Source organism: Pollicipes pollicipes, unplaced genomic scaffold, assembly GCF_011947565.3.
Source record: "Pollicipes pollicipes isolate AB1234 unplaced genomic scaffold, Ppol_2.1 Scaffold_4295;HRSCAF=5057_pilon_pilon_pilon, whole genome shotgun sequence".
In the NCBI taxonomy this organism is placed as follows: Eukaryota; Metazoa; Arthropoda; class Thecostraca; order Pollicipedomorpha; family Pollicipedidae; genus Pollicipes; species Pollicipes pollicipes.
In genome coordinates this window covers 8,067,080-8,138,396 of record NW_023596461.1, presented here as the reverse complement: position 1 = coordinate 8,138,396, position 71,317 = coordinate 8,067,080, and the positions used below count along the sequence as shown (strand labels likewise).

Sequence of the window (71,317 nt, the reverse complement as noted above, 5' to 3'; positions counted from 1 at the left end):
AGTGGCACCAGACGGAGGCGCGCCAACACGAGGACGACCGGCGCCGCCTCAGCCAGATCAACATCATGGACAGCACCAAGGCCGAGCTGGAGGCCGAGCGGCTGGCGCGCGCCGCCGCTGAGGCGCAGGCGGCCGAGCTGGAGCTGCAGAAGGCCGAGGAGGAGCGCAAGCTGGCCGAACTGGAGGAAACTCGCCTGGAGTTGGAGCGGCTGCTGCAGGAGGAGAAGCAGGCCAAGCGCGACGAGGAGCTGGTGCGCAGCGCGCAGAGTCGCGTGCTCCGCCAGGAGTGGGAGAAGCGCGAGGACCTGGAGCGGCTGCAGGCTGAGCTGACGGCGCTGCTGGACGAGGAGCGCCAGAAGCGCGAGGCGTTCGAGGTGCTGCAGAAAAGCAAGCAGCGCCAGCTGGAAGAGGCGCAGCTGCGCCTGCGAGAGGTCGAGGAGGGTCGTGTCAAGCTCGACCGAGAGCTCAAGGCGGCCCGTTGCAAGCTGATCACGGCCGAGCGCACCAAGGGCCAGGTGGAGTCAAAGCTGTCGCGTGCGCGAGCGCGAGGTGTCGCTGCGCCAGTCGGCGGTGCCGCCGGGCGAGGCCGGCCGGCTGCCGCTGCGCTCGGCCAGCTTCCGCGACCCGCGCGAGTTCGCGCGTCTCGCGCCCAGCAGCTTCCGCGCCGAGCTGAACAACAACACACGCGGCGGCGGGGCGCGCGCCGCCACCGCGCTCGTCTCGCCGCTCGAGGCGGCCCGCCTGCGAGGGAGCTGTCGGCGGGCGCCGCCGAGAGGCCGCCGCCCGCTGCTGGCCCCAGCTCGCCCTAGGTCACGTCTGGCGGGGTTGTCACGCCGACGGTCGCGTCGGTGTGGCGGCTGGCTTCGCGGACGTGGCCTGAGCCGGGTCAGACGCTGGGCGCTCGGTGCACTACCGATCCGCTGCAGGTTCGCTGTGGAGGTATGTGAGCCGCTTTGATTGTTGGAAAGGCTTACTAACTGAAGTAATTGATGCGATTCAAAGCAGTGTTACGTAGCGCTGTGGTAAACGGTGTTTGTAGTCGGTGTCACAATATGACCGGTATCTATGGCCTAAATCTGACAGCTGGAGGCGTATTTGCCCCTTGTATTTATCGTCGATATGGTGCTTCGTAGAGACTGCAGGCTGCAAATGTGCCATAACCAAAGGTGGACCGATGCTTCCATTTCGGCGTGAGCACTAAGGTAGCTAATCATGCAATTCGTCGGGTGTTCCAGGTGCATTAGGGCGTAGCCAAGTCCTGCGAAATGCATGCACCATGTCATGTCATGTCAATTTTTTGTTTGTATGACCCGTACGTTTTCGGCGACTTAAAGCATCAAAATTTCCCGTAAGATTAAACCCAGGCATCAAGTCTTCCATGACTGTGAATGGAGTATGTTGTTTCTTGGAATCAGTCGTTACATGTGTCCCCAGATATCTAGAAACTTGCAAGCTGGGGTCTTGTGAGGTGAGGGTGGGATGCACGTGATTTGGCGGGTTTGTCCATTGCAAAACTGCCAGGCTACCGGTGATGCCTTTCCCAAACGTCTGGCTTGCTGCTCCCCATCTCTTGCCCACTTCCGTGCTTTCGCACGTCTGGGAGCGGAGCGGTCGACTTGTAGAATACAATGAGAAATTATGTTTTGGTGAAGCCTGGCTTTTGTGCTCCACGTGATAAGCACTTCTCATTCCAGCCCGCGAAGCGATGCTTGGTGCTGTTTGCTTCCATCCTGTGTTTATGCTGTGATGGCATTGGTGGAGCTAGTGACAGTTAACCGGGAGAATACGAGTATTCCATGCGAACATGTGATTTCCATTAGTTCTGAAATGCATCGTCTGGTGTCGCATCGTGCGCACGCAGTTAATTGCTGCTCGTGCAATGGTGCTCTGTAGCAGAGGAACTGTGTTTGGTAGTCGTTCAGGAAGAACATGACGCTGTTAATCAGTCGCAGCACGGGGCTCAACTCTTGCTGATGGACAGTGTGCCGGTCCGTTATGTGCTGCCGCCATGGCTGTTCGCTGTCTACATGCCGATGTCTTCCAGCAGCAGCAGGCTGCCGCCAATCGCAATGCGACCTTTCGTTGTGCGTGTCGCTGTGCGCAAGCCGCCGTAACCTTATTAACTTGTGGCCAGAAGCTGCTGGTATTTTGGACTTGTGTCTTTGCTAGCCCGGAGTGAGCGGAGTGCTCCTTTGGTGGGCCAGGCGTAGGTCGAGTATGATATTCCCCGCGGTCCACTCCGTCCAAAGCACTATTTGGGTCGTCTTCCGGCCATTTGGCCGATTGTGGAAACGGCTTGTAATATCAGGTCGAATGTGCGAATCCAAGCGCCGTTTTGGTCGCGTCCAGTCATGGAGGCATTTCTGGGACGATGTGTTGTGATGCGTATTTGACTGACTTCGTGCGGTCAGTAGTGCATTAACATTGTGCAAGTCTTTGGTGGAGTTGCCTTAACACTTGCCTTATTGGCGGACCCTACAAGATATTTTGTATGATGCGTGATGTTGATCCATTTGATGCGTCGTCTGGAGCTCCACTGTGCTTGAAGGGGCGGAGTCTTTTGAAGAAATGTTCCGTTCTGCGAAGAAACGGTCACATGTTTTGTACTGAGCACCTCCCGCACTTCCCACGCGAAATTGGCCGTCTCTGACATCATTGTGGGTGATTCAGCTGTATCGGCGCTCCAAATAAATCGCCGCAGTTGTGCTGTGTGTCCTGTTGGAACTTATAAACCCACATGGCAGCTTACGTCACACGACAGCAGGCAGCTACTGCTCTGCACCGTGAGGTTGCTATTTGAGACGATGCAGATAGCTGTCGCGGTTTTGGAATATTTGTAGGCCTGCGTTGATCGGCGCGGAGCACAAACCACTGATCGGGACAATAGGTGTGCATAACCTCGGAGGGCGGGGACAGGCCAGAATTTACGATGGTGCGTCGGAGTGGGGAGAGGGGGGGGGGGGGCTAATTTTTACGAGAGAGTTCCAGCCCCACTGGCAGTACCTACATGCCCCACCTACCGTGCCTACCAGCCCACCTGCGTGCCGCGAACGGACTAACAGATCCCACAAACCCTGATCAGTATTCTGCATAGGCGTACTGACTTCCCGTGTCGATTAAATACTAATGAATTGGCTGAGTGTGCGCTCGCCCTGCTCAAACCCCTGCCCTTGCTAGGTTGTGGCCAGAAGCTGCTGGTGGTTTGGACTTGTGTTTTTGCTAGCTCACAATGAGCGGAGTGTTTTCTCCCTTACTGGATCAGGCGAAGGTGCAAACATGGCCCGTCATTCAAATAGGAAGCACCCAAGATCCAATGTAGAGGGCCCCGAACGAACAAGTGTGCCAAACGCTATCAGATAAGACGCCCGACAGGAGCGTAAGGCCCTAAGCAAGCGACAGATTTGAGAGGACTTGTGATCATAGCGTGAGTGTGTCGATAGGTTAACCGATATCAACGCGAAGGGTCTTTGAGCAACCGAGAATACCATGGCAGGTTAATATTTAGCGCCCCCATCTCTAGCGTTTAGTATTTCGGGCGAATGGAATGAGTCCGTGGAGGGCTCCTGATTGACGAGAGTGCCCCGGCACGCAACAGGAAAGGCTCCAGCAGCAGCGCAGGGCCCTCATATCAAATGCAAAGAAATCAAGGGCAACGTAGAAGGCTTCTTAACGATCGGATTGGCCATAAAGCGGACATATAGGGCCCCTGGAAACAGTGTAGGGCACATGGAGAGCTGGATGAGCCTTACAACATCCTAATCACCACCCTCTCAAACCGTAAAGAGTAATTTCTGTCTACTTGTTGGCCCTTCACTTTCGCTGACGACTGTTCTCGGTCGCCTGGAAGCTCAAAGACGTCCCATTTTGTTGCGCGTTGGGTAAAAAACTGCGTCTGTTCAGCCGACTATGGGTGATAACAGCGGACATATAAGCGGACGGGTTCGAGCCTCGGGGCCCAAGAGGGGCGGCATGACCCCGTGGTCCCCCTCTGAGTCCGTCCATTGTGTCAAAAAAGGCCTCGAGCTGGTCAGGGGAATATCTGCCCAACAGGGGCGGGGACGAGAGCCCGAGTGACAGAGGGCCTCTTGCTTTGGTCGGAGCCCTCTGACAATGGACTGTAACATGAGGGTTTTGAGGATTGTTCACATAAAAGCAGTGGAAGGGTCCTGGCCGGCCCCAATACCGAACGGTGGGCTCTCCGATCCAGTTCCAGTATGGGGCTGTTAAGTCAACCTGCAGTCTATGTGCCAGTTATTGGACCGTCTGCGAATATCAGGGATGTCGTTGCGTCAATAAAAGTTCGTGCGTCGATCTGGGGTCAACTGTGCGGATTAGAAGCCCTCCCGCGTCAGGGGGGGGGGGACCAATGTGATATAATGCATCCCTTCAAGGTCCTGCGGATCGGCCAGAGAGTCCGCTCCGTGTCTCCAGAATGGCGACCGGAAGACATGCCGTGGTTTGACGGAATGGCCCTTCAGCGTCGACTGAGAACAATAATGCGCCCTCACTTGTTCTATCAAAGGGGCTCTTCTCCGGGAAATGAGGGGTTCTTATTGGTGTTGAGTAGAGTAGGTCGAAATGAGTTCAAAAACCAACGAGGCCTTCCCATGTTTACCTGATAACGTTCATTCTTTTGCAGAATTCACCATGACACAAGAAACAAATTACAAAAACGTTTGAGCCTGCGCACTCGCAGTCTAGGAAGTAAGGGCAGCGATAGCCTGGGTTTCAGTTTCCGTAAAACCGAACGGCGTTGCCACTTCAAGTAACACCTGGCGGCTGGTGCGTTGTGCGCGAGAGTGGCCGTCGTGGAACAATGCTTTAGAATGCCTGAAAAAAATAACTCGTTTCGTTCAAGGATTAGGCTTGGTGTATCTTTTTCAAGCCTTGAGGCTGTCCTCTGGGGAGATTGACAGCTACAGCAACACAGTAAGATCCTACTTCTACTCCTCCAATTATACCTCCAAATCCAGCACTACGTCGCAGTGTGGTAAAGGTCAATCCATTCAATTGATCAATTGATCAATCTAAGAATCGCACGGGTGAAATATACGTCCGGCTATCTTCCAAATGTACGGTTTGATGTACTAAAGCGTCGAAGTTTACTTCTTTCAAATGCATCATCATTTTCGTCCAACCGTAGGCCAATGTTCAATAAGAACTGCGGAGCCGACGCTGTGCGGCCTATGGAGACTGCAACATCGATCATCATCGAGGTTTTTGTAGCTAAGATTTGCGAGCGCACATGCCCAAATTTGCCAAATTTGTATCGCTGATCAGTTCAGGCTGCTGTTGAAGGCTAATGTTGAAAATATCCAGACAAGCACGATAAATAAAAGGCTCTCCCCAAAAAATCGCCAAATATGGTCCATTTGTCAATAAGAGCGTATTTTTCTCTGGTACTTTTCATTTCTACCTTCTATACCTGGAGCAAAAGCCGGAAGCCACCGCGAAATCAATTCTTTCCAAATTTCATGCTTAGTCAACTCCAGAAATCATGCGTTAAACGACCTCATTAAATACATCACTGGCGTTTGTCATTGTACAATGGCTGAGTGGAATCTTTCTAAGCCGACAGAACTCAGAGGCTCTGTCAGAATCTTTATCTGGGTTGTGCAGAGATATTACGGACCCCGCTAATGCACGTCGAAATGGGCTAACAATTTGCACTCACATGGCCGAACCGTGTTGGTCTGAAAATGCTCCACATTGAGTCTGAATTGATAACCGATGGACATTGTAGGGCACAGTTTTGAAGCATGAGTTCTCGCCAATCTCAGCAAATAAAACCTCGGTGCCTCGCGTTGCAATATCCATAGGCCGCGCAGCGTCGGTCCTGCGGCTAATGTTACGCCTGTGGCAAACGGTTGAACGGAAACGATGACGCCTTTTAAATCAGTACGTTTTAGCGGTTAAGGACATCAACCCGTACATTTAAAAGGTGGCCTGTTGTATTCCACCCGTTCGTTTTTTATTTCAATAAACTGAACGGATTTATTTGCTTTTACAGCACCGCGGAGTAGTGCTGGAATCTGATGGTACAACTGGAGGAGTGCAGGTAGAATCTCTACTTGTGTTGCTGTAGCTGTTAATCTCCCCAGAGGAAAACCTCAAAGTTGGAAAACAAATACGCTCAGCCTAATCTTTGAACGAACGAGTTATTTTTCAGGCATTTGAGAGCATTGTTCCACGCCGGTTCCTCCCGCGGGCCACCGCACCAGGCCGCCTGGTGTTACTTGAAGCGCCAACGCCGTTCGGTTTTGCGGAGACTGAAACCCAGGCTATCGCTGCCCTTGCTTCCGAGATTGCGGGTGCGCAGGCTAAAACATGTTGATAAATTGATTCAATAGTCGATTCAGCAAAAGAATAGATGTTGTCAGGTAAACATGGTCTGGTCTGGTTCGTTTTTTTAAGTTATTGCTACCCACTCTATTCAGTACTAATCAGGCCCCTTATTTCTTTTCCGGAAAGAAGCCCGCTTGACAAAATACCAGCGGATGCACATTGCTGTACCCGGTCAAGCGTTGCAGGGCCATTCAGCCCCACCACAGGATGTTTTGCGATTGTCATTATTGTGACACGGGGCGGGGTCCCCTGGCCGATCCGGAGGCTCTTAGAGGTATACATCGTATCACATTGGTTCCCTCCCTGACGCGGAAGACCTCCTGACCCGCACAGAACGCAGTTGATACTAGATCGACGCAGGAACCCCTATTGACGCAACAACAATTCTGATCGCCGCGGATTGGCCAATAATTGGCGCGTGGACTCCAGTTCGGCTTAAAGGGTCCGTGCTGGAATTGGGATGGAGCCTGCAACGGCCGGTACTGGGCCCTGATTAGTATAGGATAATTCCATTGTTTCAACACGAGCAATCATCATAATTTTCTTGTTTCCATTCATTGACAGTGGGCCCCGACAACGTAAGAGGTCCTCTGTAATTCGGGGTCTCGTCCGCGTCCCTGTTCATCAAACCCTTCCCTGAACGGCTCGAGGCCCCTTGTTGACACAGGTCAGCTTGTTAGACACTATGGGTCCCTGCACGATACAGAAGCCCCGCATTGTTGCAGGGGTCCCGACCAATATAAATCGCGGGCCTGGCCGTGTCCCTGTTCGGGAAATGGGCCCCCTGGGCTCAGACCGACACGGTCTGCGCTTTGTTCTGACTGTTAGTGATTGGTGACCTCTGGCCGAAGCAGAAGAATGCTCTGTCTCGGGGGTCCTTAATCAGTGCAAGAGGCACTCTTACTACAATGGGCCTCAAAGGCTCAGACGGACATGGAGCCGACTGTTGCTCCGTGTCGAGGCTTTGTATAAGAGTGATAAATAGCCCTAATAAGGGGACCATAAAAGAGACTCTCTCACTGAGATTTCAGGTTACGACACTACAGGCGGGATAGGGCTGGGCCGGAGTCCAATTGGGCCCTTGATCTTCGGTCCCGAGGGGTCCTCCGGCCCCTCTTCGGGCGTCCTCAAACAAAGCCCGTGATCGACCAGGGACACGAGCCGAAACATGAACCCTGTTAAGTACTGCGGGCCCCTGACCGACACAGGGGCCCCAACCACTGTTTCAGGGACCCAGATCAATGCAAATCGTGGCCCCCGGGTTTGCTCCTGCTTGGGAAATGGGTCCCCAGGTGCAGACTGACAGGAAGCCGCGCAGGGGGACCTCTGACTGACATTTCAGGTCACCAACCTACGAGCCGCGATTACTGATGTGACACATAGCTTTCGGCCCTTAGGCCCTCCCAGAGCCTTTGGTAGTCGGTTCCGTTGGGTCCGGGCTCCTCTCCGGGCCTCATCGATTAGTACTCTTGGTCGGCTCGGGGCCCCTTGTGAGCAAAGGATCCTCTGTTAGGCGCTGCAGGCACCTGGCAGATACAGGGGCCCCGACCAGCGTAAACCACTGGCCCCAGCTTTGCAGCTGATTGGAAATGGGTCCTCAGTCCCACACTGATACGGAGCGGACTGTGCGGCGCTGATGGTGCCTGACCGATATGTTGCCCCACATCAACTCAGGGTATCCCTAATCGGCGCAGATGGCCATCTGACTGTCATTTGAGGGTCTGTCCCTGAAGTCTGGGACCCTGAATAAAACTACGACCAGCCCCTCGTTCCCTTAGACCCTTCATTGGAGCCCTTGACTGTCGAATGGGCCCTCAGGCCCATGCTACCACGGAACCGAATGTGCGTTACTGGTGGTGCCTGACCAACATAAAGGCCGTTATCGACTCAGGGGTCCCTGATCAGCGCGTAGGGCCCTCTGGGATTGGAGTGCCTGGCCCTGCGGGCCAGGGCCCCTGAATACGACCTCTGGCCGGCATTTCGTCCCTTCGGACCCTTAATCGTAGGTCCCGAGGGGCCCGATGGGCCCTTCGGAATCTATGAGGAGTCGGCATGTGCCCCTGTGCCCCCCCCCCCCCTCTGCTTACGCTACTGGCTCCTGCTGACGCCCTTCTGAAGGCAATATCCACAAAAAATAATTATAAGAAATTGCAGCCAGCAAAGTCAAGAACATGGGAATCAGTAGCATGTGCAACAACTGCTTCCGAATTTCGCTTACCCGCGCTCATGAGGCCCGCAAAGGGAGAAACTAGAAACACAAAATGAAACAGATTTCAATGCTGTTTGAATAACTGGTTTTGTGTGGTTTGCACGCGTGGCTTCGGTTTCAAGCCCCTGTTAAGCGAAGCTTGTTGCGTATACCCTGAACTCACACACCAGCTGTGCTGTCCAGTTCCATGGACGACTGTCTCCACCCTTCGCTGGGAAGGACTCGCAAGGGTTTCACTTGCCAGACAACGCTGCGACAGAGCCGCTCCGGACTTCGGATGACTGCTACCGGCCAGGGGCCTGCTGGCATGTCATGCCGGCTCGGTCAAGCAACGCGCTCGCACTGGGACTCGTGTCCAGTGCCGCCGAATAAGGAGTCCGGTATCTCCCTCTCAGACCGCGGGTGCGGCAAAATGGCAAAATGGTGGCCCATGTCCTGGCGGAATTAGCGTTGGGGCACACCAGGTCGATCGATCTGGACTAAGCCTTCATTTGCATTTGTAAACAAAGACCCGAAGAAAAGGACAGTTGGCGGATGCCAGATTTGCTCACCATTCTGTGAAGCATTTCAACTGTGAAGCATTGTAGCGTTTAATCATGTGTAGGTTCTCATTGAAATTTTTAAGACGAGCTCATTCTTGGCCTATGCAAAAGGCACTTAGCAGACGGGCCCTCAAATTATATACATATGCATATATATATATATATATATATATATATATATATATATGTATACTCTCACGGAGAAGACTGGATCGTCCATCATCTTGCTTGACCGCACTCTTATCTCCCACCGGAGAACGCGCTTTTGAAAAACGATTTGGGGATACCGGCCTACGACAGCAGTAAAAAGTCTCTTTAGGTCACTCCTCGCATCGCTAGTCAAAATTTAAATCAGAAATTGTCACCCCTCCCCAAAACCCTCGAAGCGGACTCCTCCGGGAGCCTGCCCCACTCGGCCTCAAAGCGTCGGGGCTGTCGTAGTGATTAGAGCGCACCACATCCCGACATCTGGGCCGAGCGTGCGGCGCCCCGAGCCTTCGAGGGGCGGGACGTCCGGCGCCAGCGGTGACTCAGCCGCGCGTGGTGCTTGGCCCTGGCCGGAGGGAGCCCCGGCGCAGCAGACAGATGCCGGCATTACCGCGCATTGCAGCGGCCCTCTGTCGCACAGGCTCCACCGGCAGTTGAGACCATCATTTGTGTCGGTGACCAGTATGTATTGTCTATATAGTCGACACAGCGCCGATGCGCCTATCTTCAAACATAATGCTTCTTCTGTATAAGCTAATAGCCTTCACGGTAAATGCTCAATAGTACACGAAAGTGACTATGACGACGGACAGCGCCAAGAGCACTACACACGGCGCCTTTGATACGTCTTACGTCTTAGGTTACATTACGAAGCATAAACAAAATTGCATGAAGTACAATGACAGCTTTGATCGCCACATCCACTGCGCATGGCTGTGAAACACCGAGCCGCTCGGACCGGATATATATATATATCCTTACAAAGCCGCGGCAAGCGAGTGGTTCGGCCCAATCAATATTGCTGTAACGTATACCAGCATACGCCTCCAGGAAGGCACTGGCCATTGCCTGACTGACCCCTTGGCTACGTTCACACTCTACGCCAGAGAGGAAATACACATGGTTGAGAGCAGCGCAAATTACTTAACCGGCATGGGATGTGCACGGCGGGAAATGCTGACTCAAGCTGATGAGGTGCGTTGGGCACGAGACATGATCACACTGTTTCTTGGAAAATAATTAACAAAGTTGACCAGAAAATACAAACAAGGCGCGACTAAGTACAACCATCATTTAATGAGCCCCGTAGCGCCGTTCTTCCTGTAGCGACATTGACATAATAACGTTGTAGAGGCGAACCTACGTAATGGAAGTCGACACATGTTATTTTAACGGCATCTTGCGACGAAAACGTCAGAATGAGGGAATGGTTCAGCGAGTGGGCGTGCACTATAAGCTCTAACTTAATCGGCATCGTACGCACTCGCACAAAACAATGAACGGATTCGTACAAGCACACGAACATTCCTCAGTGGGCACAATAAAGCCGTCCTCTGTTCAAAGAACTACCACCTGTGACCTCTGGGTTTAAAACAGGCAAAAGAAATAGGATTCGACGTTTTAAATGTTACGGGAACACGACGAACTCCAGTCACAGGTATTGCGCCATCCGAATGCCCGCTCTAGTCTAGACAATAAGGTACAACATATCGACCCACAGCGGGTAAGTGGTAAGCAGGTCAAGATCCGAAAGTCGGCAAACACTAACGATGTGTTTTCTCGTCGCTTAGATCCTTTAGGTGCATCTACCTGTCCCAAGGACATTCTGAGCAAAGAAAGGAACGAACGACATCGGCTCGGCCCGAGAGGCTTAACATCCGCAGGCCCAGGCGCACAGGAGAGCCACGCACTGCTTACTTGACAGTCACCTTCACGAAGGCCCCATCATTGGGCACGATCACGCATTACCTAACAACTACGTCAGCGAAAGACATGTCACCAACCGCACGCACTTCCCAGTCCGCCACCGACGCCGGACACAAAACAAGCGGGCCTTCTCCAGCCCAGACCCGTCCGCCCTTAATCGCAGCTGACGGGCGCCCACACGCTGCCCTTCTGCCGACGCCCTGGTCATCCATCCCAATCGCAATGCATCGCGATGCTTCACTGTGGCCTCGCACTGACCGTCGTGTCGCAGCTGACTAGCTGAGCGTGCCCGGCGCCCAGCGCTAAGCGGAAGCATAGCACACGCGTTTCGCCCCCGACGGAAGCGAAGCCTCTCGCGCAAGCCATCACGACACCAGAGACCTGGGGCGTACGGGGCGGGGCCCGCTGCAGCAGCCGGGTCCCGGCCGCTCCCCGCCGGCGGTGGCAGCGCGCTGGACGGCGGCGCGCCGCGTTCGCGCGGGTAACGCCGCAGCGCACTACCTCCGCCGGCTGAGCAGGAGCGCGCCGCCGCAGAGCAGCAGCAGCGGCGCGAAGCCGGCGGCGCGCGCCGGCGGCCCGGCAGCGGACGTGCTTCGCCGACACGGCAGCGGCCCCTCGAAGGCCCGCAGCAGGCTGTCGACCACGTTGGACGGCGTCGGATCGTCGCAAAGCCGGAGGGCGTCGGCGGCGCAGTCGTGCGCCACGAACATGCGGTGGCAAAAAGCGGGTGTGAAGCCGCGCGTCGTGCTGTCCAGCACGTCCGGCGCCGTCGACGCCGTCAGATTGTGTTTCTCCAGACACTGAGTCAAGCTGTCGCGCACCTGTTGCGACGACATACACTCCTGACCCTTCTCCCCCAGGAAGATGGCAATCCGCTCGCCGTCGTTGAAGCAGAGGAAGTCGACCGCCTCGCGCAGGCCGGCCATCAGCGTGGCGGAGTAGTTCTTGGCGCGCTCCGTCTCGTTCAGGCAGCGCTCCAGCTCGACGAGCGGCCGCTCAATGCAGTCCAAGATGCGTGGCGGCAGGTCGCGGCAGCGGCTCGAGAACAGCACGTCCAGCTCGCCGTTCTCCATGTGCCGCGAAATGTCCTGGACGATTTCGTCGACGTCGACGTTGTCCTTGACGCATTGCGCAGCGCGGTCGCGCCGCTCGGTCACGAAGTGCTCCGGGTCGGCGATGCCCTGCGCCCGGCACTGGCTGTAGAAGCCGTCGCGGGCCCGCTCCAGGCTGTCCCGCACGTCGTCGGGCATGGCACCGGCGGCGGCAACGTCCGAAGGCAGCTGCAGGCTGCCGCCGCCCGGTGAGATGGTGTCGGCCGCCGCCTCCCCGGCCAGCAGCGCAGCCAGCAGCACCGCCGCGACGATGGCGTGGGCCGACATTGGGAAGATCCAGACGTCTGCGCACGAGCGTGGCGGATTGTTATGCGAGCATTCCTTGCACTTTCCAGCTATGTGCTGGGATGATAACTTTGGATGCAAGGCAGACTGACTGCCAGGTCATGACGAGGTCATTATGTGTTCGGAGTTCTGAGTGAAGAGCTGCAAGATAAAGGCATGGGATCGACAGTGCTGAATATCTTTCTTTGACACACTGCAGATATCATTTATAAATATTGTTGTGCTTTCTTTGGAGCAGCATATGTAATCTCAACAATGGGCAGTCTCCACTGCAAAATACAGCAATGTTTGGGAAGGTTTGACAACAACATTCTATCCAACCCAAAACCTTTCCCATATGTGATCATACTGTTATGTCTATGACTTGCTTTAATATATGCCACTTTATATGATAGGGCAATATCTTGAACTTACTTTCTTGAACTGATGACCATGAACTTACTTTCCATAAATAGCATGAGCTAGCAATGCTTTTTAACAACACATCTCTTTTACAAATGTGCTTGGTGAGCATGCTAGCAGTCAGCATGTAAGCACTTCATTAGTACTTCTCATTTATTGCTGAATGAAAATATGGTGCTGGCAAACCCACAACATATGGAGGCAAATAACTTCCTTGCTTACCTAAGGAAGTGATGAAATTGTTCAGTGTGTGTATGTGTGAATGATTGGGGCATCACAACATACTCAGCTACTGAGGCTACATGACATCCCTGCCTGTCACCCTGGCAGGAATAAATGAAAAAACTGCATAACTGAATCTCACTGAATAATTATATGCTACTTGCAACTACCAAAACAAAAGGTGAGAAAATATCAACAGCACAGAACACAAACAAACTGTACAATTTCACATGCAATGCACATAGTAGAGTGAGATACCTGGAAACAAAAGCACACATAATAGAAAAAACTGTTTTAGCAAACTATGCTATAGCAGTCAGTTAAACATTTCCATCAGTCCATCACAGGTGCACTAATTAGCACCAGATGAATCAATGGTTCACTTAATAGCACCAGATGGCTTGATGTGTTAAGAGAAACATTTTGATAAAATAATATAAAATATTTATCTTTTCCAACTAAAACTGTGTTGTATTTTCTATGATCCTGATATATAATTCATTTCTGGTGCTGTTTGTCATAAAGGAGTAGGCTTAAAAGAACATGAAAATTGAACTGACTGCTTGCAGGTATGGAACCCTTCTTTCAAGTCCTTTTGGCACCCAACTCCATTATGGTTCATTACCAACAAGACTGAAAAACATTGTGCCAACATTTCACATGCCAGGCAAAACACAACATTTCCAGGAAAAATATAAACATATGTATGCCATCAATCTGAGCATTCAAATCTCAAGTTGGTTTGCAGTCCCTTCCAATTTCATCAGAGGCTAGTCTGCAAACATCTGTCCACTGTGGCTAAAAATTGGATGTTTTTTGTTTGATTTCCTGAATTTGCATGTGTTCATGGACCTCAGAGTATGCTTACACCGAACTTGGCCACACTAAATTGTACTGAATGTTCAAAAAGTTTTTATTTGGAAACATTATGGCTGGCATTTCCTGTTGAACTACCTGAGCAACACCACAATTGCTTGAGGCATTGGCTCTATATGGACTGAGATCGGCGGTGACTGCACCAAAACCTTTCTGTTGCCAAGGTGTTGCTCCAGAACCATACATGTTTACCATGAGCTGCATTGTTTGCAGTCCGGTTATACAGAGCCAATTCAAAAGATATCATGTTGCAAAGGTAATTTCAGGCAGCAATACTGCAAAAAGGATCTTGTACATTCCAAAGTCATTCAAGAATTCGGTGCAACTCAATCTAGCCTGAGTTTGACACTCTGTACGTCTCCTGCATATCTGGCCGCAAAAAGTGAGACCAGTGGACGATATATTTAAGGCAGGTCCGATCCTGTCTCGCATGGGACAACAAACTTCTTTCGTCGGGGCAGGGGCCGGTGATTTCAGCATGGACGAATGTCGACCTATCGACTTACGAATAGACGACAAATATCTCAGATCCCGGACAAATACGCAGAACCAGCCACGACTCCCACGGCACCGTCAACCACTGGTCACAAACTTTGGGATGCAATCAAGGTCGCATAAAGACGGTAAAGCCGTCCGGTGGTTCTCGCGTCATCCTTGCTTAACATTAGCATGACGCCATTGAAGTCAAGGCTTCGATGCGATGTGGGCCGCTGGGTGCCGGATGCAATGCTTGTGACGTTCGAAATTGCTAAAGATTTTGTTAGAACCAGTTCTGAGGACGCAGACAAAGAGGCAACCGGGATGAAACAGTGCTGAGATGAGGCGATCTCGGGAAAACGGATGTGTGTTCACGCACATCCAGGTGTGCGAACCAGTTTCCGAGTGATTGCCAGTGCACCGCCCCTTTCCCAGCTGCAACCTGAGCTCTGGAAGTCCATCGCCCAAGGCGGCTCCGTGGACTCAGAAGTGATACGAGAATTGAAGAAATCTTTACAAAGTTCTTCACTGCTCAAAATGCCGCTAAAACAATACAAAATAGCATTGGACGATATAATACTGGAAAGCTGAAGTGGCACGAACCAGATTTCATAAAGTGTATCATGCTCCATCAATTGCGCCTACTGTTAGCATTACCACGGGAGCGCCAGAAATGATTGGGCTGCTTGACAGGGGTGGTGTTGCGTTGCATTACAGCAAGACGGCGTGTGGCGCGGAGGGCTGCGGGTCGGACCAGTAGCGCAATGATGGTACTTCCCCCCGGAGATGATCCCATCGCAAGCCTTGGCGTGTCCCACCAGCTCCACCCCGTTCCCGATGTCGCCCGTTAAATGGCCGCTGCCCGTTCCTCCGGTCGCCATTCAGGAGATCTATGACGACGAACAAGAGGACATGCATCGGGGCTCGCAGGGGTCTTTGCAGACGCAATACCGACTGCATTGACGCGGCACAAGTGTTACAGGGCTCATGTCAGTTCAGTGACTCGCGGTCACCACCCAGCTCCTCACCTCACCACAAAATAGAAACCCTGAAAACGGTTTATTACAAATTACTGGCTAAACAACACACGGTTAACCGCCGTCATCACAGTCGTGGGACGGGAAATGGGGACCACTGGACTGAGTCGGGCAGCCTGCCAGGGCGGCGGTCGCTGCAGCGCATCCGAGCGAGAGCGCCTGCAGGATCTGCTCCGTACGGTCATCTATCACGTCGCACGTGCTAAGGAGAGTGCTCTCAGTGCGCCAGACTGGCGAGCACTTCGTGCAGCTCGGCGCGAACCGGATCGAACGACTCCGTTATCGCTTCCGGGGCGGTGGGTGGGCGCTCCATGAGCAGATCGATCTGTGGGAGAGGACCAAGGCGAGGGTAAACATATCGATCAGAAGTACGGGACGGTCTGGTGACCCAGGATGTTATGATTGGACCGGTAGAAAGAGGGGGAGGGAAAATCTTTTGAGATGCGTTGATGATGCATCAGGAATCGGTGACCGAAAACAACGCATGATCGGGATCGGTGCAAACTTTATCATTTTCCGTGTCAATAAACATTATTGGCCTACTTAACTCTGATCATTTATTATTTCAGTTCGCCAAGAACTGAGAGTGTTGTCGAATGCGGGCTATTCGACATCGTATGATTCGAAATGGGATTAAAAATGAGGACCGAATTGTTTACACTAACCACGGCGATCGAGCCCGCCCGGTGCGATCAAGAGTGCCAGAGCAGGTTGACAGTTGGGCCCCCCGATAAGAGTGTGCCGCTCTCCATTGAAAAAGCGAGTACCCAAGACCCAGTGTGGATGACTCCCGAACGACTGAGTAGTCCTGAGTAGGTGAACAATTGGAGACCCCTGACACGAGCGTCGGGCCCTCCGTAAGTGACAGGAAATCAGAAGGCCCTTCGACCAATGAAGGGGGCCCATTATATCCAGCATATCTAGCATATTGCGAATGCGTCGGAAGGTTAACCGAGACCAGTGTGAGGGACCCCTCAGAAACCAAAGTACTCTGGCAGGTTAACACATGGGTCCACGGTTATAGCATGTATATCATTTTGGGCGAAGGGAACAAACGGTTGAGGACCTCTGATCGATAAGAGTGCCCCAGCATGCTAGCTGCTGGGGCCCCAACAACAGCGTAGGGCTCCCGAGCGAATGTAAGCAAATCAATGGCAATATGGAAGGCATCTTAGCGATTGGTTTGATCCTGCAAGTGGGCATGTAGTGCCCCCGGCAATAGTAAAGGGACTCTGGACAACTTAATAAACCCTACGATGTCCCCAATTACCATTACCTCAATCAGTAAAGAATTATTTTTGTCTGCTTGTGGATCTGTAACTCTCATTTACGACTGGCCTTGGTCGCCCGGAGGTCCAAAGGTGTTAAATTTTGTCACGCTTTGTGATGCAAAAAGTTAGTTTGCAAAAAGTGCGTCCGTTCGGGCTGGCTATGGGGCCCTTCGGAGCCCATGTGGACCACTTCGTGGCTAAGGGGGGCTATGGTCCCGCGGCTTTCCTCTGGATTCACCACTGGGCCCACGCAGCCCAGGACTGCGTTTGCAACATCGAATCCTGTGGGCCCTCGCGCCAGGCCCACCAGGTTTTTTTCTGCACTGGCCGCAGGTCTGTCATGTGAAAAACGCAGTGGGGCTTCGCGCGTACCTCGCTCCGGCGCGCGGGGACCGCGCTTGGTACGGCGCCTCCGCGACTCCAACTGGGCGGGAGGACGGTCTGCTGTTTGGCGTCGTTCGATCGTTCGCATCGTGATATTAGCAGCTGCACGCGTGACCCACGCAGGGTATCGCGCGTTGGCCGGAGCTGATGTTGTATGCGATGTGCCGCTGCACGTCCCGGCCTGGCAGTACCGAAGCCGACGCGCGTGGCTGAATCTTTAGCCTCGTTTCACATGAATGAAACACGGAGGCATCACACTGCTAATACAATGTATGGCTTAGTTCAGCACCGATGTCTGTCATTGCACCGATCGCACAAGCTCAACAACGGCACAATTACACTTCATCTCTGTCCGCTACACTGGGTTTGCTTTTTAATAGTCAGCACATCTTAAGTGTTCGTCAAATATGTTGGCGCATATGTTGAAAATCGAAAGCCATTCGCGGTATTGGCAATCATTGAACAACGACGTTTGACAAATACAGGCCTCACTATTGGTGACGTCTTTGAGCAAGCATATGAAAACTTTAAAAAGTATAGGACGTACATGCCGCAGTGTAAAACCTTTGGACGGTGCAAAATGAACCATTTCACATTCAGAAGCTTACGTCAATAACAATAACACTACGCAGCAACTGACTAATCCAGTAGGGGAGCCATCAAAACCTCCATGGTCGTAGCATTCAATATTCATGTCATCTAAAATCACAGCATTCCGCATACATAACATCCAAAATGCGTGCAATTTCGTACCCATTGGCGGAGTCCAAGGCATCGAAACTCGCAATGTCCAAATTCGTAACGTCCAATGTTCATATCATTCAGCCCTGTGGCTAGATGACACAAGAACCAAATTTCTTTCGAATCTTGCCGCTAGAAAGCACAACAAAACCATTTTTATCTTGTTTGCAAGACAAGCCCAGCGTTCAACCCAACGTTTAACACATGATCACGTGATAAATACAGTGTAACATGGCTAGCACAAATCACCTAAGGCGTTTGATGGCTGGCGGCATTACCGTACCACAGGGAGCCTATACCCAACCGGCGCCAATTCATTTATGATTCAGCGTCACGCGTAGGACGCTCCATTCAAAGAAATGACTTCATTAAAATCCGTCGATGTCGCGCTCAAACTAAGACTCAACGGCGGAACCATCCGTTCCAATAAGCCATTGACACTAAATGCACCTCTGGATATATTCATTCAACTCTGAACCAATGGCTTCACAAATTTGTATATGCCTATGGTCCGTCCTTGGCCACTGAAAGGCGTTTTGATGTTAAAAGGAATGTGCGGCATTTGAAGATACTGAAACAAGCACCAGATGAGATGAAACAAGCTCACTCATAACTATAAGTACACTTTAAAGTGGAAAGACCGTCCCTGAAAGAAAGTCCCCACCCACTTCTTCACAAACGGGGGGGGGGGGGGGGGGCTAGAGGCCTGATCTGAAAAAGGGCTAGGTACAAACCCTGATTTGAAGATCAATTTGACTGGTAACCATCTCCATCAGGAACATAAATATTGGCACCTCAGAACCATTCTCACCTCCTGTCATTCCCTTTCCTGAGGAGTGCCATCAGTCCCCAGCACCGAACCCATGTTTCTCTTCAAAAGGAAGAAAGTTTGGAGCTTGCGACTACTTCTGTGGGTCAACAGCCCTTTGTGTTGCTTTTCTGTGCATTAAAAGTCAATCTGAATAATCACAGGTCAATTTCTGCCTTGGTTGGATTATTCCACCGACTTCCCGAAACTTCAATCAACGAAGTCAACAAGGCCCAGTAATTAAACCAAGCAATGTATTCATGAAACTGCAATGCGAATGCCGCTTGCAAGGCCTCAGTGCATTACAAGTCACTGCCAACCTCACATATCTCGGTTGCGTCGCAACGATTAAAACATACCAATGCGGCCAAATAAATCGCCATATCTAGACATTTTTTCAGCATTTTCTACTGTCTAGTTTGGTGCACTGAGAGTCGGCTGGTAAAAACAGCGAGTTGGCCGACCGGCCGGGCAATAAGAAACACATCGATTTGTCGGCGACCTGTCACCGAAATGTCAGCGACCAACTAAAAATCACAGGATATTTTTGTCGCAGGGATGGGATGGAGCCCAAGAAAGATACCGTTGGGCGTAGAGTACGGTAAAAGGTATTTACGTAAATGCTTGATGGTGTTGGGGATGAAATGTATTACTATTAAACCCTTTGTGTGTGGAATGCCCGCTGTAAAGATTTGTCATGGCCGTCACCAAAACTGTCGATCAAAAGACCTTTTGGCACCAAGCGTCACGTGAAAAGACATTTTTGTCGCCGACCTTCCACCACCAAGTGGAAGTTTTATCACCCCTGGAAACCTGATTGACGGTCGTTTTATCTGAAAATCGTGCTCAGAAACGCCAGAAATGAACGACATGACAATTATGTTTGTTTTGGCCTTGATCACGGCGTGGCCAATGGAGTAGCAACGCTTCAATAACATTATTATGATGTCATGGATGCCTGGATGACCTTGAAACAGTGAACACATCTTTGCGAGCATGTAGCTCAGAAACTAGAGAGTTTACGTCTTAGAAGGGTAGCGCTGTAAACTGCATCGAATCATCTTCAAGATGCCGATTTCAATCCAAATTCCATGCAAATGTGAAGCACTTCCTTGAAAGGTGATGTTCCCCGGTACGAAGATATAAGCACGCGCTCAGGTGAGGGTCAAATTGCCCCCCCCCCCAAGGTTTTCCCGGAATGGCTTCCGAACGGCGCGGCGTAGACGTGCCAAATTTTGTACAGCTGTACACAATTGAATAGCGGACCGGCTGGCATCACAAATTAGATGTACCTTCCAAGTTCGCTGACCTATGACAGGTCAAAGTTAGGTCATGGTTTCAGCAAAGACAGTTTCTAGGGAATCGTTCAATCTGATCCAACAGCGGAGTGTTAGACGAAGTCATACATCTCTATGATGTTTTCTTAGGTAGCAAAGCAATTGAATGAGCAAATTAGATTGACCTAAGGTCAGGTATGAAGGTCAGACCAAGGTCAAAATCGACCTGTTGTATTACTCTAACGCTCGCGGAATGGGGTAGTTCCTGATGATCATTTCGAATTTATTGATAACAGGAACCGCACTATACACCTTCCACAGACTTCCTAAAGGTAAGAATATGTCACTGACCTAGAATGACACGAGACATCATTTTGTTTTTAAGAACATACTGCCTAGCGAATTTTTGGTCTTTTATCCAAATGCAAAACTCAAAAACGGTCTTATGTGATTTTGATAACTATGCCTTCAAAAGGCCAAACGAGCTCACTGACTCTACAGAAGCATATAAACCTTTGCTTAAAACAGTTACCTAGGTTCTAGGGGCCATTTGGAGACCAATCTGGAAGTTGTCCTTGTTTGACCTTATTTGACCTCAAGGCCATAAGCTAGCAAACTCAAACTTTGATCTAATTGAGTTCCCGTACAAGCCAACACACTCTGTGAATTTGGTGTCTCTAGCTCCCGTAGTTGCTGAGGTCTCAGGGGGTCAAGTTGATCCCCACCCGAGCGAAGGGTATCCAACCGGCCACCCGGGCACGTGTTAAAGCAAGACGTAGAAATGCTGAATTGGCTCACTTACAACTATTAGTATAATTCCAAGCATAAAAGGCTGTTCTATGCAGCATAATTTCCATCACAAAATGTTTTGGTGAGTATGCTCCTCCATACGTCATTGGTTCATGACGTTTATATATATATATATATATATATATATATATATATATATATATATATATAACGTAGTTTTGCCATACTTCAGCTTACAGCCAGTCTCATCAGACACTTGATCGTGCGCATTCATAGTTACAGTACATTTATAGTACAAGATCGGGTTGCAATGCACGCCTCACCGCCTCAGTGCGTAGTTGGTCATTTCTTTTTCGCAATTCGGCATTCGCCTCTAATACGTATTCCCCTTTATGTAATTGTTTCGTTGTGGATTTGATTACACATTTAATTATACATTTGATTGCACGGGTAACGAAATGGAAGGGTACGCATGAAATCGCGATGTCTCTTCTTCAATTCAACTTTAATTTCACGCAGATATTCGTGCAAATTACGAACGTAAGTGATGTGCGCCGACACGCTTGGTTACATCATTTGATTTCGGCTCCCTGCGCCCAGTTCTCAATTACTCTCGGTCCTTGAAATGGCTCGCTGCCCCACTCCATTTTTACAATATCTTGCACCAGCTTGGTCTGGCGCCTACTGCCTTAAATGTCAAGCTCAAACCCAAGCTCCTCCGTATTCTGCCCTTACTAACTATACACGTACTAAGACTAATTTCGTTCTCGATCCCCACGTCATGACCAACATTCACACCCTACTCTAGCGTCGCTGCGTATGTCCTTCCGGTGACTCTCGGCACGCTGCCCCCCCCCCCCCGCACCCCCCTCCCCCGGCCCGTGACCACCCTTATTTAGAAATTTAGATGGATCCAGCCACGGCGTGCCCGCCCCGGGGCGTCACCGGAACGCACTCACTTCGCCGGCGCAGGGGCCCATAGCGTAGTTGTTCACCGCTGCGCGTCTGGGTAATCACAGATGACGGTATTCGATTCCCCGCGGTGCCCGCCCTTCCTGCCAGGGTGAGAGGGAGACGACACCATATAGACTTGGCAGCTGAGTGCCTCTAAAGAGCGCATCTGTGTTTATCACTCCGCCTCTGGGAAATCAGAGGGAGAGGATATGATTTCTCGCTTTGACCGTCCCTCCCTGCCTCTTTGATTCCTTGGCTTGGCTTGGCTTTACCTGTCCTGAGCTTGCTCGCCCTCACTTGGTTTCCGGTGTGGCTGTCTCTTCTCAGGAATTTATATCTGGGGCAGGTGCAGTTGTTGTTATACCTGTAATGGTCGTTTGCCGGCGCCCTCACGCCCGTACCTGCTCGATCATGGGCATTAGCACCCGCTTTTCGGCAAAGACTGTTTTTTTTCTCCGGCTGGTCGTGCGGTACTGAGATATGACAGCTGCTTTGGTCGTTGGTTGGGATTATCTTGGTTGCAGTCGTCCAGATATGACTGTTGTGGCAGTGGGCCCGGCTGATTAAAGACAGAATAAGCAACAGCATACGCTGTTGTTTGCACCAAATGTAATGTTCAGCTCACTCAGATCAAAACAGTTCTCTACAAACTACACCTCTGATTTTTTACAAGACTTGTGACGACGCCACGAGCCCTAATATAAGAATCGGAGGCTTTCTTGTTCTTTGCAGCGCCGAAAGCCGTGGGAACAACATTGTGGCAGTTTATGTTAGAGGTTTTTTGCAGTGCTTGGGCTGTGTCACCGAAAAAATGTGCCAAGCGTTATGTTGCGTAACGAAAAGAAACCGCAATTGCTATGAATGTAGGGCGATGGATTTTATTATTTGAAAATGGCCAACGCAGTCCAGCGACAAACTAGCATATGCCAGACCCCTGGGCACGACAACCCCTGATGCGGTTGACAAATGGACAGATTGACCCGGCGAACTCGACAGATACGACTGCGTTTATGTGGTTTGGCTGAACAGGCTGAATGTTCTATTAGCACCATCATAGAAGACCATCAGTCACTTGAATTACCGCAAATGTGTGCAAGAAGGGTTCTCAACCTGCTCAAACAACAACAGAAGAACATCTGCGAAGTCAGCTCTGATCTTGCCAACGAATACCGGGAGGGGATGGAAAACACTTTCCGGTGACGTAGTGTGACCAAAAACCTACGAGGGTGCCCCTGCTTTGACATTCAAACAAGCGCCAGGGATCACGCTAGGCGGTATGTTCCCGAAGCAATGATGACCTGGGTCATTGCAGGTCAGTGACCAGCTCCGACCTTTAACACGCGCCCGGGTGGCCGGTTGGATACCCTTCGCTCGGGTGGTGGTCAGTTTGACCCCTGAGACCCCAGGAACTAAGAGAGCTAGAAACACTAAATTCGCAGGGTGTGTTGGCATGTATGTAAACTCACTTAAGCCAAAGTTTTAGGTTCCTAGATTATGATATTCGGGTCAGATCGGGTCAAACAATGTCAAGCTCCAAATTGGTCTTCAAAAGTGTCCCTAAAACCTAGATACCTGTTCTAAGCAAATGGTCGCATGCTCATTTAAAGTCAGTGACCTTGTTTGACCTTTTTCAGGTCATGGTGACCAAAACCATAGAAGACTGCTTTGAGTTTTGCATTTGAATGTGACAAAGATTACGCCAGGCAGTACGTTCCTAAAAACGAAATATTGACCTGGGTCATTTTAGGTCAGCGGCTTATTCATACCTTTAAAAAGCTCATGGAAGATGTTCAAATGCGGTTCCTGTTGTCAATAAATTCGAAGTGAGCATCAGAAACTACCCTATACAGCAAGCCCTAGAGCAGCAGCAGAGCCCCCGATTTCCTGGACTGCGTTAAAGATGGCTTTTGATGTTTACAAGTTGTTGTGAGTTGTGTGTAACACGGCGTTGCTGCTGCGTGTGACTGCTTGCGGTGTGGATGAGAGGCGGTGTGGCTGAACTTGCTTGTCTTCTGTGTCTATACCCCGAAAATTTCGTCAATGTAAATCGAAAGAAGTTAGGGTGGAAGTCAGCAGCAATGTACTGACAAGGCTATGCATAAAATGCTACCAACGAGAAACTGCTTTTTACCGAGAAAAGATTTTCCGATGGCTTATCACAGGAGATGAGTGCCAAGTTTATGACTATCAGCTAAAAACAAGACATAAGTTCAAGAAATTGAGATGTCCTGGATTACCTGCGCCAAGGAAGTGCACCAAGTACGTGACTTCACCAAATTGTGCATTTTTCAAAGGAAAACTCATGATCATCATATTCTGGGAGCAGAATGGCGACCTTTTAAAGACTTTCTTAAGCGTGGGGAAATAATCAGCAGTAGGGGAAACAATGGCATCAGCAGATACAAAGACACATAAACAATCATGAGAGCTGTTAGGGAACACTTAAGCAGTCTGCAGTTCGGGTTAAAATGAGCACATTTTGATGTAATTGTCAAATGCCCTGAGTCCGACCCAGCAATATTAAAGAAAAATCAGAGCAGGCAACAAGGAGCGTTGTCAAGGAATAGTTAGCTCCTTCCAAATTACTCAAGTGGGAGAACGGGGGCTGAAGAGAATATCATAAAACCATGCCAAGATTCAGAAAAATTCGGTACCTTGGTTGCACTGGTGCACAGACCAGGACGCTGCTTTCAACTAACAGCCTTGTTATGCCACAACGGATTATGACGCTCCACTGGCGTGTTGTGTTTTCCGTGACAGCCAACAGCATGCGCATTGTTCGTTCCGTTCGAGCGATGTTTGATTTCAATTTTCTTTGATCAATTCACCGTTGCTCCCGACCATGGTCAAAATCGGTTTTAGAATAAAAGCTCTTAAGGAAATGGAGGTATGCATAAAGTACGTACGAAAGTGTTTCCAGATTAATAACGTAAGGTATGAAATTTGTACGACAGAGTCCATACACAGAGTGTCCCACGCAATAGGTCTTAAGCGAATGTTCGCATAGTATTGAGTACGCATGTAGAATGTTCGTATTGACAAAAGTTTGTCGGGTCAAAGGTAAGGCATTTTATACATCGTCGCACGCATTTTTGCATCCGTGCTTTTCTCGAACGAACATTATCACGCGCCCGAGTACCCAGTTGGATACCCTTCGCTCGAGTGGAAGTGAGTTTGATCCCTCTGGGAGTTCAGAAATTAAGAGAGCTAGACACACCAAATTCACAGTGTGTGTTAAGCTATACGTGAACTTATCTGTGTCAAAACTTGAGGTTACTAGGTCATAACCTTTGGGCCAAATAGGGTTCAACCAGGTGAATTACAGACTGGCGTCCAAAGAGCTCACAGAAATCTTCATAAACCGCTTTGAACCTAGATACCTGTCTTAAGCAAAAGGCTACTCACGTTAATTTCAGTTCAGTGATCTTGTTTAATTTTTAGAAGTTCATGGTGACCAAAAGCATAGAAGGTTGTCTTGCATTTTAAATTTGAAAGCAGTGTGTCCCTGAAACCAAATGTGCGCTTGGGTCATTTTGGATCAATGACCTATTCTGGCCGCTGAAAAGGCCATGGAATATGTATAATGCGGTTACGGTTATCGATAAATTCGAAGTGAGTACCAGAAACTAACCCATACAGCAATCTCAAGCGTGAGAAAGACAGGTTGATTTTTACTTTGGTCTTACCCTTATATCTGACCCCAGGTCAATGGAATTTGTTCCTTGAATTGTGACATCGCCTAAGAAACTGTCTCAGAGATGTATGACTTTGTCTAACACTCCGTTGATGCATCAGATTGAACGATTGCCCGCAAATTGCCTTCGCTGGACACATGACCTGACTTTGACCTGCCACAGGTCAGTGACCTTACAAGGTACATATACATTTTTGATACCAAATGATTTGCTGCTCAGTTTGTCTACAGCTGAGTAAAATTTGGCGCGGCTGTGCCCCGCTGTCCGGAAATCATTCCGGAAATACATTTGGGGGACCATTTTGACCCCACCCGAACGCGTTTCATTCCTGATAAACACCCGCGGACAAACATGGTTTTACGTCATAGATCGGCATACAGAATTTGGCGCACGTTCTTTTCTCATACGAACTTTGTCTCTGACGAATATCGGCTACGACATTTGCGCATGAATAGTTGCGTACGACCTATTGCCTACGAACTTTTGCCCATTCGAACAATGAAGTTTTTCCCGCCGAACATTTTACTATGCAAACTTTTTCCCGTGCAAACTCTTGCATTAAACCATTTTGACGTCACATGCTGCACACCCCACGTACTTTATCGTGACGAACTTAACGCACACGAACTTTATCAGGTGAACTATTGTCATACATATTACTTCTTATACATGTGCTTTTGTCCGCAACCTGTGAAAACGGCCGGATATCGAACACGCGGCTTAAACATCAGGGTGTTGTAGGTGCAAACATTTTTTTGAAGCATTTCGCGCACCAAACGGCTCAACAGGAACGTTTGATTTCCAAACTTTATAAAAAAAAAATCGTGAGCGGTCTAAAAATGTTTCAATCTTCCCGCGATTAACGCAGTACGCTGTGCACTATGCGTTGCAAGGGTTGAATGTCATCCCATCTGATCTGTTCTAACGTGGTACTCTCTTCTCAGAGCTGTCCCCGGACATTTTCAGGCCATTCTGAGGCGTCGCTTGCTCACCTATGGCGGTTCGTTATAGCGTGGGCTGTTATATGTTGCACTCGATGCATGTGCGTTACAGACTCCATTCATGCATGCAGTAGCTTGGAATTCATTCAAAATTCCCTCGGAGATGGGATTCTTGGGTCGAGAGCATCCGTGCTGCCACCAGACCTCGATTCATCCGGCTCGTAAATCCCATTCATACAATGGTATAACGTAATCCCATTCACGCACATGACGTATGATGTAAATCATTCACAAACATACCAGGATGCGTCCCAAGCCTGTGGTGGATTTTCCTTGCTGGTTCGTCTATCTTAGTTGCACGCAATTATGCGTGCAATCGACGAGCGTCATGGAAATTTTATGCACGGTACGTTGACCTGTTAAGTTACCAATCCATTCAATACACCTTTCGTCGAAGTCATGTAATACACCAGTCGACGAATTTAGTACACCCAGAGCGCAGATTTTGCCGATCTCTTAGGGTTTTATGTTTTCAAATGATATATGGATGTACCTGGAGTTGCCCGTTGCCGCTGACTGGGATGCGTGGTATCCAGATTCTTGGAATAATATAAGCCACCCTCGGTCGCACCCACATCGCCGACATACATCTACCTTCCGTCGCATGAACTGAACTTTACACTGTCTTTGATCGCAACTTTTCCTTGCAGGGGTCATATGCTGCGAACATGTTCGATGAGGTCACATTGATGTCAACGCAGCATACCAAGCCGCACTTACAAGGCCGGCCAAGCAATAAAGGCTTTGCCTTTCCTAGTCTGCATGCCTCAGCAGCTGTAATCGTTTTGTGCCAATGACCTCTAACTTCACGTTCAAGGCTCTTTTCACCAGGTAGAGCACATGCGATCCTATACTGTCCTACACTGGCTGGTGGCATGTGTAAAAGGTCCTGCAAGTGTGGCGCTTGCGGATAGCGTTTTACTCACCCAGTTCACCCGACGCCAATGTGACCTTGGCCGTGCCGCCGCCCCCCCCCCCCCTCCCCCCGTTCATTCCTACTTAGTCTTGCCCACTCAGTCCCCCCCCCCCCCCCGATGCCTGCCCACTCACCACTTTTCAAGGCCTTAGTCCCAAACAATGCAATGTGTAAAAAATATTTATACCTAGCATTCTTTTTTTGGTAGTTCTATAGAATTCCAAATATTGGTTCCACTTTACAATGATTGTTGTAACAGCTAAAGTCAGAACGTCCTTCGCGAACGCTATATTAAAAAATGGCAGTTACGTCTTGACCGGGCTAATGTGTGAGTAAATGTGTCTACAGTCACAAGTATGCGAGATGTATGAAATTGACGCTTACGATGTCCATGATGTTGTTGATGCCGGACAACGCGGCAACGAAATCGCGGTGGCGAGCAGCCCAGTGGCAACGCAAATACCCGCAACTGAACTGAGCTTGGGCGCGGGAGCGAGAAGGGTGGTGACGGAAGGAGGGCAGAAGTGGGATGGCAAGAGAGCATGAGGAGAGAGGTGAAGTGAGAGAGGGTGAGAAACGAAACAAACACGATGGAGAACAGAGTGATCGAAAGGGAAAGATCCCAAGAGCACACGTTGCCTTTGCAAAAAGGTCAAAACTGGAGCTCGGAACAATTTCTTAATGCGATTATTCACAACTGACATGCTCTGGACCCGAATCAGAACATCAGATTTAGGGTTTTCATGATCATTTTTGCCATCTCCGCAAGACAAATGGCCTTATAGAACAGTGTTTTCTGGAAACCTAAGCGAAGTGGAGCCAGACAAAAAGGAGCGTCAGATAAGTCGCGGAAAATCGCATTGACCAAGTTCCAATGAACACGAGTGCCGATGGACTTCGCATGGCTCATCATCAGGGAGATCAGCGGTACAAGAAGCATTTGTTCGCGCACTCAATCAAATATCTTTCGTAACATCAGCTGGTGCCGCCTGTGGCAAGGAGAATCAGATGGCAGGGGAGAGTAGGCAGAGGTGCATCAGTTTTTACGCCGGGCTCCCCCATACCAGAACTGCTGAGAATAGTACAAAAATGTTTACTTCTGCAAACAGTTACGACACTCAGGTACATATTTATCTGTAAAAGGTTGGAGAAGGCAGAAGGCAGAAGGCAAAGGTAAAGGTAAAAGGTTGGAGACGTGTGAAGACGTGGAGAGCACGTCTCAGTTTTTTCATAAATGACCTCTGAATGAAGTGCTTTCAAATGACGTCAACGCGGGGTAAATTGCCACGTGGTGGGTCTGGAGGCATTGTATTCATTCATTTTGCATGGACCAGGTCGTGTCGTAAGCAAGCTCAAAATGCTACGATACGTAAGCAGGAGACACTCATCTGTGCTGTTTTGAAATTTGCTGTGACAGTAGCATGACGCATGTCTGCTCTTTGTTATCAGTTTGTGCTTATTTTACAACTACCGCTACCTTTGCTTCGGTTGCTCAGGTGAGTTATAGATCCTCACAGGTGCTGTAAATGCTGGCTTATTGTCTGCATGACCGTAAGTTATCACACTCATGTCAGTTTAACATTGACGCTAGATCAGTCGATGGCACCATTGTCCTTACATGGTATCCCTAATGCAACATTCCCCGCGCACAGCTTATACCACATGTACCACCCTGCTCGCCCCCCCCCCCCTCCCTCCCCCCGACATCTTGGAGAAAGTTTTGCCTTACACCAGAATCCTCCGCCAGCAGACGCCATGTGTTTTGCGGCAAATGCGGCGCATGTACTTCCTACTTCTCAGTAAAGCATTTAGATTCGTATGGTTATATCGTAATGCTACCATTTACACCGGATCGCTAGAGTTTTCAGCGATATGCAAAAGAAAAACACAGATGCCGCGCTCATCCAAGACAAGTGCACCTAAAAAGCCGGGGGTACACTGGAAGATAATGGAAGCTGCTGTGCGTCAGCCGAGAGACTCAACACCGGCGTCTGTCGTACAGATCAATAGTATATCGCCCTGGGCCTTCTTAGATAATGCAGCATGCACCTCTCTCCACTCTCCCCTGCAACTGAAACCAAGTCCCTGACCCTTCTTAGATAATGCAGCATGCACCTCTCTCCACTCTCCCCTGCAACTGAAACCAAGTCGGCATGAGCCATAATCCCGTTATCTCATGAATCAAGAAGCTGTTGCTATCACACCACAAACGTCGCGGGATGGCACCTGTCGGGTGCAAAGCCAGATAAGCAACGTCACCTTAGAACATATCAACACACATCACGAACGCCAAGCAATATTTTTTAGACATTTGGTCTCTTAGTACTTTTGGTATTACTATTACCCAGCTTCCTTATTCGTGTGTGCGACCTATTTTGACCTTGCATTGGCTGGCTGCCCAACTTCATATTGCACAATAGCACCGTCGTGTCATACAATTGGATAGGATGTATACATGCAGACTGACTTTGAAAAGATGCATGCTGGGGCAAACGTTAATTTTTAAGAGCTTGAACGCTTTCACAATGTCCACATTGTGAAAGCGTTCGTGAAGCGTTATGCACACCTGCAAAACGCTTCCATGAAACGGCTGTTCAAACAACACCGGTGAGACTCTGTGCAGCGGGAGGCGAGCGAGGCGACAACAACACTGAGAGTGATCAGCTGCTATCATGCAGATGGTCGCTCAACGAGAGTGGCCAGCTGCTCCCTTCTGAGAGTGATCAGCTGCCACCGGCTGAGAGTGATCAGCTGCTATCCTGCAGATGATCCCTAAACGAGAGTGATCAGCTGCTCTCTTCTGAGAGTGATCAGCTGCTCTCTTCTGAGAGTGATCAGCTGCTACCTGCTGAGAGTGATCAGCTGCTCTCTGCTGACAGTAATCAGCTGCTCTCTTCTGAGGGTGATCAGCTGCTACCTGCTGAGAGTGTTCAGCTGCTCTCTTCTGAGGGTGATCAGCTGCTATCATGCAACGATCGACAAACATTGACAGGTCTCTGCATGAGTCTTGTGTGTTGATTTGTCAGGCGCATGTGTTCCAGGCTAGTTGTTGCGCAGGCGGGGTATGGAACGTATTACAAAGATTTCGCGTGTTTTGTAGTCGACCAGGATGCAGCACCGCGCACCGATTCACACACGCACACACACACACACACACACACACACACACACACACACACACACACACACACACACACACACACACACACACACACACACACACACACACACACACACACACACACACACACACACACACACACACACACACACACACACACACACACACACACACACACACACACACACACACACACACACACACACACACACACACACACACACACACACACACACACACACACACACACACACACACACACACACACACACACACACACACACACACACACACACACACACACACACACACACCTATTTACATTATTTTGTTTTGAGGGGACATGTGTGTTGGACCTTGTTTGTGGGCACACGACCAAAACAGGTCTTTAAGTAGTAGAGCTGAGCCTTGAAACTCCATGCTACAGCTGATTAAAGCTTATTTCGTGCTTAGCCCCGGAAATATCCCCGAATCTTGACAGCGTGTGCCAACTCAACAAATATTTCGAGTTGGTGTAAAACTTTGGTTTATGGGTACATTACTCCTGCCCATATTTGTCAGGTCCTCACATACCATGGCATTTACACTGTGTGTGTACACTAGTGATTGGACTGGGATTTTGTGACGCAAAGACATTTTATATGGAATATGTAGGCTGCTTGATAGTCACTGCGTGAATTCCTCTATTAACAGATTCCACGTTTATTTCCAGTCCGCCAATTTCACTTCAGTTTTTTAAAGATTAGGCCACCGACGCTAATGATTGAATTGGTTACTGCGTCGGTTTTTTCATTAAATAAAGTAAGGTGTCCATTTTATGCAGGACGCTATTTGTAGACAAGCTTTGATCGTATCCAAGACCATTATATCTGTCCTGCACACTTCCGTTCTCTGCAGTTTTATGGCAACAGAGCCATGATAGCCATGCATGTTGTGCATTGCCTGCGATTTATTGCTACTGGCTACTACCACTGCTGATTGAGGGTGTGGAACAACGATTCTTTTAAAACACGTATTGCCGTTAACACCCTGAAAGTGCATTTCAAGAAAGAAGAGCTGTTTTCAGAGACAAATTGTATCCCTGGACCTTGTAAGTACACTCGAGCATCGAGTCCACGGCGATTTGTTAAAAAAAGGCAGTGCTATGAAGCAGTATGCCCCGCAGCTCGGCTCCAAAGAAATGTCACGCGGGTAGCAACCACTTCTTTAATATCCATGCAAGATGTTTTCAAGCGTTGATTACACAACTTCATAAGCACCGTTTGTTTCAACGGGCAGGTGCCACATACACACGTTATACCATATACGTTTCCTGGGGGTAGGAACGGGTGAGGGCTCCGTGGGTGCAATGCTGCCTGAAATGGTTCAGAATGCTCCGCATTAGTGTAAGTAAAAAACAAACACGCACAAAAATAACGACTCCGATATTGGTTTTGCCTCCCTCCCACCGACGCCTATACAAACCTTTGAGGCGCTCCAAAACCTATGCACCTTTTGAAGAAAAAAACGGCCACTGATTTATCAAGCAAAGATGAAACAACCGAGACATGGACATGATCACCAAGCCTATAATTGGATGTCGTAAGCTATCATTTGACCAGCATTTGGGTCGAGCTTTACGTAACAGGAACAAATCGCCCGGTTGTAAATTTGCGTGGAAATTGCCGCATTATGGATGTCAACAACGCAACAACGCAAAAGACAAAGACTGACATTTGGCATCTTAGCATGTGGCGCACGTACAGAATCGTTGACCACACAATCATATGTATCTTGTTTGACTGAGGGCTCTTTTATCGTGGTTACACTTTCTGGGAGGATGCTATGGGTTCTCTGTGAATTTTCACATTTTCTTCGATCCACAGACGAATCACTGCGAAAACATGCTAAGCTCCATGGAGTTTTGCCAATGGTATAGATAAAAATAGCATGGTCCGCTGTGATCGCAATTACTGACACATGGTCGGCTCCAAGCCGACAGCACATCTGACAATTAGTGTAGGTTTCATTGGCGCTAGCGTTTTTTTCAGCACATGACTCACTTGAGTATCTTCAACACCACAGGACCTGTCTCCTTTCAAAAGGCGGGTAGCATGCTTGAGAACATCCATGCAAACAAGGACATACTGCATTTAGATTCATGCGCACATCGGAGGCTGAAAATTGGTGAACGAAGGCGTGACTTGGGAAGCGGTCAGCTTGGGACGGGATTCACGTCGCTGGCTGTGGTTTGCGAAAACAGCCTTTGTAAACGTTGAATGGACGAGGATTGTTATGCGTAAAGTAGCCCCATACTGAGCAAATGTGAGCGCTGGGAAAACAACTGACAAAAGATCATGTTGGTAAATAACTGAAGGCATGGTAGTGGCCAACATTGCCATTGTGAAAGCTAGCGACATGCGCTTGGCCTTACGTACGAAGATGGACTACATGCTGACCCCAGCAATGCACCACCATGCATAACATCTCTAGCGTATGAAGTTAGTCGTCACGGCTGAAGCTGACGCTGAGTACACCGGGACCCGCTGCAAATGTCTCCCCAGGGAGCGGCGCTAAAGGGTAAGATTAAGACATAGATTATGAGAAGCATGAGGAGCAAAATTCGTGTACCCTGTTTACCATGACCTAGGTTTTGTCGCTTTTGCCGGCTCTCAAGATAAGAGATGTGAAAGAACAAAAACGTCAAACAGACACCGAAATCGAAGGCAGGAGTATTAAGGTACAGTGGCCCAGGTAGAGCACAATGGGCACAAGTCCCCCCCCCCCCTAGGTTTCCTAGGAAATGACGATTCAGGGCCCGATTTGAGGGCCCGAAAGGCCTGCTAGAGAATGTACTCAAGTGCCATTCCGACCTCCTGAATCGATAAGGGGCATGTAGGGCCTGAGGGCCCATTTTCTACCTTGTGGCAAAGCCGGGACCCAAAGATTTACACCGGTTGGGGCCCCCGCATCCTTCAGGGGCCACAGTTCCTAGCATGCAGTCTGATGTTGGCAAGGGGCCCAAGTCGGCGCGGGACAGTATTCGATGAGGCCCTAAGAGGGCCCCGGGAGCCACCGAAATCGTCGATCAAGAGCCCGATTGGAGGGCATGTTGGACCAAAGGGCCGAAAAAAGATATCACAAAGGATCCAAGCCCGTAGGGCCGTGACACGAATTATCAATCGAAGGGCATCGATTGAAGACCCCCTGAGACAATGCGGCCTCTATTTTGGCCAGAGACCACCAACACTGAACACCTTGCTCCGTGTCATTCTGAGAACCAGTCTCTGAGGACCATTTCCCAATCAGGTAAAAGGCCGAACACACGATTTGCATTTGTTGTGGCCCCTGTACCAATGCGGTACAGGGGCTCCTGTGACGGTCAAAAGCACACTGTGCCGAAGAGAGTGCCCTGTGCCGTCAACAAGAGGCCTCGAGTCGGCCAGGCACAGTTGCTGAACGGGGACGGGGAGGGATCCCGAATGACATAGGGTCTCTCGCGTTGGTCAGGGCCCTCTGGCAGTGGAAGGAAACATGACAACTTATGGTGATCATTCACATTAGGACAATTAGGTACTGGGGCCCTGTGTCAGTCGGGGCCTCTGTACTGAGCGTTGAACCCTCCAACCCAAATCCAGCCATGTGCCCGTTAAGCCGGACTGCACACTGTGTTCCAATTATTGGACCTCCTCCTGGACCTCCTGCCGCGATCAGGAACCTTGTTGAGACGGTGAGGGTTCCTGCCTTGCTCCGAGGCAACTGGGCGGGTCAGAAGGCCTTTGGAGTCAGGGAGGGAACCATTATCACATGATACATGCTCCTAAGGGCCTCCGGATCGACCAGGGGACCCCGCCGTGTCGCCAGAAAGAGAGCCGGAGGGCACCCTGCACTGGGAGAAGCAGCCCTTCAGTCCTTGATCGGGAACGAAGATGTGCCACCTAGTGTTCTACTCAAAGGGCGCGTTCTCCGCATAAGTGTTGAACAAGCTGGGTCGAAACAAGGTCAGAAATTAATAAGGCCAACCCATGTTTGCCTTAAAACCTTCATTCTTTTGAAAAAAATCGACTGGGGAAGCAAATTATTTCAAACGTTTTGAGCCTGCCCGTTCGCAAATCTCTGGAGAGCAGCCTTGGCCGGGGTGCAGTCTCCGTATAACGGAACGGCGTTTGGCCAATTCAAGCAACACCAGGGGACGGGAACCAGCGCGCAAGAGTGACCGTCGTGAAATAATGCTTCAGAAAATATGTGTGTGATGTAACATGCCCCGTACCCCGTGTGTGATGTAACATTCTAAATCGAAATTGTGGAAACAACGTTAGTTCACATATCTTTGACTTAATCTAGGTGTTCCACTGCTAGGCAATCCGCTTCAGTTCGGTCATGTAAACAGAGCCAGCAGACAGCTTTGACGTAAACTCGTCTCAATGTGCTCTGCGGTACAGCCCATGCCAGCAGATTGTTAGTCTTTGTGAATGCTGTTTCTGGCTTCCTTTTTTTGCTATCCACCACCGGTCTTTGCCCGGAGCCTCGTGATATTTTGGAATATCACGAGGAGTACTGATGTGTGAACATGAAGTGTGGAACATTCTCTTTAACGTCCCAATGGAGGATTGTGTTTGGAAATAATCTTCTACGTGGAAGACCCCTACAAAGCGGCCCGCACCTAGCACTATGCACGCATTGAACTCAGTGATGTGTCGCTGTTTGTGATCTCTTTGCACTGGACTTCAGAACTTGTGCGGCAGTTACATTCCGAAACCTGTTGCGGAAGAGCTGCGACGCTTACGGGTATGGCGATTTTGTTACAACATACCAGATATCGCAGTGCGTATATGCGCCCCAAAAAATGATGTGGTCTGAAAGCCCATTGCGCGCATTACCATACCACATACGCGCATACGTATGTCGGGCTCATCAGCCATGTGCCATTGAAAGAGAGGTGTTCCGTACAAATCTGCCTTTACACGGTTCCCCTGCTGTGTGAAGTGTCGGTTTTGCTGTTCCGTCTCTAAGCTTCTGTTTTGTCTCCATTTCTCGGTCCCCTGTCGAGTATCCCTTAGATTTATGTTTTGTTTAGTTTACTGTCCCTGCGACCCCGGCCCTACGGCCAGCACGGAAACTGCGCCACATGTGTCGTGTTCTGTGCGGGGCCGCGCCGCCCGGTAACCGGGCAGTCGTCTCGCGAGCGCCGCCAGGGAGAGGAAGCGTGTGTCCTCTTTCTGGCTCGATACCCAAACCTCAAAATACAGCATCAGCTGACAGATGCGTGTTGACGAACGATCGAACGATACCGAACAAAATGGTCCTCCGGGCCGGATTTATTAGTGACTAGTGATTGGCCTGTGGTGCAAATCCGCTAATTATCCGGTGAAACCGAACTGCGATAGGCTGACTTTGTGATTGAACTCTGCGAACATGAGTGGGAGATCGTTGAGAACGAGGAGCGAGGCTTCAGCCTCATCGAGAACCAGCGAGGCTCGACAAAAGGCGGCACTCGCCAAGCTGCGCCTGTCAAAAGCGCAGCAGGCGAGTCAACTAGAACGGCAAGGAGATGGAGCAGCAGCAGGGAGCTAGAGAGACAAGTGCAACAGAAAATGAGGGAACTGGAGCAGCAGAAGATGGAGGTGGAACAGGAAGGAAACTGCGTGCCATGACTTTCGAAGCCGAACAGTGTGAAGTCCAAGCGCGTCTTATCGAGGAGGAAGAAAATGGAGAACTACGCCCGGCGTCCATCCGAGATGCAGCTGAAGCTGCACCGCTAGCGACCGCTGCCAGCGTGCGTGTGGAAGGCGTACGCAAAAGGACCAACAACAATGAGCAAGCACGACCGACTCCAAACGATGCCAGCCGAACGGCACGCTGGGTGAGTGACCAGGCTCTTCAGATCGAACATTCCCGTGAGGTGACACACTCGCGCTGCACCTGGATCGATGCCTTGGAAGCTCACGCCCAGGAGGCAGGTGATTCAACACCATGGAAAGGAGTTGGTATGCTCCCGTGCCAACTGCCACGGCTGACATTGGAGAAATTCGACGGCGATCCTCTGCATTGGCCTCGATGGATAGCCCTCTTCAAAGCGCTAGTGCATGACCGTCGCGAATTATCTGATGCGGAGTGCCTGGCTCACCTCCAATCCAGCCTGACCGGACCAGCGCAACATGCTATCGGTGGGCTCCTGTGTGACGGCAGCCTCTACAGCGAGGCGCTCCTAGAACTATAATGCCAGTTTCGAAGCCGGACCACCGTGATTCAGGCAAGTTTGAGGAGTGTGACGGATCTCCCCGCCGTACGGAACAATGACATTCCAGGATTGACCGAGCTATCGTGAGCCCTCCACTCAACGGTGAACGTGCTGAAATGACTACACTACGACGCGGACCTAGCTGCATCCACGAACGTGACAGCGATAGTGACAAAACTACCAACATCCCTCGCATGGAAATGGGGAGAGCATCTCCAAAGCATTCAGCAGCGAGAACCCACGATGACTGATCTGGACGAATGGATCCGAGTGCAGGTGTCGGCGGCGCGTGCCGTGGTCAGCAGAACGGCCGCCCAGATGGACGGTGGACGGGAAACGGGACGCCGTAATTGGGGCCCTAAAGCCATCAAATCTGACCGGCCGGCCGGCGTGTCGGCGACGGCCGCGACCCTCCCGTTGGACAAAGTCAAGGACGGGCAGTGCGGTTTCTGTGGCGGGGCACATCGAGCTGGGAGCTGTGAAGAATTTGCTCGTTTGTCGGTGGACGAGCGTGCGATGGCCGCGATGAAGCGGGCCATGTGCTTCCGCTGTCTCGAGCTCAACCATCGTGCCCGGAAATGCGTCTGTGCCCAGAAATGCTCCGTAAACGGCTGTGACAGCCGGAGACATCACCGCCTGCTCCACGGTATGAAGGAAATTCAACACTACGCGAGGACAGGGGGACAACTGGCCACCAACAGAAGAATCTCAACTGGTCGGCGTCGCTTCAGTGGGACGAAAGGACCAGATGCTGCTGCAGATCGTGCCCGTTTGTGTGCACGGACCACGCGGGACAAAGAAGGTGAGCGCGCTGCTGGATATGGGGAGTCAGATCTCTCTCATCAAGGAGGACACCGCATCGCACCTGAGACTTAACGGACCCGTCCAGCCGCTGACTATCAGCACCATCGACAGTAGCCAGACGAGACCCTCACGCCAGGTGGACTTCGAAATTCAGTCACTGTCATCTGAAGACCGATTCCGAGTGACGGGTGCACAAACAACCCAAACTGTTGAACGTACTAGGTCACGCAATCGACTGGCCGAACGAGAAGTTGAAGTGGCCGCATCTTTAAGATCTGAACCTGCAACAAACGGCATCGGATGAGATCGAGGTGCTGCTGGGCACCGACGCGTTCAGTTTGATCGTGCCCAGAGAAGTCCGGGATGGTCCACCGGGCAGTCCGGCCGCAGTTCGAACCCGGCTCGGTTGGGTGGCTTCCAACCGGCCTTCCCGGCAGATACAAGCACGACGAAAGGGTTCTGCATGTGAACTTCACTCACATGGCAGATGAAAACGACATGCATCGGCAAATTGAAAACTTCTGGACAACTGAGTCGTTTGGAACGAAATATGACGAGCCGCCAAGAAGTTCATGTGACGACGAACGAGACCTGAAAGTGCGGGATGACAGCATAAAACTGACTGATGGTCGGTATGAAACAGGGCTCATGTGGAAGCGTCCGAACGGCAGGCCGCCAGACAGGCCGCCGCGCCGCTCTGATTCGTCTCAGGCACACAGAGAGAAACTCGAGCGGGATAAATAAATGTCACAAATGTACATCGGACGCGTTTTCGATGCGGTCGATCGAGAGAATTGTGCTGCCGAAGTCGGATGAGTGGTGATGCGTTTTGTAGCTACGGCATGATTTGTCCGATCTGTCTGTGTAGTTAGCATAGAATTAATCCAAAAACCGTGAATGAATTATGGTGCGGCTTTGTTCCGTACAAATCTGCCTTAACACGGTTTCCCCTCCCTTGTGAAATGTCGGCTTTGCTGTTCCGTCTCTGAGCTTCCGTTTTATCTCCATTTCTCGGTCCCCTGTCGAGTTTCCCTTTAGATTTATGTTTTGTTTAGTTTACTGTCCCTGCGACCCCGGCCCTACGGCCAGCACGGAAACTGCGCCACATGTGTCGTGTTCTGTGCGGGGCCGCGCCGCCCGGTAACCGGGCAGTCGTCTCGCGAGCGCCGCCAGGGAGAGGAGGCGTATGTCCTCTTCCTGGCCCGATACCCAAACCTTAAAATACAGCATCAGCCGACAGATACGTGTTGACGAACGATTGAACGATACCGAACAAGAGGTGTCCAGTGCGATTGGACTCGTACCCACGAAACATCTTTGGGATCAATAATGAAGTAGGTAGCTTCGCACAGACAATCGCAGTGGTTCGTCGCTAAACAGTCTCAGATGTTTCCTTCAATGACCGAATTGCCCTGCATCCTTAACAGGCGACAAATCGCGCGGAAATGTTAACTTGCTGAAATGCCATCGTTTTGCGGACGACGTTAAATACATGTGTATCTAGATAAGGTCATGATCTAAACACCAAAATTGGATTTCGGACTGGATGCACGACTGCATTACAGCGGTGCCCGTCCCGTGAAACTCCCACGGACTTCAAACACATGGCAAAAGCAAATGCCATCTTACCTTCGTTTGTATGATTTCTAGATCGCTTGATGAATGTACTCCCCTGCCACCGTTAACTTGCACGATCGCTGTCCCGCTGACGTCGGTGGCACTGCCTTCAAAAGCAGCCGCACTGTCCCGACAGCGCGGTTATCGACGCGTCGGCATCTTCTTGTAGACTGATCGGCATTGGCTTGGATTTTTTAAGACACCTCTGCGATTTCCTACTGTTGCCTCCCTGCCATTTAACGCTGTCTCGCGCTCTGATGCAACAGACCGTCACTGTGGGCACCTTCGTACTCCGCGACACATCCGGAAACTTCCGCGAGCCAAGGATGGCAGGTGTGGACGGTGACTGTCATAATACGGGAGACGAAACACACCCGACATGATAAATGGACTGTAGCTTGAAAAAGACAGACACGGCCGAGGGCCCTGAAACTGCTACCACCCAACACAATCATGGACTGAAACAGCCATCGGCTCAACATGATCAGGAGCCTCGACACCGCTATAGGATTCGGCCCAGACCACCGTTGTCAGTGCCATGGCACAGGTAAGAGCCTAGACACGTTCAGGGGCTCTATACAGTTAGGGGGCCTGATACATCCACGTGCTCAACGTGGCCAGGCGCTCTGAGACAGTCAAAGCATTAACGGCCAGGAGCCCCGTCACCTTGAGATGTCAGCAAGGCCAGGAGTTCCGACACAGTCATGCCCCATAACGGTCAGGATCCAGCACAGTCAAGGACCCTGTCACAGCCACAGACCCCCAAAACTCATCAGAGCTCCGACACAGCGAAGCGTCCGACTCAACCGGAAATACATGTTCAGCGGCCCAACACGATCTGGGCTCCGACACCGACACTGGCCATCACTGCCACTGCGCCGCCTGACGCAGTCAGAGGTTCGACATGGCTATTGACCCAACATGGACCTTCACGGCCACAGCACCGGCGGTGTCAGGGGCATCATTGTGGACGGGGCCTAGAAATGACCATAGGCCCCAACATTGACATCGCCAGGGCCAGGGCTTGCTGCGGTCGGGGCTCCAAACGAAAAGGCTCCAAACGACAAGTCGCGGTCAGGGGCCTTCGACACGGTCAGGGATTAATGATTACGGGACAGGCGTTATCAGGGGCAATGGCACGGTGAGGGTTAAGGCAAACCATCGGTCTCGTATCAACGTATTTCTAGACATCGTTAAGTGTTAAATACGATCATTGACGTCCGCAAGAATATCAACATAGTCTAGAACACTGAGCAGGTCATGAGCCCGACAGCATCAAGGGTATCGACATGTCAGGAGCCTGAACCACGAACCCTGAAGTTTCTTTTGGATTGCACCTATGACTTAGACCAATTCACTAGGTGGATTTTCCGTTGTTTTACGCCAGCATACTCTCATCTGACGACTATTTGTGTTTATGTGCCGCTCCTGGTATGTGTGTACATTCAACATCCGGGAACTTGCCAACCACAATTGGCTCCGCCCACTACCATACTCCGAGTATGCATACTCCAAATGTAATAGTGGTGGGATGTGGGCACATAAAAATGGTGTGCCCGTAAAACAAATCGACCGGCGCTCGAGCTAATATCGTAAAAGGACCCTCCAGGACAATTTTTTCTGTAAGCAGTTTGTGGGAACACGGCATGTCCCCACAAAGCAAGGTGTCCTCACATCCAAGGTGTATTACATTGTTATGTGCCCGTAAACACACACACAACAAACACACACACACACACACACACACACACACACACACACACACACACACACACACACACACACACACACACACACACACACACACACAGATGTCTTCTGGTCAGCGCTGCCGGCACCGACGAGAGCCGCTACTTAAGCCGCTGCGAGGCGGCGAGGGGCGCACACGGATCTCAGCTCGCGGCGGCGTCAAGCATCGCGGCGGCCGGCACCCCACCGGTCTGCAGGTGAGTGGGGCCGGCACGCGCCCACGCACGGCCTGACGCACGGAGGGCAGGCACGCGTGGGCACCGTCTTTTCCGCGCGAAATTCGCCGTTGATCCATAGCGTGGAGTAAATTCTGAGTTCGCTTTTCGGGGTTACAGTTAGGCATGGCTCGTCAGCAACGCTGTTTGGCATTGCTGCGTCAGCGCTGATAGACGCATTTGTTGCACTTGTGGTCTCCTCCACAGCGCTGCACCAGCGTCGCCTTGCCAAATCTACCTCACTGTGACGCGTTTGTGACTGTTTCGCAGATACGATGCGGACTGAGGTAATCTGCGTGGTGTTCTGCGCCAGTGTTGCCTGCTTGGGGACTGCACTGGGCCGGCCACATGGCGAGAATGTACCTTACATTCACCCACGGCAGGTAGGCTTTACCCGTGGAAGGAGGAAGCTGCTCCGCTCGATCCCTTTTTGCTTTATTTTGTGGTGTGTCTTATGAGCCTTGGCAACTTCCGGGGGTTTCGCGGACGTGTATCCATTGTCCACATCAAGGCTCTGAGACGCAGCCTTGGGCTCGTTGTTCAGGTGCAATGAGTTTGCCCTGCGGGTCAGGTCGGAGGCGCAGTTTGACGTGCGTCTCTTTGGACATGTATTCCGAGTAGTTTGAATAAGCATATTGTACCCGAACGATATGCTAGGAAGATGCACGGCACGTCATGACCAGAAAGAAAAGGAAATCTGTACGTCATGGCATGTCGGTACCGGCGTGAGCCACTGTTGTATAATGACTCTGCTTAACTGGCTTTCCTTGTCCACTTCTTGGGCTTGGTCACGTATCGAGCTGCATCGTGTGATTCGAATGTTTAAACGTTTGGCACCGTAGGTACTAAGCGGGATGGCTGAATATTAAGCAATAAATTCCACCCAAATTATGCCGCGCAGAATCAGACCGTCGCTCCGAATTTGTGTCAAACACGAGGGCAAGTCTATGTTGGGTGATATTGCACTGTTGACATAAACTTAATCTTAAATTCCACATCTTGTGTGATGTTATCCTGTCACTACAAAATACATTCGAGCAGAATGACAGTAATAAGTACAAAACAAATGATCCATGACTTGTGTAGCTTTTATGGCCCAGCCGTTAACGCCTTTCGATGGGTGCCTATATATATATATATATATATATATATATATATATATATATATATATATATATATGTTTATATGCATGCATGTTTGTATATATATGTACGTATACATATACGTATATGTATATATAGATATATGCCCATATAAATATTATATATATATATACGTGTGTGTGTGTGTGTGTATTTTTGCAGCCATTGAACCATAAAAGAACCTTACGTAATTTTGAACATAAGGTAGCACATTTTGTTAAACGCGGCGCTGTTTCTTCTACACTTAAATGCAGCTTGTTTGATCAAGCGGCGTACCTCTGCAACATTGTAAGATCATCAATATTTCACCTCCTTTTTCGTTTCACAGGGAAAGCGCAAAATTTAGACAGGAAGCGTCCATAAATTACGTTAAGCATTTTGGTCATTTTTTAACCCTCTTACCCCTGGTTACGCTGGGCGAAAGCGCATCAAGTATTTACGCAAATGTAACCTCACACACAGTTTGGAAGGCCTCAAATCGCGAAATATTTGTAAACCGCCCGTTGTGAATAGGTCCAGATTTCGGCGAGCAGGCATCGCAGCAAGATGACACAAAGCGGAAGTGTAGCTTCGCAACATAAGTTGGAGCAGGGGAGGGCTGAGGATGGAAAATGGCTACATTTACTCTAAAAAACAGGAAAAACGGTGTTTTCCCGGATTGGGCCCATTTTCATCGTAAAGCTGGGCTGGAGCATCCTAACTGGACAATGATGCCAGAGGATGACAATATTGGGCTGCATCCGCCCGTTTTCGGACGTCTCTAAGAGAACATATCAGACCTCGTCAACTAGCGCAGGTGGACACGTGCAACCAGCTGCACGTTGCAATTATATCGTCTACGAGTTATCAAAAGCCGTTTCCACCTTGTTGGAGGGTACCCGCTAATGATGGCGTTAGATGTCACTTCAGTTCAGTCAAGGATAACAAAATCGCCCATCGTCTTGGTGAGTAAATCAGTGTACACCTCGACAGCAGTTCTGCTAAATTTCTGTTCCCTGACATAGCTCAGCCTGGCGGACTGATGGACCCTGATTGATGGGTTGCGCCACATGCATCCGTCCAGTCTACGCTCGCTGGCAGCTTCATTAAAGCCATCGGCGATGCCGTTGCCAGCAGCGCAGCCAAAAGCCAGCTGTTTCCTTTCTCACGCATCAGGACACATTCCAGCCTGGCGAGTCACCTGAGACGACAAGCAAACTCCGTCTCCCGGTCAGGAAGGAATAATGGTGGGCTGCCATGTTGCTACCTGACAGCCCGCTTCGGGTGGTGCCGCCATGACCAAATCGGGTCTGCTGTGCTCCCGTCAGCATACAGCAAACGTAAGATTATTAATAGCTGAAACGTATCCGTTAATTTGGTAAGTTAAGACACATTCAAAGTCGGAAATATTTTGGCCTGCCCATGTCTAGAAGCACATGCGTTTAATTACACAAGGCTATTTAATCACGTTAATATAACGATGGCGTTCATTGAACACAGCGACATTCATTGAGTCAGCTAACTGAAAGATCTGGTGACGATTGCAAACGGTCTTTATACGCTGAAAACACCAGGTTTTTCGTGTAAGGAAGAACTAATAATGGAAACAAGTGTGGTGTATGGCAGTTGTTTAGGGGGCCTACGCGCCAGGCAAGTAGCAGTTGCGCGAGAGAATTGGCCTTGTGTGGTGGCGTGTGGCGGGGCGCGACGTGTTCGGACGCCTCGAACGTTATATTATTGCTATTGTTGTTATTATCGAGGTATTGGGCAAATACTCACGGGCAAATACTGACTTAGTGTTTGGTCGGGCTGTGAGAGCGGACGATACTATAACGAGTTAGGATCATCTTGCGTCCATTTTCAGCACACAAGTTAAGCATTCCCCACGTATCACCTTCCTCACTAAGCATTGATAGTGCGAAGCCGAGCCTCTGTCAGAACATGAGTTTAGGAAGCTGTGAGCTGCTTCTGTTCCGGTATTTAATCTCACGATGGATTTTTAGTCATAGGACTATGGAACACTGATGTTGAGTTACACATTGATGAGTTGCGGGCTCTCAGTTGGTTGCTATTTCTCTGCTTGCTATCGGTTTTGTCTTGACACGCGCTCGGGTGGGGGTGGGTCAGTTTGACCCCCAAAGGTTTTTTGCACAGTGATATCCAAACGGTGCATTGTAGCCGCATCAAACTATGCATGGATGTAGGCAATTGAATACTGGATTTTTTTGGAACGAAAATTTCAATATACTTGTAAGGTCACTGACCTATGGCAGGTCAAATACAAGCAAGACTGACAATGAAGGCAACATCTAAAGAACCGTTCAATCTGATACGACACCATAGTGTTAAACGGAGCCATACATCTCTGAGATAGTTGCCTGGGCAATAAAACAAGTGAATTAAGGTTTACTAGGATACGGTCAATTTGGTGTCTTTAGCTCACTTAGCCTGGGGTATGTCAAGGGATCAAACTAACCCCTACCCGAGCGAAAGGCATTCAACTGGCCGCCGGGGCGCGTGTTATTGCCAAGGAGGCATGTTAAGAAGATTGAGTCCTGATACGGACGCAGTGGAGGTGATTGACACGTGTATTGGTACTTGCATTATGACATCACATCTGCGCTCGTGTTTCCACCCCACTTCTATTTTCTCTTAGCAGTTCATCCAATCATAAGACTGGGTATGATTTGGTTAATCGCCAGGGAAGCCCAAAGGAAAACTTTCACTCGTTATAGGTCCGCTGAACACTTGCCTAGGTCATGGTAGATTGCAGTTTGACATGCATTACTAGTTTGATAACATCACGTAACTGGCCTTTAAGCTGAAATCAGCTTGACACGAAAATCAATGAAGGCAACATGCCTGGGCATGTCAATAGATTCTGGATCCCACATAACCATTGCGGAAGAACCCACGGATCTTGAAAGGTCTCACAGCCAATTTGAAAAGAGATCTTGGTTTCAGGAGCATGTCGGATCCAGAACTCACAGATCAAAGTTCTCGGATATATAGTGCGTTTCTCAAATTGTGGGGCATGCATGTTGCGTTTGGCACGCTCCCAAGCAGACGGTAGCTGTCCCCTCATCTGAGGCAGCCGCACGCCACACGCCAAAACTTCACAAAACGCGACTCGCATGTGCGTTGATTCCACTCGCCAATCTGAAACAAGCAATCAAGTAAAACAAATAACAGTGATGGACATGCACAGTGCAGTGCGCTAGGACTTGTAATCAGCATATAGGGATCCCTAGGTGGGTGGGCGGGGGGCGGGGGGCGAACAATTCTTTTAAACTCCATGCGCAGGAAGTTCCGACATCGCCTGGTGATATACGTAGTGACAAAGGTGTTTTTACACCTTTGGCTAGAGGCGAGCGGTCCCGGCCGTGCCACTCCCCACTGATGCGAAAACAATTTGATGGTCAAACGAAAGCAGACTTAAGCGACTTAAAGAGGTTGAAACACTTTAAGAGGTTGGGCTCACAAAAAATCCCCGTTTTTTTATCTTTTCTAGAACGAATGCAGACTGCGCTACTCCAAATACAGCTTATCAGCCTCAACAAGTCCACTCAAGCGCTCTGCCAAGGCTGTGACGTTATGGACTAAAACACTGTCATGAAAGTGCCACTATCGCGCTCTCGTCACACATTACGGCCATACTAAGACCAAAACCTAGTAGAATAGTTACACGATACTAAACGGATAACGAGATTAGGGATGAACAATGGAACATCGCGCACCATGAAAATAATAACAACCACGCTCATATTAACAGAAAGCTACGCAAAGGGTCATTGCGTGAAAGCCCATATAACTGTCCGTGTTGCAGTGCTCTTAGCTCATGCACGAGCGTTGTTTGTATCCGACATAAAGGCGAAAGAGAAACGGGTGTCGCGCAGAATTATGGCGTAATAGGAAGGTACTCTGGCGTATAGAAGGGCCGTGAAATGATTTTTATCGTTGGCATTTGGGAAGTTGCCGCGGCTAGGTGGCGCATTTTTCTCTGGTCTTTTAGGAATTTCGGTGTGGACTGGGTTTTTCCTGATGTAATTGTTGGATCTCCGGTAGAACACCCCTTTGCTTTTACAGCTTCCTTTTGGCGCTTAGGCCGAAAATTCGAAATACAAAAAATAAAACTGATTCGCAGCCGAGATATCATTTGAGAACTTTGACTCTGGGAGTCGACGGCAGACCGTCGCGCCAGGGGTCCGCACATTGCGCCCATTTGAGCGGAGTGCAACGTGTGAAGCGCTCGGGGAATTGTAGCAGCTCGACAAGCTGAGAGTTTCACACGTCATTAGCTCATGACGCAGTGCTTAATTGTTCGCTATTGGACACTCGAATGGGGTGAATAGCTCGCTCGTATATAGCACCCAACTTCTAAGGTGTGGGTGACCGTTTGGTATAATGGGTATTCCACAAGGCGACCACGGATAGGTGCATTTAAACACGGCAACCCCTCAAATTTAATGAAAGCAAGTCTATAGTAAATTAAATAAAAAATGAAAAGGTCTATAAGTAAATTATATTTACAGACCAAATACGATTCCGCTAGTCTTAGATTCGCACAGCAATCCAACAAGAAACATCAAGGAAATGAAATAATTGGATGACGTCACGAACCCTATTTTTCAACTTGCTCTAGACAAAAACAGTTTGCGGAGTATACTGTTTGGGAAAAGTGCACCGGAAAGCTGATACCTATATTGTTCTAAAACATGGGTCAACGAAATATGTAAGGTCAAGTAGATACATAAAGAAAGCTAGTGTGGCCTTTGACCTCATTTTCTGAGAAACATGGTGCCTTCTTTTTTGTTTAAACCTATATGCAATTAAGGCAAATTTCTTACGGCCCAGATCTTTTTTAGAAATCGATAGGGTCTCTTTTAGATCGGTCGCAAATCGAATTTGAGCCTTATCGGATCGCACTCGGAGGCACATCATAAGCCGACGGGCCGGTATTGGTTGACCACGCACGATCATCGTACTGCGTCGGGAACGTGACCCGTGACGTCAAACGCTCCCGAACAGCGGCTCAGATAATTGGCGGCGCTTCCACTCGTTATACCTGCAGTTGGCTCTGACTGCCTCGGCAGACCCAACTACACGCATTACGAACGGTACTGACTTCGAAAACTACATCCCAACCGCGGCGGGCTGATGCCAGCCTGGAATTATTTACGCCATGATTGGTGGTGCGCCCGATCCACATTTCATGGGCCGACATTTTGCCTCACGCGGCCCAAGCGAAACGGTAAATCTCGACGGGAGATCCGTTTCAGTTCCAACACCCGGTGTTCTGGCCGACAGGAGACCCGAGACCTGGCGACCGTCTCTCGCCTGCTGCGTGGTCCGGCCGCCGGGACCGCGGACCACCTGAGTGTCGCCGTCCAGCGCCTGCGTCGCCTGGGAGGCGGCGTCGAGCCGCAGAAGCGGAACGCCGAGCTCATCAACGTGATGCTCGGCCTGTCGGACCGACTGAAGCAATCGGGTCGCTGATGGCGACCGCTGGAGGCCCGCAGAGTCGAGCGCGGCACGAGCAGCGCGCTCCGGTTGGACGGGGGGAGGGGGAGACGGCCGGGCTAACCGACGGGTCCGGTGCACTAGCCAGCCCCGTCGCCATTCAATGACACCATGTCTTGTGGCTTGCACGATGTCACCGTATGATCATATCACAGGCACGCGGGCCCATGCATGAACGGGCGCACAAGAGAGGCATGTGTACTGCACGCGGTTCTTAAATAATCTTAGTTCTAAAAGTTGCCAGTAAAAGGTTTTTCGATTGCTTAACACGAACACGACAGGACGCCAAAAAAGTAACCTTTTTAGTTACAGCTTAGCGAAAAGTAGAATGGGCCGCGAGCACACACTGCAGTGACGAGCGCTCGCCGCCTGGCAGAGTTGCCGTCGGAGGCAGGTGCGCGTTCCCCGTAGAATGCCCACTTCCGATGTGATTCTTAGAGAAGTGTTTGGCATTGAACCGATCCGCGCCCTCACTCAGTGCGGCCTCGGACCCCGCCACATCACGAATATGGCTGTCTGTTGGGATCTTGCGTTGTCGTCTGCGGAAGAAGAGAAAGAAAGAAAATGGAAACAAAGTCAGGCCGACACCATTCGATGCGTCTGCGATCTGTATCTGCGATCGAAATCAAAGTTGTCCGCGGACATGTGCAAAACTTACCTCGACTAAAATGAACTTGGTGTGAAGACCCCCGTCGTTGATTTTTGATTTATTTTACTTTCAGTCTGTCATCGACCAGGGCTCGATTTGACCTCACTTGATACCAACTATCGGCAATCATATCAATACTGTGCATTGCGCAAATTTCAACATATATGTTGGGCAGCCCCGCTAATTGTCCGGAGATTTGTCCGCGTAAATGTGTTAATGTCTTGGATATGAGCACTTTCGTTTGTGACTGCCACTCGAAATATATTTTCTATTGGCGACCAACTTTGCCTATAGACGACCAGGCAGTCAAAAAGTCCTCACCAACGCGTTATCCTATGAAAATTGTTTGACTCTATCGTTCACGAGAGCAAAGAGAGCAGAGGCGGAATGCAGATATGACGGAAAACATATATAAAAAAGTTACATGGACCAATGTTCCAGCTCTCATTTGCGCTGCATGTGACCTTGGCTCAAGGCCTGGTACGGTGTGTCTAACATTGGATACCTTTCCGTGCAGGATGTTTCACCAGGATACAATGTTTTCATACTATGAGATACGCTTCTGAATTAAATGCGTTGTGGGTGCGGTTAGATATTCCTAAGTAGCATTTTAAGAATTCTGCCTTGACTTGTGACCTTAAAACAGCCATCGGACTGAAGTTCGTTGTATGGTCTGAGATTGCATGCCACGGCGATATCGATTACTGTTTGAATTGCTATAGGGGGGGGGGGGGCAAATCGGCCCCTCCAGCCAATGGTGTGCCGATGAGCAGCCCGGTCAATGTAGGGTTAACACGTAACGTTCAGTCGAGGAGGCAGTCAACTGAACCTGTCGTCTCACCTGAAGCTCGCTCAATCGAGTTCACCAGCACCGGACCACTCCTGCACCGGCCGGCGCACCAGCTCCGGGCACGACATGTGGCAGCCCCACCGCTGTGGCGCCATACATCGTCACCACCGGCCAGCCTCGCTCCGCCGGCACACCGGGCGCGGCCGTCTGAGCTCTTAGTCCTGCCGCTGAGGCGGCATTCGTCGCCGCTAGCGCGACAGTCTCATCGCTAAAGCATGGCCCGCCGCCGGCGAGCCGAGCCCCGTCGCCAGGGATTCCACGCGACAGTCCCGCCACAGATGCAATGGCACGCCCCACCCGATGGTTTCGCTCTCGACCAAGCTGTCGGTCACTCCAAGCTGAGCATGCGGCGCATGCCGAGTCAGCAGCCAGCCGAGACCACTGGCGTATCGAACCCGTTCACTAAAGCTCGTCAGCAATGACCACTGCCTGCCGGCCGGGTGCGTCCCGCCGAAAGCGCAACAGGCATGGTCACTTATTGGACAAACAGGTCCCCTGTCCACCAACTAGGCGCCTGACGCCGCTGCCTGACGCCTGACGCCTTGTCCACCAACTAGACACCTGACGCCTTAAGGAGCGCTCCTGATGCACGCGACCGGCGTCAGGACCACCACCAGGCACGGCCAGCCGCGGCCCTCACACGCCAGTGGGCCGGATTACAGGCAGTGAAGTGGGGTGGGCTGTGCCGAGGATCACGGCACGTTGAACTTTACACAGGCGCAATAAACCGCGAAGTTCTGCTGCCAAATTGGATTCTTGCGATGGAGAGCTGAGGCAAGCACACACAACAAACCCACTTTGGAAGGGCTCCTACTTTGAATCTTTCTAATCAAAAACGGTTGGAAGAAAACTGTGACAGACTTTGTGTCACCCAAGTACGTCTGTTGACCAAAGTTGGGTTTATCGGGTCCCGACTGAAAGAGGCCGGTGGTAACACCCTCCCGTCGGGGCAATATCATCCCACATTCCGTGCTCCGACGGTCTTGTCCAATGTCGTCCCACACGGACCCCGACACAGCTCTGCCAGGCCCAACCGTACACCACGCAGCACATGCTCTTGATCGCCAGGGCCTGGTGGAATCCTGGCATTAAACATGGCTTCGACCTCGTTTTATGCAGTGGGCCGACGGTGGAGGACACTCCCTGTGACCGGGTCAGCCGCCGGTGAGAGCTCGGGGCACCTCACCGGCACACCGACGGCGCACTGACGGCAGCCGGTCCGACGTCACTCGCCAGCGACGGCCGGTTGAAAACATCTAATGACGCCGGATCAGTTACAGGCAATGAAGGTGTCCACTGACGCCGGGCCACAGTCAACAAGGCAGAAATTTAATATCAGGCGTGAAAAAGGACTAAATCCGCCATTTCGCGCAGTCATACTGAACCCACTCCAAACCAATATGATGAAACTGGCTCGGATATCAGCTGGAGGCATCTAATTTCACACACGCGACAGTGGATGACGCAACCCCAGCCAGCGCAATTAGCCATACATCCTGGTGCCGACCTAGTTCAGAGACCAAATCAGTGCAGGAAATTACATCTCTGCCTTCGCTCTGCAAAGCCCTTGTCCCACATTAATCGCAAGCTGGATTTATCGATCATACCAGGGATCACAGCGATTTAGCAACACTGAAGATAAAACATTTCTCGCAAACGTGTGCACCGTGTAAGTGTACATGCGCATATACTAGTTGCTATTATTATCACTATAATAGTACTATTTTGATAAATAAGACTGTGGTAATAGCCTTATTCCTCGGAGAAAAACTCCCCAGAAGAATGGAGATACAGTTGGATGAATATTTTGACAACGTGTCTTTAGCGAAACAATCACTTCTGTTATTGTTTCGACAAAGGCATGTTGCCGAAATATTAACTTAACTATATTTCCATTCTCCTGGTTTTTCTCCGAGGAATACGGTTATGTATTACTACTGTCTTATCTATGTGAGTAATGTTCCTCGCTAATGCATTGAACAACTTACTATTACTATTTTATAAATGATTAGGTTTTTAAAGGTTTTTGACTTTCTTATTTGATCAACGGCCTGTTACACGCCATGCTGTGTTCTATTCAGATTTTGGGGAACCAATTAAACATTGATTCACGACTCTTGATCGATTCAGATCTGATTCAAACCGGGATCTTAGTTGCTGTGAGGCGACTTTCTGTCGATTGGCATCTCAGCTCAATGATTCAGTGCTGCTTTACATTATCACCTCGATGTGTGCATCGATTCAGCGTTGATTTATTGCACATGCAATGCTTGAGTGCTATCTAAGTGATTATTTGTAAATCATTTGTTCACAGCCAAGGTAGGGTAATTATGCTTCGCACTGGTCATTGCGATTGTGTACAAATTTTTTTCCTTAAAAATCAAACAATTGAATCGATATACTTGCCCTTCACGTTACTTTGCTTGATTCAGATAGCTCTGTGTAGGAGAGACCATAATTCGACCCATTTAGCACACCTAATTTGCATGCGAAGGAGCCGATTTACTTGAGACTTTTCAAAAACTGACGTGATTCGTGAATCATTAACAGATTCATCTTAAACCAAGCACAGGGCTGGTCAGGGGCGGATCTAGCCTGGAGTTGTTTTTTTTTGGGGGGGGGGGGGGCAACCGTTCGTCGCCAGCTGGCTGGTGTGGGATCCGAGTTCCAGTGCATGGTGCCTCTCGCGAGTACCTAGTAGGGACACCATTCAAGCACCGAAATGCTTTTGAATCTTCTATATACAGTATGCATGTTTACAAAGCTCGCAACACTCATTTTGAGGTATTATTTTGCTATTATGTATTTGCTATTATGTAGGTTATTATTTTAAGGTACATCTTTTGAGGTAAGTAGACGAAACTTTTAGGACGTTCTGGTAATTTTTTAGGTGGCCAAAACATGCTCTCAGAGTTTTTTGAGGGGACCATGACCCCGTCCCCTCCCCCTCCCCCAGGATCCGCCTATGGGACTGGTCACGCGATCCGACAACACGCGCCATGGTGGCACGGGTAGGACCTGAGACCACTCAGCGACCATTACGGGCTCAGGACATCTTGGAAAGTCCTACATCACATACCAAACACAATGAGACTCCCTCGCGACCGAGTCCCATCAGGGCATGGCGCAAGGACAGGTCAACTAAGCGGCCTCCTTCGTGCCCGACGACCAGCAGGCGACGGGCGACCGCCCGGCTGGCGACGCGGCGGCAAGGTGCACCCGATCAGGCGCAGATGTGGCTGGCAGCCGGTCGATGATTGCCTCAGGTCCAACAACGGGCCTTCCGGCAAATTAAGTGCAAGACCTCCCAAACTGTTAGAAACGTAGCACGTGTTCATGTGTGTGAAGATGAATGAGCTGTACCGGCCGTCTCATAGCTTTCCGTGCCAACACGAGCATAATGAGGCGCAACCTCGGCTCCATGGCTTCAAGTCCAGTAAGGAAACCTCCTTCAGGCTAGGTGCCCGACTGGCCAAAACGGCACAAACGTAGCACGTCCGCTCCTCCCTATTATTTTGCTTTCGGAACTGAAATTAAGGAGCTTCTTTGTCGAAGCAGTCTGAGCGACAGGCTGCCACGCGGCCGGGAACCACATCAGGTACAGGGGGGAGGGGATTTCCCTACAGGCTAGATGCAAAACCGACCAAAACAGCACAAACATGGCACGTGTGCACGCATGTGACATACTGAGACATTGCTTCGAACATTCTATAAATTTGGTGATTTAATACTGCCTTGTACAATCTACGATTTCGATGGCTTGCCACCGGCCGGTCGAAAATTGCTAAGTGCAGCAACGGACCTCTCGGTAAATTGGATGCAAAACCATCTAACTTGGTACAAACGTAGTCCGCGTGCGTGTATATTTAAATAATAGAGCTGTAATTGACCTAACTCATCTCTTACCGAGCCCAAAACACGATCATGAGACGCAACTTTGGTTGGATTGCTCCAAGTCCAGTAAGGGACTCCCTGCAGGTTAGATGCAAGACCGGATAAGACGGCACAAACGTGGTGCGCGTGGCTTTTGGAGACATGTGTCGACCATTCTGCCACTTTGATGATAGAACATGCCACTGGCCAGGCCATTCAGCATAAAGCTGTCTGTTTGCGCCTCGGACAACCTCGCCCATGAACAATAAACAAGACCTTTTTCCGGCGATCACATCGAACATTCTTGCTAAAATTTTTCCGTTGGACTGCACCCAACTCTAAACTCGTTTCAAACCGCGATTCCCCATTGGCTTGAAATGGGAGGCTTTTGTGGAATGGTCATGTCGGGCCCTGAAAACATTGATCGTTGACGTCGGGAAAGCCAAGTGAAACGGTTGAAATGCGGAGGGAACTCAGATGTTAGTGCAGGTTAGGTCAACCTTATAGTCCGAGCCCTCCCCAAACTTATTTTGAAAAATGTCACTCCTGCTAGCCGCCGAGCTCGAGTGTCAGCTAGCGGTGACCTTGGCCGAGCGTGCCGTCCGGATGGGCGGAGCCCCGACGGGGAGGCGCAGGGGGCCGGAAAGGCCTCCCCAACCACTTCTGAGAAGACCGGGCGTGGCAAGGAGGGGATGGCTTCTATCCAACTCAGTTAGTGCTAGAGGCGGTGATGACATCTGAGTGTGTGGTAAAGGGAAGACGGCTTTCTCGAACGACCTACAGGGCTTTATCTTGCAATGAGAGTTCGCAGGTTGAGCCGTAACAATTCTGGAACTCTCCGCCCGGTCGAAACCACCGCCGTGTTTCACCCCGGATTTGATTTTCCCCGGCCCGGATTCACCCCGGCCGCGTTACTGGCCGCGCGGCGATCCTCCACCGGGCGGCCGCCTGTCACTCAAAGCACTTTTAAATGGAGACATGGCAATTTCATTCCAGAAAGCGATGGGATGCTCGAAACATGTCTCCATATCGCGCATGCGTACACACGCGCGTCGCTTGTGCCGTTTTGGCTGTTTTTGCATCTGGCCCGCACGGAGGTCTCTTACTGAACTTGGAGCGATCCAGCCGAAGTTGCGCCTCATAATGCGTAAGTTGGGACCCGAAAGCGATGACACGGTCCTTACAGCTCTGGTATATGCATATACTGAACCATGCTACGTTTGTGACGGGTTGGGCGGCCTTGCACCTAATTTGCCGGAGGGTCCGTTGTTGGGCTTCAGGCAATCATCGACCAGCTGGTCGCCAGCCACCGAGGCCGCTTGTACAATGGGTTGTTGAATCACCAAATTAAAAGAATGGTCGACACATGCCACCATGTGTCACATGTGTGCACGTGTGCCAAATTTGTGCCGTGTTGGCCGGTCTGGCACCTAGCCTGAAGGAAGATCTTTCACTGGACTTATAGCAATGAGGCACGGAAAGCGATGACACGGCAGATACAGCTTGGTCATTTTCACACACCTGAACGCGTGCAACGTTTGTATCAGTTTGGGTGGTTTTGCACCTAATTTGCGACGACATCCGTTGTTGGGCTTGAGGCGATTTTCAGCTGGTCAGCCGGCATACGTCCACACCGTTTTTACAACGGCAAGCTTAACCGCCAAGGCCATATCAAGATCGATACGTGTCTCCATGTGTGGCATGCGCGCACACGTACCATATTTGTACTGTTTTGGTCGATCTGGCATCTTGCCTGCAGGGAGGTCCCGTACTGGGCTTGAAGTAATCCAGCCGAAGTGGCGCTTCGTCCTCCGTGAAAATGGACCTGAAAGCGATCAGTCGGTCGTTACAGCTCTGTTATTTCAACATAAATTCACGCGTGGGAGGTCCGCTGTTGGACTAGAGACAACCCTCAACCGGCCGGCCGCCAGCCGCTTCCGCGCCCGCTCGGGCGCACCTTGCTGTCACTCTCCGGCCGGCCGCCGCCCGCCACCTAATGATGGTCGCCGGGCGCGAAGGTCCCTGAACAGACCTATGCTCCAGGTGCTTGTGGGGCTTCGACTCAAGTTTTCAGAGGATACCTTGAAAGAAAGGGTTGACAGTGAATACCGTTCTAAGCCACTCGCTCCTGTAGAAATGGGAAGCACCGGCCAAAGCCTCGGTAAATATTTGACGTCATTTGAGCTGCTCACCGCCTGCTCATTCGGCTCGTTGTACCGCAGTGCGGGGGCACCCGTCGAGCAGCCAGCGCCATCTATTGGTAGTCATTTGAAGTACAGGATGGCTTCCCCGTCGCATGTCCGAGAAACGGCTGGCAGATTATGCTTTTGAGGCATACAGGCAACAAAATGTGGTACACCAACGCGATTTATGTGCCATCATTCTTCCCAGGCGTTTTCTCTCCACGCTGCAATTATTTCAATCAATTCTGGCCACGCCTTGGATCCACTGGACGGCGGCCGTTTTTATCACGGCCTCGTGCTGTCCGTACCGCTGCGGGTGACTGCAAAGCGCGAGCATTTTCCTGCCGCGTGACATCCGTTGCAGTTGCACAAGTTCGCGTCGCCTTCTTGCAACATTTTCTTTTCGATCTGGCAATAATAAGACTACTAATTTTTTTGTTAGACCATTCCCTTATCCATTTTGCCCCACTGGCGCTGGTAAACGGACCAAAACTTCGCGCAGTGGCACGTCTTCTGGCAAATGACTTATCTTTCCTTAGCATGGATACCTGTGGTCTCATCTAGTTTCCGGCAGTTGAACAATGGGACGATATGTACGAAATACCGAACACGTCACCCTCAACATTTAAGCCGTTGAGGTCTCACGTTCAGACACACTTCCCCTTCCATGAATACCCGGTCATTTGAACCTTCCCTGAATAACTGGCCACTTGGGAGAAGATGTATTTCATACACTTGTAAAACATGAAACTTTGCGAAACATATCGAGGTACGGATCCTTGCCACGGCTACGAACAGCAGATGTCTTTTTGTACACGAGCCAACAGTAAAAGATGTACACGTCTCAGCATTGACCCAACGTCAGAGAATCCGCGCTGCAATCACAGAAGTCACAGAGGCTTGGGCTGGCCGCCAGCCCAGAGTCATCCATTCAATCGCAAGCGGTCGACACTGGCAGCCAGCCGAGTCATCCATTCAATCGTAAGCGATCACCACTCAACCACTGGCCGGGCCCTCGGCAGTGGCGCGGCTACTGTTTGCCGGACGAGCCGAAGCCGCCGTCGCCGCGCTCCGTCTGGTCGAGCTCCTGCACCTCCTCGATGTCCGGGTAGAAGATGCGCTCGAGAATCAGCTGCGCCACGCGGTCGCCGCGCTTCACGGCCAGCTCCTCGCGGCCGTGGTTGAACATGACGACGCCCACGTTGCCGCGGTAGTCGCGGTCGATCACGCCGGCGCCGATGTCGATGTGCTGCTTCCAGGCGAGGCCGGAGCGTGGCGCCACGCGGCCGTAGCAGCCGGCGGGCAGCTGCACCTGGATGTCGGTCTTGACCAGCGCCTTGCCCTGGGCAGGCACCACGCAGTCGTGCGCGCTGTACAGGTCGTAGCCGGCCGCGTCCTGCGAGCCGCGCTTGGGCAGGATGGCGTGCGGCGAGAGGCGCACGCAGCGCAGCACGGTCCGGGCCGGGCTGCCCATCTCGCTGGGTGAGGAGTGCGGTGAGCGGGTCGTGTGGTCACTGCGCATGTTCTGGTCCAGCTCGGTCAGCGGCATACCTGCCCAGCACAGGCAAAGTGCATCAAATGCATAGGTGCCTCCACACACGCAACAGCCATCTTTGCAGTTGGGCATGCATTGAGATGGAGTGAGCTCCACACTTCAGAGTGAGGAAGATTTACCACCTAACTTTGTCAAACCCCAATATATGGATATTACACAATGAATAAGCTTACCAGTTTCAGCACAGTGCCCAAAATACAATGCAATGTGCACCAGACTTTGGATGTTGTGTCTGGTCATTAACCATGTCAATGACTCCAAGGCTACCAAAAAGTGGGGGTCAAAATCCTCAAAATCTGGTGGCAAGTTCCAGCCTCCCCTTGCAGAACTGGGAATTAATAAAAACTCTACCTCACTGATGCTATGCAAACCCATAGTCAGGACCATATAACCTCCAAATGCTACCAAGCATCTAACTTCTTTTCTAAAAAAACAACATCCTCACCTCACTGGTGTTTTTTAATCCTAACTCTTTTAATAACTGACAGCTAGAGCTCATTTTTGTGGGCATAGGAAGCAAGTGAGGTCTTCATGGATTGGATATCATCAAGGCATCCAGGGTAGAAGCAAAGCTATCAAGGAACAGGGAAGACCCACCATTCTAATAGTGATTTCATCCTGCACCACTCATAAAAATGAACATAACAAAGACTGATTCCTCTTCTGCATTCATCTCTACATTCCTAACCTCTTCCCCCCCCCCCCCCCAGCTTCCAGCTGGTGGTGCTGCACTGGTCCAGGACTACTTTGTTTCAAACATGTAGCACTCACTATAAAGGTGGCCAAAACCACATCCTGAAAATGGTGTGATTGATCAGGTCCTAGCAGAGGAGTAAGTCACTTTGTGGTCTATGGTCAAAAAAGGCTTTACAACTTCCTCACACCATCCTGCCTGTCTAGATTCTGATCAATACCTGCCTACCTACCTACTACCCATGGAAGTGGATTCACAAACTAAGAGGGGCCAAACAGGGAAAAATGGCTTAACCTACCCTTAAAATGAATAGAATATGCCATCTTCAAAGCTACAACTCACATTTTGATCAGGGGGCTGGAGCTCCCTGACTGACGATGAAACTAAACACAATGCCTGGTCCATCAACACCGCAGGAGTACGACCGCTTTTAGGACCAGTACCAGGACCTGGTATGTAGGTGCTCACCTCTCAACTGAGGGACAACAAAATTATTTTAAATTTATCACCGAGATGTGATGAAATACGGGTGACGCAACACTGCAATCTCAGTGATATGTCCAACGGATGGAGAAGAACAGGGACGTCGCTGCCGAGCTGAAATTGGGGATCTATTTCTTCCCGCCAAATTGCGCTGCGCGGCTGCGGACTTTCGATATCCTATGACGTCACTCATTCGATCCTGAGATCTTCATTTGCCACTTATTTGCACCATACACATTTGCCACTTATTCCTACCATTCTGGTGCTCTTACCAGCTATCAGTGAACATTGCATTAGAAAGTACAGGCCAAAGGAAAGCTGATTTCAAGCTTTATCTAAATCAGTAGCCGAACATTACTTTAATCAACGCATATGCGTGCAAAGACGGGTAAGAGATAAAAACAGAAGGAAGAAGGCGGGACGCAAATAGCTGCCATGAGATTGATAGTACCAAGGGATATCCAGAACACAACGCTGTGAAAATCCGAGCGAAAGAAGATTAATTGCGCACGAAAGCTGTTCCAAATATGTCACCAGTCAATTGTCAGGCGCGTGATAAGCAAATGACGTAACATTCACCGGACTTAAGATGCTGTACCCGGTTTATAGACGGCCTTGATCATATTAACACAAAAAGGCCATGTAACTCACTAAAACAATTATTCAAGACTAGCTAATGTCTAGCTGTGAAGCGTCGAACCAATTAGCACTCACTTAAAAGGCCTTACCCGGTACCTTACCAGATCCATCCATGCTCCATCGGTTGCACACTGCAGCTGAAGATTCCAGTTACAATATTAGGCCTTCAAGGCTTACGTTCGTTTATCAATGGAATTATATCGAAATTTATTCAAAAATGCGGACATCGGACTCAGACAGTCATGCCCACGCTGAGAACTAGACAATGCGCTAATCGCTAATCGATACGAGCTCAATTCTATTCGTATTATGGCGCTACTGTTCCAAAAAATGCGCATATGCTAATTGTTGTGTCCTTTTTGGAACGCGTGGGCGAGACCATATATAGACTTATACTGCCCGTCTGTCATTCACCGGAGAGGTTGGTATTTAATATTTGCTGCATTCGAAGTGCTTGGCTGGATTACAATTCCTAAATTTGGCTCGTTGGATGTACATTCAAGTACAAATATTGATTATCTCGGTCCCATGCCGCAAGCAAATATACGCGTTACGTCGAATACGTTGGTTGTATCAGCTGCATTGTGGCATTATTTCCAGTGTGTTTAGGTGTGCTGTAAGTTTCAATGCTTAGGGTTTAATGACATTCATCACTAACTTTATTTCATGGGGTTACAGGGGATGGTTTTATGGAATTGTGTTTCATATGTAATGTCCAGTTTAAGATACTCCAAAAAGTCCTGCAAAACGATTTGGCAATTCAGCTAAATATGGCCAGGCCTGGGTCTAGCACACAATAATAATGTTCAGCTCACTGATGTCACATAATCATCTGGCCTAGTGGGTTGGTTTTTGTAGGCTGGCCTTGGTTGTATGCCAAGTTTAACAATTTATGTGATAGCTTCTGGAGCACAAGATAGATTCAAGACTGGAAGTGTGTATGTCTTAATAATTTGAAATTATCAGCATCAAAAGCTGCACATGGTTTATGTTGAATTTTGTGATTCTTCAGTCAGTCAGCAAAAAGTACACCTCGCATGAAATATTCCCTGCCTACCCATCAGCAAAATTATGTTGACAATCTCAGTGCATACACCGTGTAATCTGGGCACCCAGTAATTTTGGTGCATAGCCCACCCAGATTTACAGCACATGGGCTCCATATCAACATCCAGATCTTTCAAAATCCAGATTACATTTCATCAGTATAAATCTGTGCCTGACTTCTAGCCATTACCCAGTTGCCTAACTAATTGCTCATCTGGCATAGTGTCAGGACTTACTTGCTTCAGCTATGGCTAGCAAATTTATGCGTTTTTAGAAGTGCTGTCTGTGCAGAAAATCACTCAAGCACCATTTATAATAGTTCTGTCCATGTACACTTGTAATGAGACCAGTGCATACTTCCTTCTGGGCTCCTCTTCTTCCTGACCAAATAGTTCCTCAATCTATGAAACAAGGAACCCTAGCAGGTGTATGAATGGAGATAAAGTCTGACAAAATTGCAGTGATGCAAAGGTAATGTCAAGCAAAGCACCCTTAACTACTTTCAAGCAAACATAAGTTGAAAATAGAGCACAATTTGGGCTGATCTAAGCTTGGCACATTTATTATCCAGGTTCAGCATATTACTGTTATGTAAGTATTCAGTGAGATGGGTAGCTTTAGGCATACTGGTATCACAGCACAAATTTTGATGAAGGATGACATCTTAAGAGTTTATGTCACCAATGTCAACAAGAATATAGCAAAATTGTATGATGCTATCCTGATGACTGAAAATGATGGGTATGATGCTTCTAGAAAGAACAATTATAATAACATACATATAGTAGACCATGTCTAAACATATGAAGGACCACACAGACACCAGGGTTACTGAGCACCAAGATGTGAAGGTGAAGACTGTTGCCTAACCAAATAAGCATGATGGTTTTATGTAAAATGATATGATGTACAATGCAAGTGAGATGTGCTTTGTATGTGCTGTTTCTGTTGCTGCACTGGAATTTTTGCAACTGATCAGATCAGACATCTTGCAACAAGCAATGTGTGGCATGGATTGTACTCTTAGAGCCTCAAGGTCTTTGCAAATGGACATTTATAGTAGTTATGATGCAATATTTTGGGTCAAAAATGGAGTATGTAACAATGGAAATGATGGACTGATGTGTAGCAGGTGGGTCCGGGACTCACACTGTTTGTGCATATTCAGCTCATCTAGACCATGGGACATTTTGTTACAAAAAGGATGGCAATGGAACATTTTATATTTCCTTAGCATTTTTAGATGCATGATAAAAATAGGTGCATGTGTTCAGTATCTTCTACTGATGTCTGCCCTTTCAACTTTTCTGTGAGAAACTTGATGCTGATGGCCTGAGCAAAACCTAACAATGTTCTCTCCAGCATAGAGGAGGAAGTAAAAAAGTCCATAAGAGAAATAGTACAAGAGAGATAGAAGAGCTTGGGATAAAATTGGGATGGACTGAGCTTCTGCCTAACTCAACCTGACCTTGTCTTAACCAAGCCATATGCCCGCATGACTTCTTGCCAGGCAGCATAGTTATCAATATTAATGTTTGGAGTTGATGCTGTTAACTAGCTCAAACAAATTTAACATAACTTATCCCAACCCAACTTAACTGGAACCAAATAAAGGAAACTGGCTCATCAAAGCCAACTTAATACATAATGGAGATGGGAAGACCTACCCATATGCCGTAGCCTCTACACCTGGCTAGCTCTCACACAGCATGTATTTTATGATGCAATTGCTTCATTCCATGCTATCTTGAACAAGACCTAACAGCAAAATTAAGTATGACTCCTAGCTGGATTAATCAGTTAAGCACTTGACTTTGAGTCTTGTTGACTATGATCCCAAGTTTGCATTTTAGTTTGGTCTGACACAGATCCATATACCCTGTTCCATGTGAAAATGAGACTCTGACACAATGCCTTTAGGCATGCCTGCCAACATTGAATCTGTGCCTTTTTTGGCCAAACAGTATTGTAAATGATGTGTGCCCTAGACATGCATCAACATTATCAGAATAATATTTGATCATGGTGTTCCAGACAATAATCTGACTGGATAATCTGACTGGATTTGTCTGCATCATCTGGCAGATCTCGGAGCTGGTCAGATTGTGAATTGTACTGTTAAGCACTCATCTGTGCTGCTGTTTAGCACGCTAATGGTGAAAATTACCCAAGCTTGTATACCACTGCCGCACAGCACTTCCTTCCCCCCGCATTTTGCCAATGACCACGGCATGGCTGCTGAAGTATCGTAAATAGCCCGGGCACACAGCCCACATTGCCCGTTCCAATTCAAGAGGCCTGAAGCTGGGTCATTTGCCATCCTTTGCTGCATCACCTGTCATCTGAACAGTTGGCCTGCATATGACGTCACGCCCGCCTGGCTGTGGGTGCACCGAGCTGTGAGCGGCGCCAACGTGTTCCTACAGATGGCGCCCCGCCGAGCTGTGAGCGGCGCCGACGTGTTGCGACAGATGGCGCCCCGCTGAGCTGTGAGCGGCGCCGACGTGTTGCGACAGATGGCGCCCTGCTGAGCTGTGAGCGGCGCCGACGTGTTCCGACAGATGGCGCCCCGCTGAGCTGTGAGCGGCGCCGACGTGTTCCGACGGATGGCGCCCCGCTAAGCTGTGGACGGCGCCGACGTGTTCTGCAAATTGGCTCCCCACTGAGCTCAGAGCGACACCGGCGTGTTCCGACAGATGGCGCTCCGCTGAGATGCGTCTGCATGACTCAGGCGGACAGCATGCAGTGTCGCAGGGTACGCTCGATCCTGCAGCTCTTCCTGCTGGCCACGCTCGTCTTCACCGTGGTGTACCTGCTCAACAGCAGCCAGCCGAGCATACATACTCTCGTGACGGAGACGCACCGCCAGCTCAACAGTCTGAAGCACATCAACCTCAAGGTGGGCGCGCCGGGCCCACCCCCCGCCCTCACCCCGCGTACCGTCACGTGACTAGCGCGTGATGTCGTCAGGAGCTTCGCGTGCCGAGTGACGATGGGTGGTGGTGCCGTGAGACGATTATGGGAGTGGCCTGGTGCGGCGCTGATGTGATGTCGCGTTAAGTCTTGCGTCGTCGCACGATGAGTCCTTTTGGCCGGTGGTGTGTGTGCCGCGCCACATTCCGCTGCCCCACACTGTCCATCGTCATTGACACTGCGGGGATCACTGCTGCACGGGGACGGCGCGTCCAATGTGGTGGCATTCCCGGGTCGGTGTCACTAGTACGTTCCCTGATGTGCGTTATCATGCCCGGGGACAGTATCACTCGCACGCACCCCGGTGTGCGGTGTCATGCCCGGGGGCAGTGTCACTGGCACGTTCCCTGGCGTGCGGCGTCATGTTCGGGGGCAGTGGCACTCGTGTGTTCCCTGACGTGTTGTGTCAAGCCTAGGGACAGTGGCACCCGTACGTTCCCTGACCGGCGGTGTCATGCCTGGGGCCAGTGTCACCCGTACGTTCCCGGATGTGCGGTGTCATGCCCGGGTGTAGTGTCACTCGTGTGTTCCCTGATGTGTTGTGTCAAGCCTAGGGACAGTGTCACCCGTACGTTTCCTGACGTGCGGTGTCATACCTGGCGCCAGTGTCACCCGTACGTTCCCTGATGTGCGATGTCATGCCCGGGAGTAGTGTCATTCGTACGCCCCCTGGTGTGCGGTCTCCCTGGCACGTGACGTGCCCCGATCCGGGGCGGCTGACGGTGGGCCCCGGCTCTGAGGAAGTGTACCTGAGCAGGCCCTGCTGTGGAGTCATGCGGGCGGAGGTCGGTGATGTGCCGTACCTCGAGCTGATAACGGAGCCGGCAATGTCGTGCCCCGAGTCTCGGTGTCGCTGAGGGCGTGTCGTGCCCCGGACCACGGGGCGCTGATGAGCGGCGCGGCGCCTCGGCAGGACTCGCTGCGCTCCTCTGAGCCGCGTCTGAAGGTGGACAACAAGTACCTGGTGGCGCTAGGCTTCACCCGCGCGCCGCGGCTCTACCCGGCCGACGTGTGGACCAATGTCACGCTGCCCGTCGTCGTCACAGCCGTGAGTAGCGTCGCCGTGGGCTGGCCCGGAACCGCGCGGGCACCCCGGCTGGGGCGTCGGCGGGGGAGCTACCCCGCAGGACGGCCGCCGGAGGCGGTGGCGCGTGCCGCTGTTTGTTGATGGTGGTCGCCGGGTCTGGCGTTCGGGTGTGAAAAGTTAGCTTAATGAGTTATGCGTTGGGAGTTCTTACGCGGACCTTCCATATGCCAGGATTTACCGGTTAAAGAACGTTGCCGAGCAAACATTGGTTGTATCGTCATTGTAAGCTATGCCTATGTTCCCGAGTGATCAAATGATGCCATGACAGCGTCTTTTAACCAGTACGTCGAAATATATCGAAAGTCAATAACTGTCGGCATAAGAACTCATATTGCCGAAAAATCACTAGCTCAGGCCGCTCTTGCCTGCATCAAATTAATGAACTAACAACATTGGTGATGCGCTCGTCCCGAAAGTTGTGCTTTGCTTAAAAATATTGGAGGGCAGGTGTGGTCTTAAGAGTGTAACATCACAACGGAGAGTGTTCCTGTAAGCTATTCCCTGAGAATGTAAAACTGCTGTATCAATAGATCCGAGCAAAGCGCATGCAGTCCAAACAAGATCGCAGAAGATAGCGGTGATTATATTTGCGGGTACATATAACGACATTGACTGTTTGTTGGAACGTGCTTGAGGAATAAATTAGTCGAAGCCTGTTCTGTGATACCTGTAGGACATCGTGGTGGGGGTAGTGCACTTAAGAGCGGCCTGGATATCGCGCGAAATGTATTAACAGTGGTAGACCCTGTCTGGAACCTGCTCTGCAAGACGAAGCTTCGCTACATGTGTGATGCTGTCTGCGTGTGCTCCCCACGCGTGCCAGGGGTACGCTTACCTTATCGAACACCGTCCGATATGTTCTCGCAGCCGCCGTGTCACTTCACTGCGTGACGCTGTCCCGATTGTGGCCCTTAGGCGCGGTCGGGTCAGGGCGAGAGCGTGACCGGTTTGGTGCTGAGCGCGCGCCGCCACCAGCCCCAGCTGACCGTTATCGTGTACGACCTGGGCCTGGGCCGCTACGAGCGTCAGCAGCTGCAGGCCAGCTGCAACAGCTCTATGTGCTGGCTGCAGCCGCTCCTGTTCGCCGACTACCCGTCCCAGCTGGACGAGGCCAAGACGCGGGCCTTCGTGCCGGTGGTGATCCAGGTGAGGCGCTGACCTGGCCGTGGGCGCCGCGCGAGCTCACCGGGCGAGGTGTCGGCCGTCACTGAAGGGTGTCGGCCGTCACTGAAGGGTGTTCCTCAGCCGTCACCGGACGGTGTCGGCTCTCACCGGACGGTTTCGGCCCTCACCGGACGGTTTCGGCCTTCACCGGACGGTTTCGGCCTTCACCGGACGGTTTCGGCCTTCACTGGACGGTTTCGGCCTTCACCGGACGGTGTCGGCTCTCACCGGACGGTTTCGGCCCTCACCGGACGATTTCGGCCTTCACCGGACGGTTTCGGCCTTCACCGGACGGTTTCGGCCTTCACTGGACGGTTTCGACCGTCATTGAACTCGCCGGCCAGGCGGGACTACAAGTGATCGGCTGCGTAGATGGACTGCTGTCAGTTAGTGGTGGCTGGTGAGGCAGCGGCTCTTTTTGGGTGAATTGTGGTTGAGAACGCGCTATGTTTGTGTCGTGGTTCTTATGAATGGGGTAACCCGTGATGGATGGCCAGTCATGATATATTTTTTACAATGAGACAGCGCTTACGAGTCAGAGGTGTAGTCGTAAACTACCGTCTTCTTCATAAAAAGTGCTCAGCTTCACATAAACAGCCTGATTTTCGACATGAACAAGTAAGAAGTCCCTCGGACCGGGTGACGCCTGGTGAGCCCGGCCGGCGGCTTCACACTCGGCGGCCAGTGACGACGGCTTCCGCACACGGCGGCAGCTAGTGACAGGCTGCAGGTCTGCCCGTCAGGCGCTCACGCTGCCCTGTGTGGGAGGCTCAGCTGTCAGACGCAGGCCCGTCTGTGGTCAGGCGGCGATTGGTGCCGCTCTCCGACCGCTTGCAAGCCGAGCCCACGCGACCGGCCTGACGCCGAACCCACCGCTCCGCCGACAGGAGGTGCTGAATAAGGCCGGTGCGGTGCTGTGGCTGGATGCTGGCCGCCGCCTGCTGCCGGGCAGCCCTGTGCGGCTGGTGGAGCGCGCGCGCCAGCTGGGCGTGGTGGCCTGGCCGCTGCGGCTCCAGGAGACCGAGGACGAGCCAGCGCCCGTGCCCACCACCGCCTTCACGCACTACAAGATGTTTAACTACTTCAACGCCAACGTCGAGCAGTTCTATTTCCACAAGATGGTGTCTGATGAGTGAGTGCTGCTCGTCCGGGCCCCGACGAATGCGGCCTGTGAGAGGTCTGGCCTCCGACGGATGCGGCCTGTGAGAGGTCTGGCCTTCGACGGATGCGGACTCTGGGAGGTTCGGTCAGCGCGTGCATCTCTGATCTGCGCGTACACCTCTGATCTGCGCTTGCATCTATGATTTGCGGGTACACCTCTCCGTCTGTGCTTGCATCTCTGATCTGCGCGTACACCTCTGATCTGCGTGCACATCTCTGATCTGCGCGTACATCTCCGATCTGCGCGTGCATCTCTGATCTGCGCGAACACCTCTGATCTGCGCGTACACCTCTGATTCAGCACATCTAATTGAAGTCGCTCTGCTCTGCGTCTGTAACTAGGCGTGGGAGCTGTATGGTCACACAGTCTGGTGAAATATTACCGCGGCGATTTGTAGAGCTAGATGCTGAACACAGGTGTCTACGCTTTCGGTGCTCGGGCGATTTGCCCCGTTTTCCACCGTTTGCTACGCTTGGCACCATGCCAACCATGCACCACCATTGAGACGTTGAAGTGCTGCCGTTGTTAAACATCTTCGTAAACTGATCTCATCATTCCATGAGAATACACGGCCTGGCCGTGCTGTCCATACACCATGCGACATGGCTGACCAAGCCGCGCCGCTTCCTTAGACGTGACTGCTCATGTACCGCGGATACCGTCCGTCCACGTCGTGTGGTCAGTGTGCTCCTTGCGCCACACGACCATATTGTGACCTCACCTGAAACCATGTGACCGTCCGTGTGGCCGTCCCTACCCCATATGATCATCGTGATTTCTCCTGGACGTTGCCACTCGTGCACCTCGTGTGACTGATCATGCGCACGCCACGTGCGGTGGTCCCTGAACCACGGGTGGCGGTCCCTGAACCACCTGTAGCGGTCCCTGAACCACGTGTGGCGGGCCTCAACCACGGATGGCGGTCCCTGAACCACGTGTGGCGGTCCTGAGCCACGGGTGGCAGTCCCTGAACCTCGTGTGACCACCACATCACTGTGTAACCCCATTATTATGCGGCCGCTCCAGTATCACTTGTGACAGCTCCTGAAATCTTAACGACTCGTGACCACATCTGTACCACTGGCGACAATCTCTCCACCACTTATGACCGTCTCTGTAGCACGTGTGACAGTCTCTGCACCACTTTTGAATGGTTCTGAAGTCTGAACCACTCGTGGCTGTATTTGTATTCTATACCACTTTCGATCGCCTTTGTACCACTTGTGACCGCCCCTGTTTCAGTTGTGACCGCCCGTACCATTTGTGACCGCTGAACAGCGTGTGACCCGTGTGCCGGACAGGGCGCTGATCATCTTCAACACCGCGGACGTGCACCGACGTCTGATGCTGCCCTGGCTGCAGTGCGCCCTGCTGCCCGACTGCGTGGCGCCGACGGGCGCGCAGGCCGGCGGCTGCCGCTTCAACAAGAAGCCGCACTACCGCTACTCGGGCTGCCACGGCTACGACACGAGCGCGCTGAACGTGGCGCTGGGTCAGATGTTCCGGCCGGACGTCACGCCGTACATCCAGACGGAGCGGCTGGAGCGTGCCGAGCTGCCGGACGGCCCGCTTGACCCGGCGGCCAACGTCACCGTCACCGCCACCACAACCACGACCCGGCCCTGACCGACTGGTGGGCGGCGGGGCTGCACTGAAGCCCGACCTTGACCGACGGGTGGGCGACGGGACTGCACTGAGGTCCGGCCCTGACCGACCGGTGGGCGGCGGGGCTGCACTGAAGCCCGGCTTTGACCGACCGGTGGGCGGCAGGGCTGTGTTGAGGCCCGGCCATGACCGACGGGTGGGCGGCGGGGCTGCACAGAGGCCCAGCCCTGACCGATCGGTGGGCGGCAGGGCGACAGGGCCCGGCCTTGACCGACCGGTGGGCGGTGGCGGGACTGTACTGAGGCCCGCCCCTGACCGGCTGCCGGACCGCGGAACTGCATTTCAACACGGTCATAATGCTCCCGGCCGGAGTACAACCCTCCTTCTGCCGGTCGGGTTCAGCCCCGGATACTCCCGAAGTAACCTCAGACGGGACAGGGTGGTATCTGGGGATGCCAGCGACGGAGCGGGTCCAGATAAGGAGGCCTCGGCATCACGCGGAGATGAGCCCAGATCAGGAGGCCGCGTCCGATCGTGGGAGTGCTGTCAGGAACCGGACATTGCCGTGGTGGCTTGCCTAACACTCCCAGTGGGAGCCGACAGTGAGCGTATGTGATTGCTCGGTTGTGATTTGATTTAGCGCAATCTAGGTAGTTCATCAGTGTGACGGCGGCCAGTATTGTGAGTTCTAATGAGTCGCTGCCGGGCGTCTGTCACTTGCTTTAACGCTTGTGTGAGAGGATTGGTGAAAGTGGATTTTTAGTTCTTTGGTGGAACGTAGGTTGGATTGGTCAAGTGCGTAGCTGGTGTTGGCGTGAATGTGAGAACTTTGGGTCGTTTGAAAAGTGGCTAGTCTCGTTCATTTCAATTTCATTTGAATCCATATTTCCATGCCGTTTCGGAGCAGAATCTGAACAGAACATGGCTGATCTGTGGGAAAGCGAAAACTTAAGTCATAGTGCCTTTCCTTATGCCAAAACGAAGCGGCGCAACGGATAAAGAAAAAAAGCCTCAAGGGCGAGCGACACTTGGCAGTACATAGCTTTTTTTCTTCAAAATGTCACCGCGTGCCGTGCGATTCAGTTAAGGACATGGACATTTGCGCGGTGTGAAATTGTGTTGCCCAGTTTGCATCCTGTTGCTGGCCTAATCCGGCTCTGGAAATGAATGGGTTATGTATTCAAGACGTGTTCTGTGAAATGTATTGTTTTGAATTGTGTGCCGAACATATTTAAGACAACTGCATCGAACTTGATTATTTTTGCGTGTATTCATCAGCGCCAACAACTTCTGAATACCCTTGAACAAGGTGGTGCTAGGTTTGGCATAGATATGTGTTGGATATTCGCAGCGACTGCGATGCTGACAATAATGCACAGTGTCTGATCAAGTGTCTTCTTGAGAGGGATGTTGTCTTGAGCTGCTGGGAAGCGGGCATGTGACGAGGCAAACTTGCCGCTGAACATCTCCGTCATACGCAGCATGGTGGCCGGCGGCCCGGACGCGGGCGACAAGGACGGACAATCTGCATGACCAGTGACATTGTGTCCTGCATGGGCAACCCCGGCGGCTCTCCTGGCACTGTGGATGTCAAGGGCTACGACACTGCCGCTTGCTAGTCTCTGCGCTTTGTCTTTGGACGGTCGGCATACATTCGCCGTCACCATTTCGTCCCGCAGGAGAGGTGAGGAGTTCCCAGCGTTGTCTGGGGACGGGCCCTCGATGCCGCGGGCGCGGTCCTCGCCCTCCCCGGGACGCGCGATTTCGCGTCTGCCTGGGTCCATGCTCTGCTAGTTGGCCCCTGAAGCAGGCTTCCATGGTGTCTTAAAGGCCTCACATAACCGATGAATTTCTTGTGTGGCTTGCGCCTGTTTAGCCGTGCATCGTCATGAGTATTGCATTACGCCGCGCTTTATCAGATTTCGGATGAAGGTTAGCTTGCACCGCGTATACATGAGTGGTACAGTTTCTAACGGAGGATGGGGCCCGGCGGGATCTACGTTTCACATGAGGGGTTCGGGCTAAAACGGTCATCTGTGGGGTTATTGCGTCTAAAATTAGTTGCAGGGTTATGACATATTCATATTCAATAACCCGGGCATTCGCCCACAAACTTTAAACCACTGCAGTTCTTTATGACGTCCCAAAGTCGTCGCAATGGCTCATCGCGATATCATTTTCCGGGCGTTGGGGCGGCGGCGGAGATATTTGTCGTTCGTGCAGTGCATTGCAGGCGAGATCGGTGCTGTCTGGAAGCCATCCATAGCGCCACCCTTATCACTAGTAACGGACTGCCGGCAACCTTATCGAACATGGCGGTCGCTGTCGATTATTAGCCCACTAACGGACACGTGCTCAGACCAATGGAAGTCCACTGACGTGAATATGACCCGGCTGGTGAAAGTCCTGTGGCGGACATGTGACTGAACTGGTGACAATCCGGTGACGGACAGGTGACTGAACGGGTGCCGGACATGACTGAACTAGTGGGGGTCCAGCGACGAACGTTTGCCTGGATTTAAGAGGGTTCAGTGACGAACATTGGTCTGAACCGGTGAGGGTCCGGTGACAGACATGTGACTGGACTGGTGAAGGTTCGTTGACGGGCATGTGACTGGGCTGAGGAGGGTCCGGTAACACAGTGATTGGACTCGTGAAGGTTCGGTGACGGGCATGTGACGACTGGTGAGGGTCCGGTGACACAGTGATTTGACTGGTGAAGGTTCGGTGACGGACTGGACTGGTGAGGGTGCAGTGACGGACATGTGACGACTGATGAGGGTGCAGTAACAGACATGTGACCTGACTGGTGAGGGCGCAGTGACAGACATGTGACTGGACTGAGAGGGTTCAGTGACGGACATGTGACGGCTGATGAGGTTGCAGTGACGGACATATGACTGGACTGATGAGGTTGCAGTGACGGACATGTGACTGGACTGGTGATTGTGCGATGACGGACATGTGACTGGACTGAGAGGGTTCAGTGACGGACATGTGATGGCTGATGAGGTTGCAGTGACGGACATGTGACCGGACTGGTGATTGTGCGGTGACGGACATGTGACTGGGCTGAGAGGGTTCAGTGACGGACATGTGATGGCTGATGAGGTTGCAGTGACGGACATGTGACCGGACTGGTGATTGTGCGGTGACGGACATGTGACTGGGCTGAGAGGGTTCAGTGACGGACATGTGATGGCTGATGAGGTTGCAGTGACGGACGTGACGACTAATGAGGGTTCAGTGACAGACGTGTGATCGGACTGAGGAGGGTGCAGTGACAGACATGTGACGACTAATGAGGGTTCAGTGACAGACGTGTGATCGGACTGAGGAGGGTGCAGTGACAGACATGTGACGACTAATGAGGGTACAGTGACAGACGTGTGATCGGACTGAGGAGGGTGCAGTGACGGACATGTGACGACTGATGAGGGTGCAGTGACAGACATGAGACCGTCCTGATGAGGGTGCAGTGACGGACATGTGGACTGCCGGATGAGTTTTATTAAGAGGTATGCGATTGGACATAAGATGACACCTTCATGTAGAAAACCTTAAGAACTTTTGCTCGAAGTTTGTTTAAGAACACTCCTCGAAGAAAGAAGAAAGTGAAATCCGATGACTCTGAAAATTAGGCCAGCTTTTTTATTTTGGCCCCCAAGCCAGGGTTGTTCCCCGTCCCTTCCTCAAGGCGGCATTCTGGACCCGCACTTGTGCACAAGTGACAGGGACTGAAAAGGGTGTCATGCAGAGCCGTGTAA

At 50.9% G+C, this 71,317-nt stretch overlaps 4 protein-coding genes across 8 annotated transcripts in view; 2 read left to right on the top strand and 2 right to left on the bottom strand.

The window, feature by feature from the left end:
- The window catches only part of LOC119096643 (differentially expressed in FDCP 6 homolog), a 1,859-nt gene extending 979 nt beyond the window's left edge, over nucleotides 1-880 (top strand). Inside the window, exons 1-4 of the mRNA XM_037219543.1 lie at nucleotides 1-92; nucleotides 150-320; nucleotides 351-534; nucleotides 810-880. The exon at nucleotides 1-92 is cut by the window's left edge and continues 979 nt beyond it. Coding sequence (XP_037075438.1) covers nucleotides 1-92; nucleotides 150-320; nucleotides 351-534; nucleotides 810-880 — 518 coding nt within the window. The remainder of the gene's footprint in view (nucleotides 93-149; nucleotides 321-350; nucleotides 535-809) is intronic.
- A 10,495-nt stretch (nucleotides 881-11,375) lies between these two features.
- LOC119096642 (27 kDa hemolymph protein) lies at nucleotides 11,376-14,492 on the bottom strand. Its single transcript, XM_037219541.1, has 3 exons — nucleotides 14,414-14,492; nucleotides 11,593-12,406; nucleotides 11,376-11,391 (listed from the first exon to the last, which is right to left on the bottom strand). Exons 2-3 carry the CDS (start codon nucleotides 12,387-12,389, stop codon nucleotides 11,376-11,378), a joined length of 813 nt encoding a protein of 270 aa, XP_037075436.1. The 5' UTR covers nucleotides 12,390-12,406; nucleotides 14,414-14,492.
- A 41,356-nt stretch (nucleotides 14,493-55,848) lies between these two features.
- Nucleotides 55,849-58,773, bottom strand: dUTPase (Deoxyuridine triphosphatase). Of its 5 annotated transcripts, none has more exons than XM_037219631.1 (2): nucleotides 58,609-58,773; nucleotides 55,849-56,692 (listed from the first exon to the last, which is right to left on the bottom strand). In XM_037219631.1, exon 2 carries the CDS (start codon nucleotides 56,688-56,690, stop codon nucleotides 56,172-56,174), a length of 519 nt encoding a protein of 172 aa, XP_037075526.1. In that variant the 5' UTR covers nucleotides 56,691-56,692; nucleotides 58,609-58,773; the 3' UTR covers nucleotides 55,849-56,171. The 5 variants fall into 5 exon arrangements, with proteins under 5 accessions (XP_037075526.1, XP_037075522.1, XP_037075523.1 ...); XM_037219627.1 differs by having other exon boundaries at nucleotides 58,602-58,767; XM_037219628.1 differs by having other exon boundaries at nucleotides 58,614-58,765.
- Nucleotides 58,774-58,831: 58 nt separating this feature from the next.
- Nucleotides 58,832-68,940, top strand: LOC119096723 (uncharacterized). Its single transcript, XM_037219626.1, has 6 exons — nucleotides 58,832-58,933; nucleotides 62,256-62,458; nucleotides 63,446-63,580; nucleotides 64,535-64,765; nucleotides 65,671-65,915; nucleotides 67,247-68,940. Exons 2-6 carry the CDS (start codon nucleotides 62,282-62,284, stop codon nucleotides 67,569-67,571), a joined length of 1,113 nt encoding a protein of 370 aa, XP_037075521.1. The 5' UTR covers nucleotides 58,832-58,933; nucleotides 62,256-62,281; the 3' UTR covers nucleotides 67,572-68,940.
- The last annotated feature ends 2,377 nt before the right edge of the window (nucleotides 68,941-71,317 follow it).

What these genes read in the sequence shown, in the direction of transcription:
- dUTPase (XM_037219627.1), bottom strand. Translation starts at nt 58,626, where the DNA reads ATGGATGGATCTGGTAAGGTACCGG. An exon ending in TGGATCTGGTAAGGTACCGG is followed by an intron (nt 56,693 to 58,601) that starts GTAAGGCCTTTT and finishes TGTGCTGGGCAG; the next exon opens with GTATGCCGCTGACCGAGCTG.
- LOC119096642 (XM_037219541.1), bottom strand. Translation starts at nt 12,389, where the DNA reads ATGTCGGCCCACGCCATCGTCGCGGCGGTGCTGCTGGCTGCGCTGCTG.
- LOC119096723 (XM_037219626.1), top strand. Translation starts at nt 62,282, where the DNA reads ATGACTCAGGCGGACAGCATGCAGTGTCGCAGGGTACGCTCGATCCTG. An exon ending in TGAAGCACATCAACCTCAAG is followed by an intron (nt 62,459 to 63,445) that starts GTGGGCGCGCCG and finishes GCGCCTCGGCAG; the next exon opens with GACTCGCTGCGCTCCTCTGA. An exon ending in TCGTGCCGGTGGTGATCCAG is followed by an intron (nt 64,766 to 65,670) that starts GTGAGGCGCTGA and finishes CTCCGCCGACAG; the next exon opens with GAGGTGCTGAATAAGGCCGG.